This window comes from Papaver somniferum, unplaced genomic scaffold (assembly GCF_003573695.1).
Source record: "Papaver somniferum cultivar HN1 unplaced genomic scaffold, ASM357369v1 unplaced-scaffold_139, whole genome shotgun sequence".
NCBI lineage: Eukaryota > Viridiplantae > Streptophyta > Magnoliopsida > Ranunculales > Papaveraceae > Papaver > Papaver somniferum.
In genome coordinates, this window is record NW_020623156.1 from 460,642 (window position 1) to 532,730 (window position 72,089).

The 72,089-nt window shown below is 35.8% G+C and overlaps 5 protein-coding genes across 5 annotated transcripts; 2 read left to right on the forward strand and 3 right to left on the reverse strand.

Annotated features, from left to right (window-relative positions):
• Positions 1–13,484: 13,484 nt before the first annotated feature.
• On the forward strand, positions 13,485–15,299 carry LOC113335214. The gene is made up of 2 exons (XM_026581334.1): positions 13,485–13,546; positions 14,186–15,299. The coding sequence occupies exon 2, from the start codon at positions 14,352–14,354 to the stop codon at positions 15,297–15,299; it is 948 nt and encodes a 315-aa protein (XP_026437119.1). The 5' UTR covers positions 13,485–13,546; positions 14,186–14,351.
• Positions 15,300–20,059: 4,760 nt separating this feature from the next.
• On the forward strand, positions 20,060–25,823 carry LOC113335321 (succinate dehydrogenase subunit 6, mitochondrial-like). Its single transcript, XM_026581412.1, has 3 exons — positions 20,060–20,344; positions 22,039–22,141; positions 25,288–25,823. Exons 1-3 carry the CDS (start codon positions 20,171–20,173, stop codon positions 25,428–25,430), a joined length of 420 nt encoding a protein of 139 aa, XP_026437197.1. The 5' UTR covers positions 20,060–20,170; the 3' UTR covers positions 25,431–25,823.
• An 8,371-nt stretch (positions 25,824–34,194) lies between these two features.
• Positions 34,195–35,775, reverse strand: LOC113335215 (mannan endo-1,4-beta-mannosidase 5-like). Its single transcript, XM_026581335.1, has 3 exons — positions 35,233–35,775; positions 34,776–35,101; positions 34,195–34,624 (listed from the first exon to the last, which is right to left on the reverse strand). Exons 1-3 carry the CDS (start codon positions 35,773–35,775, stop codon positions 34,249–34,251), a joined length of 1,245 nt encoding a protein of 414 aa, XP_026437120.1. The 3' UTR covers positions 34,195–34,248.
• Positions 35,776–54,381: 18,606 nt separating this feature from the next.
• LOC113335314 (phospholipase A2-alpha-like) lies at positions 54,382–55,498 on the reverse strand. The gene is made up of 4 exons (XM_026581407.1): positions 55,202–55,498; positions 55,066–55,108; positions 54,846–54,971; positions 54,382–54,733 (listed from the first exon to the last, which is right to left on the reverse strand). The coding sequence occupies exons 1-4, from the start codon at positions 55,334–55,336 to the stop codon at positions 54,558–54,560; spliced, it is 480 nt and encodes a 159-aa protein (XP_026437192.1). The 5' UTR covers positions 55,337–55,498; the 3' UTR covers positions 54,382–54,557.
• A 4,796-nt stretch (positions 55,499–60,294) lies between these two features.
• LOC113335326 (calmodulin-like protein 6) lies at positions 60,295–61,079 on the reverse strand. The gene has a single exon (XM_026581415.1). The coding sequence runs from the start codon at positions 60,995–60,997 to the stop codon at positions 60,416–60,418; it is 582 nt and encodes a 193-aa protein (XP_026437200.1). The 5' UTR covers positions 60,998–61,079; the 3' UTR covers positions 60,295–60,415.
• Positions 61,080–72,089: the final 11,010 nt, after the last annotated feature.

Here is a 72,089-nt window from a genome sequence, read left to right on the forward strand (position 1 = left end):
ATTGCTCATAAATTTAAAAACTCGTTGTGTATCCAAAATACTATCACTTTTATGCGGTGTTGTCCCATTTCTTTCAGATAACGTCTCAAACCTATTCAAATCAATGTTATGCATTTTTTCTTTTTTGAAGAAAACATAAAATGGTGCGCAATCAACATACTTAAATTATCGAATTAAATCATATTACAATATCAATTTGACCAGAAGTAATATCAAACAACACAAGTAGCAATAATTTGCCAATTCATCAAAGTAACCTACAAAAATTCCTTGATTGGATCATGTTTACATATCAAATTACAAATATTAGTCGTATCAAATTACACGTCAATTGTGTCAAGTTCCGTATCAAGTATCATCAATGCAACTATCAACCAATATAAATGTCAAATTCCATAACAAATTTTGTTCAACTTCACCAATAAAAGATGCAATTTAATCAATATTCTCAAGGGGTATTTGACGTTTGGTACCCAACAAATGTCCAACACCTAGCTTTGGTACCTAACATTTAAAATATTAAGGGTTGGTACCTTGACCCGTTAGAAACTGTCTTGTCAAACAGTTGACGTAACTGAATTAAAATTTCTGTAACAAAGCACAATTTATCGCCGTATTATCCTTCAAAACCCGTTAGAGGCTGTATAAGTTCTAACGTTGGTTGGTTTTACTTGTCTGAAACTAAACATGGCTCCAAAATAAATGGCCACGATTAAATCATCTCTAATTAAACCCTAAAACCCAACTTTTCTCCATTTCCATCTCATCTTCCTCTTTGTGTCTCTACAACTCCAAGAAAAAAGATAAATCTTTTCTTCCTTTTGCCCGCATTTGAATGTATATTAATTTTGATTTGTTATTATGATAATGATTTTTTTTGGGTTTTGATTACATCTACTATCGATTTGCCGAATCTTCTCAAGGTTTAATGGAGAACGAACCTAAGTTTTGAAGAGTTTGGATTTTTGGTTTGTGTTAGAACATAGCTCGGTCGACCTCGCATGCGTTGCTATCTCAAGCATGTTTGTCAATGTTAGTGATCAAAACTATGAGTCTTGATTTCTAGCCTACATAGCTAAGTCTCGGACTAGGATAGAAAAGTGTAGTTGAGCTCAAGGACTTTATGGCGATTCATCATACAACGAAGAAGATCTACTCAAGGAACCGTGGAACTTCATCAACAAAAAGGTATGTGGAGACTTGAACTTATCTATCAATCAAAAGTCTATCTCTTCTATCTCCTACTTCTTATGAGACAAAAGTCGTATGCTATATAGACTGGATCATACACATTTGATATTTCGAGCCGAGTATATCTCGCCTATCTGTATCTCGAAATCATGTGTTGGTAAAGCGTTTCGTTTTGATCAAGTTTATCTTCACCTAGTGATGAAAGTCATGAAAAGTTTCAATTACTTTGAGAATTTCTCTAGCGCGAAACCGTCTGTGAATAACGGCTATATAACGTCCTATGAGAATGTCTCAATGATTGGAATGAGAGTTTAGATTACATAACCATATATTCTTTAATCCGAAGTTTTCGAACTTTGTTGATTTAGAGAAACTGGAGAAATTGGCTTTTCCAAGTCTGCGAACCCAGTCCGCGAACTGACGGAAGTTCTTGTACCGAGAATTTCTGTTGGGATTTTCCAAAAACTCGTTTGCGTGTAAGTCCGCGAACTGGCGAAAGTCTCTTTGCCGAGATTTTCTGCTGAGTTTGGAAAACTCCACCGGTTGTCTTAAGTCCGCGAACTTGTTTGTGAGCTTAAGAGGTTATGATCTAAAGATGTTCTCCGAACATGAAACTTAAATTATATACAAACCGTGGCTATACAGTTTGTGAGTCGATTCAATCGAATCGAATCATCTTTGTTTCAATTGTGTCTTGTGTAGTTACATGAGATCTCATAGCAATTGAACAACTCTCTAACTAGTTCATTTGAGTCAATTGAACTAGTTATGGTTAAGAATAACAAGGTTAATATGAAATGCTCATATGGTTAACCTTTTGGGTTACTATGTTGAACCAACATACACGTACACGTTTGGGCATGGTTTTCACAAACCCAGTAAACGTCTACCTAAGTGTGTGTGACAAGCTAAGTTTTCGATCTAACGGTTGAGAAATATTAGCTTGAATCTAAATCAAGTTTTCATCTAACGGTGAATATGGATTGCTTTGTAACTAAGGCAAAACCCTGATTTGAAGGCTATATAAAGAGACATCTAGCATTGTGCAAAACTAATCCCCACACGTCTGTGCGATACTAGTGCGCTCGCTAGAGTCGATTCTCCTTTAACCTTTGGTTTTCTTCTCCAAAACCAGGCTAAGGACTTAAAGACTTCATTGGGATTGTGAAGCCAGACCGATACTACTTTTATCGTAGTTGTGTGATCTGATCTTGCATCTTCTATCGTACGAGTACAATATTTGATTGGCTTGATATCGTGAGAGTTCTCCGATAGGCAAGATAAAGAAGTCACAAACATCTTCGTCTCACTGTTTGTGATTCCTCGACAAACCGCCTGTGTAGTCAGGAAAGATTGTAGAGAGGTGATTGATTAATCTAGGCTGTTCTTCGGGAATATAAGACCGGATTATCAATTAGTTCCTATTTACCTTGATTTCATGTCTTAAGACGGAAAAAAACCTAGGGTTTATCTGTGGGAGACAGATTTATCCTTTGATATACTTTTTTGTGTGAGACATATTTGTTTATTATCAAGTCTGCGATTTTGGGTTGCAGCAACTCTTGGTTGTGGGTGAGATCAGCTAAGGGAATCAAGTGCGCAGTGTTCTGCTGGGATCATAGGCGTAGGAATACAACTGTACCTTGGATCGGTGGGAGACTGATTGGGGTTCAACTATAGTCCAGTCCGAAATTAGCTTGTAATAGGCTAGTGTCTATAGCGGCTTAATACAATGTGTATTCAATTTGTACTAGGTCCCGAGATTTTTCTGCATTTGCGGTTTCCTCGTTAACAAAACTTCTGGTGTCTGTGTTATTTCTTTTCCGCATTATATTTTATATAATTGAAATAATACAGGTTGTGCGTTCGTGATCATCAATTGGAAATCCAACCTTTGGTTGTTGATTGATATTGATTGATCCTTGGACATTGGTTTTTGGTACCGTCCAAGTTATTCCTTGTACTTGATAAAGACGCGCTATTGATTTTAGCTTGAGTAAAAATCAAATCAACAGAGAGATATTAACTCCTTGAGATACTTTCTTCAATCGCGTAATTTTCAATCATGGGTATATGTGGTTAATGGATATGATGCTCCCGTTGTGGCAGTCGGTGATCTAAACGTTCCCAAACCTATTGGTGAATACACCGTTGTTGAGATAAATGCTGCAAAGCAAAATTCAGACAGTTTGAATGATACCATACATGCCATTACCCCAAATCTCCAGCATCATGTGACAAACTGCACTAGATCTAAAGATGCTTGGGATATCTTAGAAACCGTATTTGAAGTCAACTCCAGTGAAAAGGATGCTAGGCTTCAAAATCTTAATTTCGATTGGGAGAACCTTCGTATGCCAGATGAAGAAACATTTGATGAGTTTAATCACAAAGTGTCTGAAATTGTTAATGCATATTTTGCATTGGGTAATATTATTCCTGAAAAGGACATTGTGATGAAAATTCTCAGATCGCTGCCATCTAGATACGAGTCTAAGAAGCATGCCATCTTTGAGGATAATAACCTCGATAATCTTTCCAGAAACACCTTGGTTGGAAAGATTAAGATCTTTGACCATGAGCGTACATCCAAAGTCGGTAAGGATGTTGCCTTTAAAGCACACAAGAACACTAAATTATTGGTCAAAGGTAAGAGTGTTCATGTCTCTGAGGATGATCAGTCTTAGGATGATTTTTCGGATGAAGATCTTGACAAATCAGTCTCCTTGATCACAAGACAGTTTAGGGATCTTATGTAGAATAGAAGTAAACGGTTTTCAAGAGACAAACCTAAGTCATCAGACAAACCTCACGGTCGCGTACCTCCTAAAAACAGGGATGCTGACGAGGAAGATAACGATGATATGCCTCAGTACTTTAAGTGTAAGGGTTTTGTCCATTTTGCTAACGAATGCCCAGATCGTAGAAAATACACTGGGAATAAAGGTCTAGCTGTAACACTTGATGAAATGTCTGAAACCTATGATTCCGATGAAGATAGGAAATCAAGTGTAGGGCTTCTTTATGAAAACATCCATTTTGATACTTGTAGCAATACATACATCAACCTCAATGGGTCCGGAGAAGAGGGAAACCCAATCAAGCTGGAAGATTCTTTGAATCCGATAACTGGAAACCTTGCCAGTGATGTTTCAGGATCAATTGTATGTTTGTCTGCTTGCACATCTCAGATGTCTGGATACTATCCAAGTTTGAAGTGCTCGTTTTGTTCGATGAAGGGACACGAACTATCAAGGTGTTATAAAACAATCTCCAAATAAGGCACGCCAGCAAACTTCAACGAAGAGCAGCTCAATTAGCAAGGAAGCTGAAACTTGCTCAAAAGACCGCCGAGGTATGTAGGATCTTATCTTCGTCTAAGAAGTTGGTTTCCAAGGATAAAATAAGATCATTTAAAAAGAAAATATGGTCAAATCATTTTGATAGACAAAGATCAGAGGATTACTCCCATGAGGAAAAACATGGACAAATCGTTGTTCATCGCAACATAATTTGATTGTGTTGTTGAGAAAATCTTGTCTCATGTGCCTGTTCAAAAAGAGACAAGATTGAGTGCTGATCCAGGCTTCAGAAGAGTTCCTTCTTTTCTTAGTTTTGTTATTTTTTGTCTATCAAATAAAAGAAAGGGTGATTATCGACAATTCTACTTTTTATAGGGTTTTAGAGTTGGGCGTATACGAACCTGTCAATAGGTTTCGAACCCTACATTCCTTTTTCCTCTTGACATCCTATATAAGACTGCTTGTCGAGTTAAGTGATTCAATCACACAAATCCAGTTGTTTATAACTGCTCTCAAAGTACTATGTCGTCAGATGGAAAGGATGTCAACATGATTATTAAGTCTTCAATCAAGGAAAAAGAAAAATCTCCTGTATATAAGTCCCTGAAAAGAAAAAGAAGGAATACAAGAAAACCCAGGGCTATTCTTTCTAACTCTCAGAAGTTTTCCGATGTTCTTGATGAGTTAAAAGAAATAAGAAGGGAGATTTATGAAATAAAGACGTTTGTGTCTAAATCTTTGGAAATTCAGAGGACCCTAATTCGACCTCTTCAGCCAAGACAGTTCGTGGGTATTGACACTTATCTCCGTGAACCTTATGTCCTGATGGTTGTCGATAACAAGGAGTTCGGGAATGATAAAGAATTTCTCAAAGGAATTGTTGCCTAGTATGTCTTCTTTTTGGATTAGTTGGAAGAATAACTAGTGCTTTCAATAGCGATGATTGTGACTACACATAGCTATTTTTGTTTTCATGTTCTTATGTTATTTTATAGGTTTACTGGTTTTTAAATTCTAAAAATATTTGGAGGATGATATTATTGCAGTATTAATTTGTTTTGAAGTATTGCAATATTTTTATGGGATATGTATTGTTTGCATCCGTGAACTTGAAGGTCTCATATGCTGTCAAAAGTAAAGTCGTTCATGAATTGGTACTCGTATTAATGAAAGGACGAATGGACTTTTGACAATTACAAAAGTTATGCCTATGCAGTCATGTATTTGATGGAAAATAGGATGAAATATTTTTTTTGACAAGGATAAAGTCTATTATGTTGTTATGCAAATAGTGATGGAAAATAGAATAGATCCCTGTATGTTATCCACGGTATTGATCTTCATCGATCCATTTTGTTATGTTTTACCGTGAAGGCTCCTTTCTGTATCTTATGTTGAGAACCTTACAACTATGTCGATTAATATTGGCCTTGTTGGTTGTTCCATGAGATGCTATATGTTGAGCATTCTTGAACTAAATTAATCATCTTGATTGGTTATTTTTATTTAGTTATTTGCTCCCAAAGTCTTCTTTTGTCGAGCAAATTCTTTTGATAATTAAATTGATTGCTTCGGTGATTAGTTTGGTTGTGTATTCCAATTAGATTAATTATAGGTTCTCTTGTAATTAATCTAGTTGAGTTTTTCATATATTCCACAAGTTCTTGTGTTGAGTATATGAATGACTATACTAATTATGTTCTATTGGTTCATGTAGTCGTAAATTCCTTAAGGTTTTCCTTATATTGAGTATTTGAACGATTAAGGTAGTCATCTCCGTGTGGTTATCTTAGTCGTAGCTCCGTGAGTTTTCTTATGTTGAGCAAAATCAATTAAATTGATCACTTTTGTGGTTTGATTTAGTTGTATATTCCGATTAAATTAATCATGGGTTTACTTGTGATTAATTTGGTTGAGTTTTGGATATAAAAATCATTTCCATGGTTTTTGGTGTCCAATTAAAAAATCCTTCTTTTCTTTCGAATTTAAGGTCGCTCTTGTTGTTCTTTCTGGAATGACATCAAATGGGGGAGAGTTCTTTTGAGCTTGTGCTTAACGGTAATATCTTGCGGGGTGTGCGGCTGTGAAATTTTATAGGGGTTATCTTGTATCTTAAAACTCCTTGATGAATGCATTTAGCTTCGGTTTATGATTGCATCTAAATTAAGTTGGTATATATTTTTCTTTTAGTCTATGAAATGTCTCTTGTGGAAATTTCATTATGATCCCATTCTTGTACCTTTGCCAATTTTATTGACAAAAAGGGGGATAAATATTGTAGTTCACACTACAATACATATGGTTTTTGGATCATCGTGTAAGGGGGAGTGGTTTCTATGATCGAGATGGAGTATTGACTAAGGGGGAGTGATACATATCACCATAGTATTATTATTAAAGTCGTGATACAATTGGACTTTGATGTTACATAATAATACTATGACACTGTATAATAATGATCGAGAATCTCGATTTCTCTCATTGTTATAGCTATGGATCTTCAACAACGATGATGCTAAACTTACAACCTTTGGGATCATTAGAGTACTTGGAAGGACGAAGATTTCAGGGAACATTGAAGATTAGACTATGGAATAGGAGCCACTAAAGTTTATCTTTTTTGTATTCCATATGTATTAATAGTTTTGTCACTAATATTGACAAAGGGGGAGATTGTTAGAGAATAGCTCGGTCGACCTCGCATGCGTTGCTATCTCAAGCATGTTTGTCAATGTTAGTGATCAAAACAATGAGTCTTCATTTCTAGCCTACATAGCTAAGTCTCGGACTAGGATACAAAAGTGTAGTTGAGCTCAAGGACTTCATGGCGATTCATCATACAACGACGAAGATCTACTCAAGGAACCATGGAACTTCATCAACAAAAAGGTATGTGGAGACTTGAACTTATCTATCACTCAAAAGTCTATCTCTTCTATCTCCTACTTCTTATGAGACAAAAGTCGTATGTTATATAGACTGGATCATACACATTTGATATTTCGAGCCGAGTATATCTCGCCTATCTATATCCCGAAATCATGTGTTGGTAAAGCGTTTCGCTTTGATCAAGTTTATCTTCACCTAGTGACGAAAGTCATGAAAAGTTTCAATTACTTTGACAATTGCTCTGACGCAAAACGGTCTGTGAATAACGGCTATATAACGTCCTATGAGAATGTCTCAATGATTGGAATGAGAGTTTAGATTACATAACCATGTATTCCTTAATCCGAAGTTTTCGAACTTTGTTGATTGAGAGAAACCGGAGGAATTGGCTTTGCCAAGTCCGCGAACCCAGTCCGCGAAATCAGTCCGCGAACTGACGGAAGTTCTTGTACCGAGAATTTCTGCTGGTATTTTCCAAAAACTCGTTTGCGTGTAAGTCCGCGAACCTAGTCCGCGAACTGGCGAAAGTCTCTTTGCCGAGATTTTCTGCGGAGTTTGGAAAACTCCACCAGTTGTCTTAAGTCCGCGAACTTGTTTGTGAGCTTAAGAAGTTATGATCTAAATATGTGCTCTGAATATGAAACTTAAATTACTAAGGAATGCTTTATGCAAACCGTGGCTATAAAGTTCATGAGCCGATTCAATCGAATCGAATCGTCTTTGTTTCAATTGTGTCTTGTGTAGTTACATAAGATCTCATAGCAATTGAACAACTCTCTAACTAGTTCATTTGAGTCAATTGAACTAGTTAAGTGAAGAATAACAAGGTTAATATGAAATGCTCATATGGTTAACCTTTTGGGTTACTATGTTAAACCAACATACACGTACACGTTTGGGCATGGTTTTCACAAACCCAGTAAACGTCTACCCAAGTGTGTGTGACAAGCTAAGTTTTAGATCTAACGGTTGAGAAATATTAGCTTGAATCAAAATCAGGTTTTCATCTAACGGTGAATATGGATTGCTTTGTAACTAAGGCAAAACCCTGATTTGAAGACTATATAAAGGAGACATCTAGCATTGTGCAAAACTAATCCCCACACGTGTGTGTGATACTAGTACGCTCGTTAGAGTCGATTCTCCTTTAACCTTTGGTTTTCTTCTCTAAAACCAGGTTAATGACTTAAAGACATCATTGGGATTGTGAAGCCAGACCGATACTACTTTTATCGTAGCTGTGTGATCTGATCTTGCATCTTCTATCCTACGAGTACAACCTTTGATTGGCTTGAGATTGTGAGAGTTCTCCGATAGGAAAGATAAAGAAGTCACAAACATCTTCGTCTCACTGTTTGTGATTCCTCGACAAACCGCCTGTGTAGTCAGGAAGGATTCTAGAGAGGTGATTGATTAATCTAGGCTATTCTTCGGGAATATAAGACCGGATTATCAATTGGTTCATGTTCACCTTGATTTTATATCTTAATACGGAACAAAACCTACGGTTTATCTGTGGGAGACAGATTTATCCTTTGATAGACTTTTCTGTGTGAGACAGGTTTGTTTATTATCAAATCTGCGATTTTGGGTTGCAGCAACTCTTGGTTGTGGGTGAGATCAGCTAAGGGAATCAAGTGCGTAGTATCCTGCTGGGATCATAGGCGTAGGAGTACAACTGTACCTTGGATCGGTGGGAGACAGATTTCGGTTCAACTATAGTCCAGTCCGAAGTTAGCTTGGAGTAGGCTAGTGTCTGTAGCGGCTTAATACAGTGTGTATTCAATCAGGACTAGGTCCCGGGGTTTTTCTGCATTTGCGGTTTCCTCGTTAACAAAATATCTGGTGTCTGTGTTATTTCTTTTCCGCATTATATTTTATATAATTGAAATAATACAGGTTGTGCTTTCGTGATCATCAATTGGAAGTCCAACCTTTGGTTGTTGATTGATATTGGTTGATCCTTGGACATTGGTCTTTGGTACCGTCCAAGTTATTCCTTACATTTGATAAAGACTCGCTATTATTTTTAGCTTGAGTAAAAATCAAATCAAGAGAGAGATATTAACTCCTTGAGATACTTTTATCTAGATTGAGTCCGACTGTCTAGTTGATTCTCTAGCAAAGTATTTCGGAGTTAGTCCATACAGATTGCTAAGCGAAATATTGGGTGTTGTTGTTAGACCCCGCTTTTTCAGTTTGATAGATTTCAGTTTGATAGACAATTGGGATTTAGGTTAGAAAAGGGGATCTTGGTGGGAATATTGATCAAAAATATGTGTATAAGATTGATTGAATTCTGTTGGGATTTGGATTTTTATTGATTGTTTCAGTGGGAGTATCGGTAAAAGGGTATAACTTTTTGTTAATTTGATTATTAATTCAGGAAGGGTGGTGGTGGATGTGAATGGCGCTGGTGGATAATAGGTTATGAGCTAAAGAATTTCATGAATGGGGGTTCGAAATTATGTCTGCTTATCTAAAACAAAGGATGAGTTTTAACACAAATTAAATTCTCAATTTTCATTCTATGTATGAGACCGTGGTGCTGGTGGATAATGGGCAGTTGCTTGTATTAGCGTTATATAAGCTGAAGAAACTTTGCTGATTAGCAGAGAGGAAAGGAAGAACCTTGTGGTAGAGAAAGTGTGAAAGAGGTGTAACGATTATTTTTTTTCACTTTTTTTTCTTTTTTCGTAACAGTGAGTTAACGACAATAATAACAAGAATAATTTTTATTTAACTAATACAAGGTCAAGTCAACAGTTTGACTTAACAGTCCCCACCCGGTCAAGGTATCAACCCTTAATATTACAAATGTTGGGTGCCAAAGCTAGGTGTTGGACATTTACTGGGTACCAAACGTTAAATAGCCCTATTCTCAATTGAAACATTAAACTACTATACAAGATCATATTCAACACAGTAATTCATTTAAAACCTAATTAAAAAAAAATCGATTAAAAATTCTTCTTCACATCTTGAGTCAGTTTGTTGATGAAAATATCTGAAATTAATTAGTGCCACCAATAGAAACACAATAACAAAAAGTAATAACTCTTTTAAGAGTGTGGATGAAAATCAGATATACACAATATCAATCTCCCATGCAAAAACAAGTTCCCCATTGATAAGAAAGAAAAGAAAAATTAAGAACACTCGTCTCCCGTGAGTTTTAGGGAAAATTCTGAGGCGAGCAACCATTTGGCGTTTTGACTATATTGACCCTGTCATACGTCAAATAAGAATCTTTCAACAAACGTTGAACCATTTATGCGTCCCACGGTATACGGTTTTGTGTTTTTCGCTTAATCTTGAAACCTAATAAGGGCTAGCGTTCAACTTTTGTGACGCGACACCACCAAAATGTTGAATCTTGACCAACGATAAGAGTAAGCCCAATAATGGGTTTAATTATAGTATTTAGAATCATTAATCTAAAATTTTTGTATATGATATCTTCATACAAGTATTCCACAAGAAATGCCTAACCTAATGGCTTCGGAGGATAGACCACCGAAGGTATTGGTGGCCAGGTCTTCAAATAGGCGTTCAATTACGCGTCCTAAATTCGATGGTAGAATACTAGAGGTAATGGAGTTAGCTGATAGACGATCATCTTCAGATGCTCAACAAACTTTTTGATAGATGGAGTTAGCTATCTTAGCTAGAATTTGGAAAGGGTATGATTTTTCTTTTGGTTTATGTTTTAGATGTTTGAGTATTGTTCTGTTGGTTCATCTTTTTATTAATATTATTGAGAAAACTCAATTATTTTTGGCTAGTCAAGTAGTTTCCTCCAGTGATTCGGGATTCAGTTTATCTAGAAAAATTAATTAGTTTTGGTTCGGTGATTCGAGGAACATTATCTAGAATATATGTACCATTGTTAGCAACTTTTGATTGTCTTACCATTTTTTATTGTTTGGTTTTCCAAGTCTTTGGAGTTGAAACCATTCTAATTTCTATATAGACTAGGTGGGATAAACATTTGTTACACATTATATGTTGCTCTCATTCTGCCCTCAAATTTTACATCTCATTTTTCCTGCGCATTCTTTTGTGTATGTGCCAGCTTATTGAAGAGATAAGAATATTCAAGAATTGTTGTAGATCCATGCAACTAGACAGTAATAACGCTGATATTGATAGCAAAAAAAAATTGTTGGCTTTGAAGATATAATAATTATTGCATCAATATCAATGTTATTTCTGTCTAGCCGAAAGTAGTTATGAAAATAAAAAATAAATTTCGGCTGAGAAACCTAGCCGAAATAGGTACTTTCGTTTGAGAAAAACTAGCCGAAAATAGGTTTTTTTTGTATGCATGTGTGTGGTTATTATAGAGTTACACATGGATGTGAAGTTTTAACTGAAAATACCTACTTACGGCTGGAAATTCTTATTTTCCCAACCGTATACCTACTTTACGGCTAGAAACTTATACTTTTTCGTCCTTAATATATGATTTACGGTTGGAGAACTAAGAACGCCCATCCTTAATATATGATCTATGATTTAAATTCTTAGGTTTCTTCGTTGTTTTTTTCTTCTTATTCACGCGCTGAACTTCTTCTTCTTCAATTCGTTTTCTTCTTCCTCATAACTATGACTTCCCATGAATAATATTGATAGACAATATAATCACAGAAAGATTGGAAACACTAGATGAATGAAATAAAAAGTTAGGGTTTGAGGTGATGTTCTGAGATAAATCGGGATCTTGTTGTTGTTATTTCCGAGAGATGTATGAATGGGTTTTGTTTGAATTAGGTATTATGATTAAAAAGATGGATCTGAGACGTATCCTGAGATTGAGATGGGGTTTGAAGTTGTTTCAATCAAGTAGAACAAGAAGAAGAGTTAGTTTAAGATTTGAAAAATACAAGGAATAGTAATGAAGCTCATTTGAGCTAGGATGATGAACATATCGAGTTTGGTGTTGTTGTAATGATGATCAGTCAGAAATTGGAGAAAGGTAATGGTCGTAGTGGATGTATGGATGTATATGTGGTCTCCTAAATTTGGGAAGATGGATGTTTCTATGGCCTAGAGGATTTCAAGGAGAAGAAAACGAATAAAAACAAAGAAGAAGAAGAAGATGATGCTGTGATGACTGCATAACCTGTCATGCAGTCGAAAAACTGTCTGCATAACTTGTTATGCAGTCGAGAAAATGGATGCATAACGCATCATCCAACATCTTCTTTATTAGCTTTGAAATTGAAAATTGTTGCATAATCTTTTATACATCGAGAAAATGGATGCATAACCTGACATGCATCCGCAAATATGGATGAATAATGCATTATGCATCAATTTTTTCTGTATGCACTAAAATCAACCAAAAAAATGGATGCATAACTTGTTATAGATGCATAACTTGTTATGCAGTCGAGAAAATGGTTGCATATTTGTTATGTGTCTGTTTTCTTGTTGGAATAAAGCATATACAATGTTTTAGTGGCTGCATAACCAAAATAATAGATACATGAACAAAAATATAGCTACATAACGTGTTATGCATCTTTTGTGGTGTATGCATATTGTGTTATTCCGTCAAAAAAAATGTTATTGTCGTGCGTGCTGGACCATAAGGGACATTTTGAAGTTATGGGCTTATAGTCGCACAGAAATAGCCTAATTCTTTCGATCCAATTTAATCCAATATTCCTAGCAAACGATTTTTTGGGGACCATGGTTTTTTTGGGGGGACCATGGTTTTATTTTGGGTAAAGACATTAAAAGTAATTCTAGGTCACCCCATATCTAGTTATTTATTTAATACCTAATCTACCCTTTTAATTAATTTAGGTTATGATTAGTGAAATGATTTAGTTAAAAACAATTAGTGAGATTAAATTAAAAGATGGGTTTATTATTAGTTGAGTAGAATTATTGTGAGAGTAGAGTTAGAGAAGATGAAGGATAAAAACATGGAAAATAAAAGTTTTTTCCAATTCACCCCCTTTGAGTATTTAAGTGATGAAAACTCAACTGATTCTTCATCTCCATCCTCTCCTAGAATATTTGTTAATCTTCAAAATGATCTGGATTTGGCTTATTTCTTATATGGTGATTGTATTCTTCCCCAAAATGAAACTCAAGATGAAAATGATGGATTTTATCAACCACAACCGGAGGAAGAGTATTTGGGTGAACAGGTATGCTCCAAACTTAGATAATGTATGTTGAATTGGTAAAAATTTCCCCAAAATTGTAAAATTTTGAACTGGATTTTGCACAGTTCGGTTACATTATATGAAGAACATGTAGCCGAACTGTTCTGAAGGTGTAGTTCGGTTTCCTTGTGAGATGAATAAGTAACCGAACTCATTTGAAGATATAGTTCGGTTACTTTATCCATACATGCAGGTTACCGAACTCCACATTAATGGAAGTTCTGAGATGCAGTGTTATGTTCAGTTGGTTCGCAACTAACCGAACTTTACGTAAAAATAAAGTTTAACCAAATGTATACAGTTCGGTTGGTTCGCAAACGGAATGTACCAACTATCTAACCAAACTATGTTTAATAAGTTCGGTTGTTTCGCAAACTTGAACCTAACAACATAACCAATCGAACTTAACAAACAATTTTTTTTTGAAGTTCCAGTGTCTAGTTCGGTTATCTACATAAAATACAAAGTAACCGAACTCTGTTCCTTTTATTAGTTCGGTTGTTGCGATAAAATTCACATGTTACCGAAATCGGTTCCTTTTATTTGTTCGGTTTCCCCGATAAAATTATTATGTGACCGAACTTATTTGTGATTGCATTGATGTTGTTACATTTCTTGTAGATGGAATCACAACCTATACCAATACATGATCAACCTTTTCCGATTGGTATGTTGTTCGAAGATACATCTACTCACTATGCGAATGAGTTGGTATTTGACTTACCTATTGATGCGAAGAATTGGGCTAGAGAACATGCCAAAATAGTCAATTGCTTCTTGGTTTTGAATGGAAAAGAAAGCAACACTCGTTTTGAAATGGTTTGTGAGAGAAGTGGAGATCCCGATGTTAGTCACAAGTGGAGATCCTTGTGGGCATGAGCATATTGCGGCTAAGTACCAAGAAGATTCGAAGAAAAGGGGAAGGAATATTATTCAAAAGGGCGAGTCAAGTGAAAGAAATATGAAGAAAAAAGGACCGATGTTACGCTCTCAACCCACTCCGTCGGAACCAAGTCAAGTGAAGCAAAAAGAAATTGATGATACACCAGCTCATATTGATAAAAGGTACTTGGAAGAGCTACCTCCTTACATTAGAGATTATGTCATATCCATCAATGATGTCCCTCCAGATGGTAATTGCGGTTTCCACGTTGTCAAGGAACAACTAGGGCCTTTCACTCAAGGTTCCAAACTATATGTTGATAATGAAATCACTTATATTCGTCAAAGGATGAAGATGAAGCTAAAGGAAAAACCGGAATTTTACAAGAGAATGTTGTCCGATGAGGATGATAGCCTCAACATGCAATTCCTTAGGTATCAAATCCGTCTCCACGGGGGCAATCCAATCACAAGGGATCATTGGATGGGCATGCCGATATGTGGGCACTTAATCGCCGACGCATTCAATTGTGTGGTTCACTATTTCTCAAAAGGTGATAGTTTCACTTGCACTCCCAAAACAACCATATGTGTCGAGCAACTTAGACGCAAGAGAGTGGTGATTGCGTTAGTTAACAACAACCATTTTGTAGGCCTCCAGTTAGAAGACAATTGTGCATTGCCTCCGATATGCGCATACTCTTATTGGAATGGATTTAGCCCCGACACGATGTTGGGTTGGTGCATTATGTATGAACATAACATGGAGATGTGGAAAGCTTTGGAGGAATCGAACAAAATTATACATGGACATGCAGTTTCGTTGGGGATGATTAGATGTACCTTTGTCTAGAATATATGTATGCTTTTGAACATCATCATATGAATGAAAGATTGTGTTTTTTGGTATTTGGTCTTATTTTTGTGTTATTAGATCATATTTTGTTATTTTTCCAAATGCATTTTATAGAAGTTCGGTTAGGAAATGAGATTACAGCACAATATCGAACTAGTTCATGACATAAGTTAGGAAATGAAAATAAACGACGTTGCCAAAATGAAATTACTAAGAACTTAATACCCAAACCGCATTATGAAAAGGTCTCTAAGGATGCGGAAATGATCTTCATATTTGTCTCAAAGCTTGAGTTCGGTTACCTGGTAAAATTCTGCAGATAACCGAACAATGTCATTTTTTTGGAACATTAAAGTTCGGTTACAACATATTTTTTGCAGATCACCGAACTACGCAGTTCGATGATCTGACGTTTTTTCCTAGTTAATCGAACCTGCATCGGGATATTTTGGCATGTTTTCGTTTTTTCAACCCCTGAGTTCGGTTACACTGCACATTTGCGATAAAACCGAACGCTGAGTTCGGTTACACCGTATTTTTTTGTAGGTCACCGTACTGTTCAGTTCGGTGACATGCCGTTTTTTCCTTGTTAAACGAACCTGACTCTGGATGTTTTGGAATGTTTTCGTTTTTGTTCAACCCTTGAGTTCGGTTACACTGGACATTTGCGATATAACCGAACGCTGAGTTCGGTTACACTGTAAATTTGCGATCAAACCGAACTACTTGTGTTGAATCCAAAATTTTAATTTAAGCATGATTGTAACAAAAAAAACATAAGACCAAATTATGAAATTCATTTAGTAATCCATATAACTAAATGTTGGAAGCAAACATAAGAAAACAAACTACCAAATCCGCAAAACAAAAGTCTTCCAAACATAAGGAAACAAACTACCAAATCAGCAATAAAAAAGTCTTCCAAACATAAGAAAACAAACTACTAATTGTTGCAATCACTCATTTACCACGACTACTACGAGAAACTTTTCTACTCTTTCGTTTAGGAGCTTTAGGTCGTCCTTTGTCACTAGGAGTGTCATCTCCACTGCTTTGTTGTTGAACCATCCGACTTGAGCCTTCCCCTTGTTGGCGACTCCTTTTCAACGGCATGGACTGGCTTGGATCAACCTGGATTGTATCGACAAGGTCGGGATTAAAAACATTAGTTATTTTGTTGTAGAGTTCTGTTTGTTCTCGAGTGTCCATCGGCTCTCCACTCCGGATTTTTGCCATCAATTTATTCAACAATTTATCACTTGCATTCACCTTTTCTCATCAAAAACATAAGTCACTATTATTTTTTAATACTTTATAACATTTTGAAAAACAAAAATAAGAGTAAATATCTTACCGCCGAATTCCACAAGATCAAGGCCTCATTACCACACATAGGGGTAGGCTTCATAATCTTCTGAGCCTCTTTCTCCATTGCCGTCGCTTTTGCTTTATCAGCACGGTCTTGTTGGACACTGTTTATTACACGAGGATGAGAAAAATGTTCATACCATTCCATATATCCATCGTCAGCGGCATTTGGCTCATCAAACGAATCTTGTAACTCTTCGACTGGAACAAGATAATACCCAAAGTTCTTCCAGTGGTCCACTGATGGAGCAGGATCGTATTTGGGATGAAATTCTTCTCGCTGTTCTTAGTTCCGACCTTCTTTACCTTGAAGTTTTCCACTTGTGGGACACTTTGGACACAAGAAAGTTGTCTAAGTACTCTTCGAGGATTATACATTGTACAACCCCCAGGATGAAACAACGGTCCATTATAACCCGCAACAGGTGAGAAATCAATAACATCAACATCCTCCTCGTCTTCATCTGATGCAATGCTGTAAGGATGGAAAACCACATCTTCCACTGTTAACTTATCCAATGTCTCCCTCAACTCCAACACCTTTTTTCCTTATTATTTTCCTGTGAGTTCAAAAATTCATATTTACCAGCTGTAGGCTTCCCATAAGGCCAAGGAGTGTGAGCATTAGACAATTGCAGTTTAGGGAAGTGGTCGTACACCCAAACCTATGAGAAGAGGCAAAAAATAATATATTCGCAATATGATTAGTAACAATACACATTCATTCACTTACATATTCAAACACACAAACGATAATTTAACGGGGTACCTGAACAAGGGTGTATAAGCCTCCAAAATATAGACTCCTAAGCCTCGAAGCTTTTCTGAGTTCCACTTGAACGAATGAAAGAACCGCAATGCCCCAAGAGTAGTTGTTCACCTCATCCAAGGGGTCCAATAGCTGGAGGTAATGAGAATTTACCACGTGGCCTGAAGTGTCAGGGAAGAAGATGGTTCCAAGTTGATATAACGAATAAGCAGTCACACGGTGCTTAGTCTTCTCCTCTGTTATCACCAACTTTCCTTGAGCAACCAAATCTTTCGTCCTTGAAAACTCATCAAACAAGGTTTTGAGCTTGATCTTTTTCAATTTCTTCTTGTACGTACGGTCTTCCTCAAACTCATTATACTCATCACCTTCCTTAGGCTCTTTGTTAGATCGCCTAAACTCACATTGTGCCTTTTTATCGCTCCATCCTAGACACCTTTCGACTAGTTTTTAAAGAACTTCATAACTCATCGAGGGGTCGTAGCCATCTCGAACACTTGTTCCTGTAATTGGTAGGGCTGTGATTCTAAAACAATCATCCGGAGTTATTGCCATCTCACCAAAAGGTAAATGAAAGGTATCCGTTTCTGGATAAGCCCTCTCGGCAAATGCAGTAACAGTGACATCATCAAATTTTTGGTGCGCATGTTGTATCCCGTTCCATAGTACACAATCAAATACCGCCAGGCGGACCTCATCACACTCATTTTCTATATTCCATACCTTGTTTTTTTGACGTTTCAAAACATGAACAACATTTTTATGATCCTAAAAAAACAACATCGTATCTTATATACTAATATATATAGAAAAGAACAATATATGTCAAAATATAATAAAATGACGGAGAAATCTAAATCTTGATGGTTAAGATTGAACCATACCTTTGTTGCAAAGATCTTGGCAGCCCATGAGTTTTTGCAGCCCATCAATACCTCCCCGCCATCTCTTGGAGTACCATATGTTGGATTCTTTGGCGGCAAACACAAATCCTTATGAGGAATGTAAGAATATCTAGCACAAGGCTTTTTAGGCGTCTTTCTAGGTCTCTTTACCACTATGTATGCTTGTTCCTCTTCTTCTTCCTCTTCATCCGAGCCCTCCTCTGATTCATCATCATCCTTATCTCCATCGTTGTCTCCACCTTCCTCATCTTTTTCACCCTCATCATCGCCACCCTCATTTCCTCCTCCTTGAGCTAGTTCATCTTCTCCACCTTGATTATGTTCTTGACTGCTCATCTCTTCCACGATCTCTTCATTAACTTATGGATTACGTTGTCAACATTATCTCTATTATCACCATCTTGGATGACAACACCCGGTAATGACCCACCTCCATACTTAGCATTTTTGGTTCCACGCTTATCGGCACCTAAGTGTTTTGGGCTTCTAGGCGTGGGAGTTCTCAAATCTTCCGGTAATGGTTGGTTAGATTTCTTACCTTTTCCACTAAACAAAAAAACAAAAGAAATAAGGAATAATTCACGAAAAAAAAAACCAACTCAAGAAAAAAAAATCGTGTTCCAGGGTAGAGTTCCGTTACTCAATTATTTTTTCGAGAAAACCGAACTCCACATATATATGTAAATAGCCAAGAGTTCGGTTTGTCAAAGTTTTTTGCGAACAAACCGAACATATTGGAACAAGTTCGGTTATATGGGTATTAAACATATAGGGAAAAAAAGAACAGTTCGGTTACATTGCCAAATTTTTTTTTTTTGTAATAAGGGTACAGTTCGGTTACATGGCAGTTTTAAACACTTATGCGAAACAACCGAACAAAGGTGCTAGAGTTCGGTAGTGTGGGTACTAGAAATTTTGGGAAAAATCAAACAGTAAGGTTGCATGGATTTTTTTCCTATTTTTGGTAATATGGCTATAGTTCGGTTACATGACAGTTCAACAATTTTTTTGCGAAACAACCGAACTCACGAGTTCAGTAACCTAGTTTTCAATCCTATAAAACCGAACTATTCTTCGTGTTCTTCGTTTCATGGAGTTCGGTTAAGAAACTAGGGCAACAATAAAAGACGCTCTAACTGAACTAAACACTGTAACTTCAATTTGAACCCTATTTTGATGATTTCTAATCAATTGAATCGATGAAAATCAAATTAAAAGAAATGGGTTTCTCGGGAAATACCTGCGAATCGGTCCCATGGAAGAATCAGGCTTCTTACTGCGTCTATTATACTGGATTATGGATTCACTTGGCTCTTCCACTTCTTTATGAATCTCAAAATCACTTGGCTGATTTGCGAGATGTCCTAATGGGGGACCTGTTCCTGGGAGTCTTTTGGTTTTCTTTCGAAGAACCATTCTTATAGTCGATTGATTAATCGACGATAAAAATTTTATGAATCGACGATTAATCGATGAAGACGATGTTGAAAGGAAGAAGAAGAAGAAGAAGAAGACTTTTTTTATCTTTGTGCGGCTGTAGGGTAGTCTGATTTTGGTTTTTGTTAATAGATTAGATTAGGGTTTTTTATATTTTGGTAGTTATTAGTTTAGTTATAATCTCAATTAGGCTTAGGGCAAATTAGTAATGTCTACACTTTAGGACATCCCTTATAAGTATAGGGTAGATGGCCTTATAAAAGAATGGTCCCAAAAAAACCATGGTCCAAAAAAATCGTTCTTCCTAACTCTTCAACATCAACACACACAGCCAGAAGAAAACCCGAAGAAAACCAGAAGGGGAGAGTGATTAGAGTGGATCTATTCAGATGGCAGCAGAAGGAACAGGAAATTTCTGGGGAGTATGCAAAGAATTCGTGGGTGAAAGATTTAGCTTCCTTGATAACCACAAGAAGTTTATTGATGCTAAAGAGAATGGAATCACATGGTCTGATTCTGACGTTGAATCTTTCATTGCTATTGATCCTGTCCACGGACCTGTTGTATGTTTCTCTTAACTCACACCCTTTAATTTTCATGGGTTTACCTTTTCATTTTTCTAATTCGTTCAGATTCTTGTAATTTTTGGGTATTTTTTGATTCTAGGGTTTTGAAGTGATTATGATTTGGGTGTTTTCTGTTTTTGTTTGTCTCAAGAGTTTTATGTTAGAGATTTTTGGCTCATGCCCTTAGCACGGATGAAGATAAAAGAAGAGAGTTTAGCCCCTACCATTTGCTGAAGTAGATTCTACTGAGAATTGTTTTAAATTGTAGCTTAATCTTGATTTTTTCTGCTCATTGTCGTCTCTGCTTCGTGCTGTTCTAGTATTTGCTGATTGACCCTTTTGTATTTTGTTCTAGATGTCAATTTTAGTATAAACCCATGATGATTGATGACTGGTGAACAATGCATTAGAAGGGAGTTATAATTATGAAATTTAGGTTGATCGTCCAATTGGATTTTGAAATATTTATGATTTGGGTGTTTTATCAGATTATCATCTTGGAATTCGTGTTTGTTTATATCAAGAGATGAACAGTTTTATTTTATCTTACCATAGCCTTTTCTTTATTATTACTACTAAGAATTGTTTTGAGATGTAGTTTATCTTGTATTTTTCTGTTCAATTGTAGTTTCGGGCCTTTCGGCTTCATGTTCTATTATTTGTTTGTGCGGGTGACCCATTTCAGTATCTGTTTGTTATGAAACTTGTGTTTGTTATGCAGTAGGTTAGTGGTGACTGGTGATGATGATTAGATTTTATATGTATATTTGGTAAGAAAAGGAAACAAAAAAAAATGCATTAGAATAGAATAATTATTTTATAATATGGTAGTGATAATCATCAATTAAGATTTTGATCGAGATAGCTGGTTGGGAAAGACCATCCAACCCGATTGCGCTGGTTGACTATTGCAAAACCGAGATAGAGCATCAACTACTTTGTGTTTTCTTTAGGACATGACAACATTGAAACACTTTGATAGTGGAAATAAGAGACTTACATTCATTTAAAAGACTAGAGTAGTTTTCTCACTTTCCACTAATTTTATTAACTGGATCTACTAGTTTACCATCACCCTCAGAAACGACTTAGTTAGCTGCAACTGGTTTATCCACTCCGCTGCCTTAAGAAGAGCAAACTTCTTTTCATGTTTGGAATTCATTGGGCGCCTTGTACCAGCTTTTGCAGCTGCATATTCTTCCGCAGTTTCTTGAAGTTAGACCTATACCAGTTTCACGAATGTCAGGTGAAATATAGGTGTCTTTATTTATAACCATGAAGCACTGGTAGGATGCCATTTTAATCACCATCACAAAACTTACACAGCTCTCTTTCATGGTACTGATTAGATGTTGGAGCAATTTTAGACTAGATGATTCCTAGTATTTTACTATCGAGGTTGCAGACTTAGAGTTACGATATATTTACCGACACAGGGCATTTTTTTGCTGTTTCACGGGGAATTATGTATTGTCTAACAGAATGTGGTGTGGTGTATGATTTTGTTTCTCTGAAGGAAATACATGCTTAAATATACATCTGATGGAGGAAAGAATGGAGTAGTTATAAATGTACATTGGTTGGCTTGATTGATTGTATGGCGTGTTATTGCATATAGTACCATCTTTGCATTAGATTTTGTTGGTGGTTCTAAAACTACTTTGATATTTTTGTTTCCTTCTGTTCTTCAGGTGGAGAATGTTAGGAAAGCAGCCAAGGTAGCTGCAATAGGAAGTGCTGTTGGAGCACTTCATTTGGGTGGAACTGCCTTTAAATATTCGAAGAGTCCTCATGGTACTTTTCTAGTTCTACCCTCTGTATGCCAAAATTGTTCTCATTGTGATTTGCTGATAATATGCTATGAAAGTTAGTCTATTAGTACTACTACAGTAAATTTAATATCATCTCGTGTTCGAATCTCCGTGATCCTTTTGTTGCACTCTTTCAGTGATTGGTGTTCCACTAGTATAGCAGATAAACACTGGAAGTCACAGAAAGTGGGCAACTTAGGTTATATACATTATGAGATAGCGTTCCAGATTTGACTTCTGAAAGAGTTTAGAATCATTAGGGTTATATGAGAATTCTTTTCTTCGACAGTATGTTGGGAATTCCATTTTGATTTCCCTCCATACTTTTTGTGTGAGTTGAATCTAGCATCCTTACAATGTGTATGTGAACATATCGAAGAAATAGGTAACCCAGCTTTGAGCTGCTCGACACTGCTTGCTCCTGCAGGGAAATCTCCTGCATAGTCCTGTAAGGCTAGGAAAAATGGTGATTGTTACTCTGAATACAAGCATCCAAGTTTGCTATTAAGCAGTCAGGTGGTGGTTTAATAATATCTTTGGTTCCCTTTTTCTACCCAAGCGGATATAGTATTCCAATTTTGAAAATTGGCGGATCTGGGATTAGTATTGACACTGTTAAATACTAGTTATTCTAGTTTATTGTAACGGTGATTCTCGAGCCTCAAACCTCATGTTATTGAAGCTTTTTTCTTTTCTTTCCCTTCAACTCTCTATCACCAAAGCTATTAGCTTACTTTTGTTTTCCGTTTGTTCTGTATCATTATGGAATATCGTAGTACAAACCGTGTCATATGTAATATGTTTGCCATGCTCTCCTGCAATCAGGTGAATTTGAGATGACAAATTGAGTCTCTTGAACAGCTCATGTCTATTTCAAACCGCATGAAAATATCCCTAGAATCATCATGGTACTCTTTTCGCTCTTCCTACTGCTTACCTGGTGTTACGCTCACTTACTTTTCAAGGGAGGTAATAATTAGAATCCTGTGTATTTTAGCAAATAATACAGCTTTGTGGTTCCCATTAATTGCTCAGGTTAGCATCGTCAGTTACAAAGAGAAAATGAAATATCTCTGTGATGAAAAACAAGATCTCTGTGACTGGGTTGCACCAGTACCGCCACGTGTGTCCGATATGGAAACGTCTCCGTGTTTCCAATACATCAATTCTAAAAAACTATAATGCGGGGACAGAATGGTATAAGTAAAATACCGCTTCTTTTTAATATATGTAGAAATATAAGCGAGCCAAAATTCCCATATTAAATGATTTTCACTCCTAGTACTGACTATTCAGTAATGGCTTATGGTGGAGATCTGGTTTTTCATCTCCCTGTCTCGGAGATATTTATCTTTGTAACTGATGGTGCTAACTTGAGCACTTAACTATATAACCACACAGGTGTATTTTTTGTTAACATACACATGCTTGTAATTATACCCCCTTAAAAGGTAGGTGACTGTTACTTTATACTTAAAATAACAACTTTAATATTGTAGCCATATTTTTGGTGTGTCCACGTATGTGGCTGTGTCCATACGTATGGACACACGATACAGGGACCCCCAAGAAGTATTGGCGCAACCCTGGACTGCGAGGACTAGCACCAGCTGCAATCTCATCATTAGTCTTACTATTATATGTGTTGTGCTAAATCATCTACTGACTACTGATATACATGGTCAGTTCATGCTTTTTTGTATGACATTTTACAAGTATAATCAAAATTGAAAATCTAGTTGAACTTATGTTATACAACATATCAAAAAATTGAGTGTATTTATGTATTCCGGCGTGTCCCCGTATTGTATTTTTTTTTAATTGCCGTACTGGACACACGGAGACGTCTACGTATAGGGCGGTATTGGTGCAACCCAGCTGCTTACCAAATACAGTCTTATTAGTATCTGCCAATGATATGCTATTAAAGTTCCGCTCTTAGTAAATTATTAGAACTGACACAAGGTCTGCGAAAATGAAACTACTAGAAACTTATTGTTATCTCTTGTTAGAACGTCGTAGACCCTTTTTTGTCCACTTTAGCAATTGTGGGGTATATACAAGGATATGACATCCTATAACAACTTCTGAAATATTTTAGGAAGAGATAAAGACTTGTTACTATCAACCACTTGACCGTTTTGCATATCGAAGTGACTTTATTAGTTTGCTTTGCATAAAGATGAAAAATAAACTAAAATTATGCATTGCATCCAAGATTCTCGGTTGTTAGATACTTAATACTTATTAGTTATGTTAGAACATTGGCATTTTGACCAACATAATCACTGAACAAGTTAGTAATTCCTTGCAATTATTATATCCTTTAAATATTTGTTCATTGAGATCTAGAGTCCTTTCAGCATAAATTTTGATCTCAGATGTTTTCATATCAGAGAAGCAGATGACTGAGCTTTAGCCTGCTCACTTAACGCTGCTTGCTCTTGTATAGATTTATCATAGATTTTTTTTTGCATAATCCCTTAAGACTTGGATACTTTGTTTTTGAGAGTAACAAACAGTCTCTTGTTCTGTGATTATGTTGCATTTTGACCATTATAATCACAGAACAAGTGTTTGATCTGCTTATTCAGAAGAGAAGTGCCCAGGTTCTTTTTTTTTAACAGTCAGATAGTTAGTGACGTGGTATCTCATTTCTACCCAGATACCTATGCCAAATTTGGATTACGGGTACTAGGATCGGACACTATTTGTACTTATTCAAAGGGTGTTTCTCGAGCCATAAGCCTCATTTTTAAAACTTTATCCTTGCCTTCAGCTCTTCATCGCTAAAGCTTTCAGTATTTTTTGTTTTACCCTCTGCTGGTGTAGATTTGGAATCTGGTTGTACACTTGTACTACTTTAACTGACAAATTGATTCTCATAAAAGTGATCACTCTTTTATACTTTATACATCTTTTTGAAACTTTGAATGACAAGTATGTTCAGTCAAGTCCCTTGAATTTTTGTTTGATCCAAAAGTAGTTTGTTAGCATTGTTTGGATGAGTATTGTATTCAAAACCCTCAGATTCGTGTCATTACCAAAACAGTAAAAAGCTAGAACTTGAATGTAAGATGTTGGATTTATCTGGATGATATTTTTCTCACCTTTTAAACATGTTATCAGGTACCGTCTTGGCTTTGAGTTTAGGAGCTGTGGTTGGTTATACAGTTGGAAAAGAAGCTGCGTCCCATTATTATCAACTCTATCGAGCCGATACTATGGCTTCTCAGGTCAAGTTTCTAGAGTGGGTGAGCACCAAATCCTAGGGTCGATCATGAATCAAGATAAAAGTAAGTTGTCACTTATTGTAATGCAAAGAGTACAGGACAGTCTACCAAATAAATAAAATAAGTTTAGACATCTTCCTTCTGTTTGTTTATATTGAGCTAGTAGCACTGCAATTATTCACGAGACATCTTTGCGTGGATATTTTTAAATGGACGGCGAGAGAATAATTGTGGGATAATTCATAAAGTTACAGTGTAATTTGTTTTTTGTTTCTGATAGGCACTGGAAAATTTGTACTAACCTGAATTCGTACTGAATTTGAACAAATTCAGCACTGGAAGTTTGGAACGGAAGCTTCTTTCCTTTTTTCTTTCCTTGTTTTGGGTGATGAAATAATGTTCATGAAGTGAAAATGAAATAATGTTCATGAAGATGCCATTTGGCAGTGCTCTCATGTTTGCCATCTATAGGCGTTGTAAATGGAGTTTTTTGCTGGACTGATTTTGAGAAGTACGAACCTAGCTTTGAATCTGAATAATAATGCTGAAACTGGTGTCCCTGTAGATATGAAGAGCTCTCAGTGGCGTGCATTCTGCTGGCCGGTGTAGTGCTAATCCGTACCAACTAGAGATCGTATGATTGTTACTTTTTTATTTAACCGTCTTTCAACCTCAACGACAAACACTCACTGATATTGGAACATAACACAACAGAATGTAAAGATGACCTTACTTAGCACTACGCCATTTAGCACTACACCACATGGGTGAGTATGCATTTGTTAAACTTGAAATCCATCGTGCATTGGATGCGGATACGGCTAAAAGTAAAACCGAACCAATCCAGACCATACAAGCTCACCTTTGTTACACCATGAAGCATGTTTGTTTGCATCTGACTCGTAGGCCGGATTTATTTTTTCCATTTTTATCATATTTGACCCCGACTTGGACCACGTTCGAGTCAGGGAACTAAATATCCCAACCACTAACTTGCGTATTTTATTTTTGAGTTAGTTAAGTCAGACCTAACTCAGATAACAAACACATTGAGTCAGATTCACAATAGTCGGATCCAGAAAGAGAAAAATAAGAGTAAAAAATAAAAATGAAGTGTCGAATTTGGTTCGAGGAAACTTTGGGCCTAAGATGTTTTCCCTGTGAACTAGTGTTTGTCTATTTCAATTGATCTCAATTCTCAAACCACAGAGAGAGAGTGTTTGGTGATGGAAGAATCAGGAAATACCGCGCTGGTGAGATCTTCTTCTTGTGGTTGTTCCGAAGAATCATCGTCCAACAGTGGAAAGATCATGAAAACCCTAATCCCATATTTAACCGAGGATATCTGCCTTGAATTTTTTTTCTATTGCCCTTTAGATTGTATCTTTAGGTTCAAGTGCATATCCAAGGTATGTAATTCTCATCTCTCTAACCCTAGCTTCATATATAATTGGATCACAACTATTCTGCTGGTATTCCATGGAACCTGGTTTACAATTATGAATTAGAATGTTCAATTGCTTATCTTGATTCTCATTCCCATACTCATTTGATCACTAACCTCACTAAGTTGTCTTTTGAATTCTTGAATCCAAATAAAGAAAAATTATCGCTCTTATGTTCAAGTAATGGTTTAGTTCTATGTTCGAAAAAGATTAAAAAGGTTTGGTCTTACTATGTTTGCAATCCAATCACACAAAAAAGGGTTTTGCTTCCTAGACCATTCTATGCAGATCCCAGAAGTGTCCGCTGTTTCACATGTGAGGTTTCTCAGTTATCCACAACATACAAGGTTGTGCGATTCCTTCCGGTTGAAAAGGAAAACTATAGGTGAGATGGAATATCTACCATATTTCTACTACTAAATGTCTCTATTGGAGATTTACAATAAACTCGTGTAGTTATGCATGGTGAAATGGTGAAATGTTCTACTGGATGGAAGACAGGGAGAGAATCATAGCTTTTAACAAAACTGATGTTTCTCAACTCATTTTACCCGACAAGTACAACTCTTATGATGTTTGTAACTTAGTCCGTTGTCTTGGAGAATCTGAAGGATTGGTCCTTTATGGTCGGATAAAAAGAATCAAGAAGACCTTAAGTGTTTGGGAGATTAAGGAGAATAACTTCCATTTGTTGCACAAGAATATTGGATTGGGTCGTCTCGTAGGAAAAATGAATTTAAAATCAGGTGGTATGTTAGTAGAAAATAATTGGAAGGACGTAATTCAGGTTTTCAGTTTCATTCCAGTAGACAAAAATGTTATTTTGATTGGTTGCAAGAATTATATTTGGACGTTCAACGTTCGAACCGAAGTATGTGAAGAGCTCTGCAAACCAATACATTCAGGTTCGCGTCGACCGTTTGTACTAAAGGCAATGCCGACGATAATTCCACCATGCTCTTGGTGAACACTTTAATTGCCTGTTCAGATCTGGAACCTTCTCTGCCAGGTAACTCGTTATCCTTATTTATCTTCCTTTGCTTGTGATTCCTTTTTGTCAAACGATTGGAATGGCATCTCAATTGGTAATATAATTTTTAAATGTTATTTACAAAATTGTTGAATGGGATTCTACATAACTTGATACGTTATTCTTGTGTTAACTTTGGTTGGAAATATTAGAATTTTTGTGGACGCGGAAGTTAGATTTTTTGAAAACATTTTGTTCGAAACCATTAGACTTGTACGTACATTTCCAAAATAGTAAAGAGCTAGAACCTGAGCATAAGATATTGGGTTTACCTATCTGATATTTATCTCGCTTTTTAAATATGTTATCATCAGGTACAGTCTTGGCTTTGCGTTTAGAAGCTGTGGCTGGTTACACAGTTGGAAAAGAAGCTGCTCCCCATTATTATCAACTCTTTCGGGTCGATACTATGGCTTCTCGAGGCATGTTTTTAGAGTGGGTTAGCACCAAATACGAGGGCCGATAGATGAATTAATCAAAATCAAAATAAGTTGACACTTATTGAGCTATTTAAAATAGTACAAGTAGTCTACTAAATAAATAAACACAAAATTGGTTAAAAAGACCAAAATGAATAATTCTTGGATGAAAAGACATGTAAAATTTGATACTGTTTAAATGGACAAGAATATAAAAATAGTCAGGATGTAAACAGTTTCATCCTACCCATTTTAAAATACTTTTTCTTATTTTTAATTTACGTCAGGATGCATCCAGTTTCATCCTCGCTCTTTTTTAAGTTTAAGACATGATGAATCCAGTTTCATTCTTCCTATTTTTTTGGTGTCCATTTCACCCACACAAATTTTTACTCGTCCATTTGAACCATGTTTTAAAAATATTTGGACAAATGACCCATTTTCCATAAATAAAATGAAGTTTGGCCATTTTCATACTGTTTTTACGGTGCCAGTAGCACTGCAATTAATCACGAGAGATGTTTGCGTGAATATTTTATATGAACGAAGAAAGAAAGATTGTGGGACAATTCATAAAGTTACAATGAGATTTGTTTCTGATAGACACTGTAAAAATTTAGTAGACAAACTCCACACTTTTTTTTTTTTTGGAAATGGAAAGAATGTATATGAAGTGAAATGCCCCGAAGATGTCATTTCGCGTAACTTTTGCGATCTACGGGCTTTGTCAAACTGAATTGAGGTGTATGAACTCTAGCTTAAAATCTTTGGTCCAAGTCGAGTTTTACAGGTCTTACGATAAGATACATAATTGCTTATATGGACTAGACTCCTGCTTGTCGATCAATATCCTTGAACAACCGATCCATTTATCTTTTGGCATATTTCAGTCACATAATCCTTTCTTTTCCTTCAAATCAACCATTCGATGGTTAAGGAAGAGTGAATGAAATCTTTCAGCGCTTTGCATGATCAAGTCGGCTCTAGTCAAGCAGAAAGATAGAACTCCTAGGTTAAAGGAGTTCTCGATATTCAGCTTCAGTACTAGAACGAGAAACAGTCTTTTGTTTACGAGCACTCCAAGAAATAATGTTACCACCCAAATAAACACAATATCCACTTGTAGAACGACGATCATCAAGAGAACCAGCCCAATCAGAATCAGTATATGCACTGAAAGATAATTGTAGAGAAGGGGATGGCTTAAGGAGTATACCAAACGTACTTGTATGCTTGAGGTAACGAAGAATACGTTTAACTAATCCCCAGTGAAACTCTGTAGGAGCATGCATAAATTGACAAATCTTATTGACAGCAAACGCAAGATCCGGACGAGTAAAAGTTAAATATTGCAAAGCTCCAACAATGCTACGATATTCAGTAGCATCTGTTAATAAAGAGCTACGATCAGAGGAAATATCACCAGAAGTGCTTAGCGGAGTAGTAATTGGTTTAACGCCATCCATTTTTACTCGAATAAGAAGATATTGAGCATAACGATGTTGCGAGAGAAAGAGCCCCGAAGAAGTACGAATTGCCTGAATCCCAAGAAAATAAGATAATTGACCAAGATCTTTAATTGCAAATTCTTGCTGCAAACGAGAGAGAATAGAGGAAATACCTGTAGTACTAGAGCCAGTGACAATGATATCATCCACATACACCAACAAATAGATCACACCATGAGTCCCAGTATGAATAAACAAGGACGAATCACACTTGGAAGTGACAAAACCAATTTGCAACAAAAAATTGCTAAGTCTGTGATACCACGCACGAGGAGCCTGTTTAAGTCCATAAAGAGAACGATGTAATTTGCAAACATGTGTAGGAAAACGAGAATCAACATAACCTGGAGGTTGTTTCATATAGACTTCCTCTTGAAGTTCTCCATGAAGAAAAGCATTCTGCACATCAAGTTGATGAATGGGCCAATTGGAGGATAAAGCCAATGTAAGAATAATACGTATAGTGCATGGTTTAACAACCGGACTAAACGTTTCAGAGTAATCAATTCCTTCTTGTTGATTGTATCCTTTGGCAACTAGGCGAGACTTACGACGTGCAATGGTACCATCTGGATTACGCTTGATTCGAAAAACCCACTTACAACCAATAACATTCATAGAAGGATGATACGGGACTAAGGACCAAGTACCATTTCGAAGTAATGCATTGACCTCATCGTCGGAGGATGTACGCCAGTCAGGGTCCTTATGAGCTTGAGAAATACAAGACGGTTCAAGAACGGAATCACAGATGAGAGCATATCGTGAATTTGGTTTGAAAATACCATCTCTAGATCTTGTAGTCATCGGGTGTGTAACAGTGGAAGCATCTGTTGAAGTTACAGATTGAGCAGCAGAAGAAGACGGCAAAAATAACTGAGAGTCGTACGAATCAGGAACAAGAGACAATTAATCGACAGCATCAGGTGTTGGCGACAGCGGAAGAGTAACAGCAGGTGACGGCTGAGAATGAGAGACAGAAACCGGCAGCGGATGATTAGAGAAGGATGCTGTCGGCTGAGAAGTAACAGCAGGTGACGGCTGATGATTGGAGACAGAGACAGACGGCTGATGATTGGAGACAGAGTTTGGCGGCTGATGATTGGAGACAGAGTTTGGCGGCTGATGATTGGAGACAGGGTTTGGCGGCTGATGATTGGAAACAGAATTTGATGGCTGATGATTGGAGACTGGCGGCTGATGATTAATAGGCACTGATAACGGCACAAAATTATGAAGAGCAGACAAGGGAAGAATTACCTGTGAAGGAGTCGACGACGGCGAAGGTGACGACGCGGATGCAAAGGGAAAGGTAGTCTCATCAAAAACAACATGTCGACTGATGTATATTCGACCCATAGGAATATGAAGACACTTATAACCCTTATGAGAGGGGCTATAGCCAATAAAAACACATGGAGAAGACAAAACATCCATCTTATGAGACCTATACGGACGCAAGTGAGGATAACATAGAAAGCCAAATACACGAAGAGAAGTGTAATCAGGTGAAATACCAAAAAGAGCTTCATATGGAGAAGAATTATTAACAGAAGTCGAAGGGACACGATTCATCAAATAACAGGCAGTGTAAAAGGAGTCATACCAATAGGAAGACGACACAGAGGCTATGTTAAGAATAGTAAGACCAGTTTCACGAATATGACGATGACGACGTTCAACCAAACCATTTTGTTCAGAAGTATGTGGACATGAAAAACGATGAAAAATTCCAAGTTCTTGAAGATGTGGAGTGAGTTTGCGATATTCAGCAGCATTATCAGATTGTAATATTTTTATCTTTCGACCAAAAAGATTTTCAACATGCTTTTGGAATAAGAAAAATATAGAGAAAACATCAGATTTTTGAGACATAGGAAACATCCAAGTAAAACGACTATACGCATCAATGAATATAATATAATATATATATCCTTCATTAGATAAAACATGAGAGGGTCCCCATACATCGGAGAGAATTAAATCTAATGGATTCAAATAAACTGTTGTACTGGATTGAAAAGGTAATTTATGACTTCTATGCTGATGACAAAAAGAACAAAAACTGATAGTTTGATTTGAAACTGGAAGAGAAAACTGAGAAATAACTTTGCGAACTGTGTGCATCATTGGATGACCCATTCTAGCATGCCAGGCTTGTAAACTAGCACGTTCTCCTATGTAAGCCTGAGGAACTGGAGACGAAACATCAAGTTGATAGAGACCACCCTTCCTAATGCCGCGAAGAAGAACCTTCCCGGTACATCGATCCTTCACAAGACAAAAATTTGGATGAAATTCAAATAAGACATTTTTATCAGTAGTGAAACGAGAAACAGATAAGAGATTATGAGAGATTTTGGGTGTAAAGAGGACATTACGAAGCTGCAACTTACGGTTGGGAGTCCCTAAAATTGAGGAACCAACATTAGAGATTGGTATAGAAGAACCATTACCCATCTGAATTTGATCAGGGCCAGTATACTCAGTAGGAAATTGAAGACGAGAGAAATCATTGGTAATGTGATCTGTAGCACCACTATCAGGCGTCCAAGAAGGTGATGATGAAAACCCAGGTCCATAAGCAGCATAAGCCCGAGGTGTAGAGGATGGTGGTTGACGCCTAGGTGGTCGAAAACTCTTGTCATAACGATTCCAGCAGTCTTGGGCTTCATGATTTTTACGCCCACAAAGTTGACAACGAGGAGAAGAAGAATCAGAGGTCATAGGCCCACGTTGATTGTCAGGTGAAGCAGGCCCACGTTGATTCTGAGAACGAGCAGGCTGAGATGAACCAGGCCCATGGTAATTTTGATTTTTGTTGTTACCGGTAGAGCGAAAGGAAGAGAACTGAGAGTTGGGTGCTGAAGATGATCCAGATGATGAAGAAGAACGATACGAAGATTGTCGATTCTGGGCAGCGAGATTAGCAACTGGTTGAGAGTTGGAAAGCTTTATCTGTTGATCAATACGTAGTTCAAATGTCAGGAGAAAAGTGAGAAAATCTTCAACAGACAACGAACTCATCGTGGTGGTTAATGATGTGACAATAGCATCATAGGTACTGTCCAAGCCAGCTAAGAGACAATGACGAAACTCTTTTTCTGTGACAATGGTATCTGCTGCTGCCAAGCTATCCACAAGATCACGAGCACGGTCTATGTACTGACGCATAGTTTGAGAACCTTTACGTAATGCTCGCAGTTCACAGTGAAGATGATGAACTTGAGCATCAGATTTAGAGCCATAAAGAGATTCCAGAGATGACCAGATTTCTTTAGACGTTGTTAATCGATGGACATGACGAAAAGTAGCCGGGGTAAGAGAAGAAAACAGCCAACTAACTAAGAGTTTATCCTGTTTTCTCCAGGAAAGATAGGCAGGATTTGGGAGATCAGCAGTAAGAGTTTCTGTAGGGCATGGGGTTGCACCAGTGACATAACCATCCAAGTCATGTCCCTGAAGGTAAGTAAGAAATTGAGCACGCCACAGGGAGTAATTGGTGTCGTCCAGCTTTACGGTGATCATGTGATGTGGCTGAGAGAACTGAAAGGAAGACATTGTAGAGGACTGCAGGGAAGACAGGGTAGAGTTGATTATAGCAGAAACTGTAGAAGAGGCTGTAGAAGATGTGGTTGATGATTCTGTCATGACTAAAATAGGATCGACTAACCTACTGATACCAAGATAGAACTCCTAGGTTAAAGGATTAACTACTAGGTTTTAACTAAAGAAAAGAGAGACAAGATAACGAGGTTAAACAAGACAGTTTCAATTGATTTGAATACACAGAATATACAGAGACTCAATGCATATATATGCATAACTAACTTGAGGGTTAAGATACTATCTTTCCCAAATAAACACAATTCCCTAATATACAGAGACTTCCAAATATACAGGTTGAGTTAACTTAAGGGTTAAGTCACGTTGTGTTAACACAGAAGGTTCATTTCTTTAAAGTTCTTTTAAGTGATGTTAAATTAGAGTCCCGGATAGAAAGATGAAAGAAAACGGGAAATTTTCCGAAAGGTTGTAATGTCAATAAAAGCAGAAGGTTCACTTCTAATAAAGACAGCAGAGTCGGTGCTTATGATGTAATAAATGAAAGCAAGTAAGCGGCGTCCATTTTTCTCATCAGCGTACTAAATGACGTAAACCTATAAAATTCAAATTTCAAGAATATTGAAAGACAACATCACAGAACCTGCTGACAGTTATAATCTGTTTTCTTTTTTATTTAAGAAAAAGTAAGGCAGAAAACCTCACTGGCTGGAACATTACCAGCTATCGTTGCAATATTATTAATAAAAACCCTATTGCTTAATCTATTAGTAATATTAGTCTATCGTTGCAAGAATTTCCAAGAGAAAAAATGCCTTGGTTTTACGGCTTTGCGGAGTCGACATTCCATCGTCCATGTATGTCGCGCGCTATAACCCATGCATGCCCTGTTTAATGTTTTCTACTTAACGTATGACTAAGTGCTCTCATTTTCTGAGATTGCCCTGAAATCAGTCCAGCCGTGGAAGGATTTTGTGATAAAACAATCTCATAGCCATCGTAAAAAGATTCCATTCCTTCTGCTACTATTTGCCAGACTAAACCACCTCCTACGGTTCCTCCACTTCGCGCTAAGTTATCAATGCTGTCGTAAACTGCGTTCATGTACTCATCTCTCGCGCTTAACGTGTATCCTGGATCTTTACTCGATTTGCCAAATTCGGAAAAAACCAATGGCTTTCTCAGTATCGTCCTTGAATCTTCCCAATGACTAGACATCCACTTTTGTACAAAACCTAATTGTGCATAGTCGTTTTGGCCGGATAACCTGCGAATTTGGATTGCAGCAAAGAAAAGGTTAATATTCGTCTTACCATATAGTAGTTAATGGTTCCTGCTTTTACCAGTTGTAGGGGGTTTTAGAATGTAAATATTTGAGCTATAGTTAGAGCTTATATATATATATATAGGAAACTCACCAAATATCAGGATATGCATGTATGGTAGCAAAGTCGATTTCTTGGATAAGATTGTTTGAAATGAAATCTGTTCCAACTTGGTAACCAGGATTGTTTTGCTGCTTCTCTGGCATTGAATCCCCATAAAATCCCTCCATTCCGATCTCGAGCAAGTGTTTGTTGTCGATGGATTTTGTATATGTAGCCATCTCTTGAACCCACCCCTGTACTGTTTTGCCAGAGGTATCAGCTTGGCAACGAGGTTCGTTCATGAGCTCCCATGCCATTATAGTTGGGTCATCCTTATAAGCGACTTTAGTTATGGTGTTGAACCGTGTTAGAATTTTCTGTAGACAAAAAAAAATCTCATACATTAATACGTCGTCTACAAATATTGTATTGTATATAAATTATTTGTGAATACCCACTTTTGAAAAACAAATATGACGCACGGGCATGCATTGTTGAATGAATTTACCTTGACATGGTTCTTATAGTACTCCTTCAAAACAGGATTTGTGTAGAAATCATCATCGCTAGAAATCTGTACGCCCGCACTTTTACCCCACTGTGCATACTGCGGTCTTCCTCCATAGTCATTGTAATTATTTACGAGACTCATGATTAAACGAATTCCGTATTTGCTTGCTTCCGAAATGACGAAATCAAGTGCCTCAAACACACGTTCATCGTACACACCAGGTGATATTTGGAGATCAAGAGCTTGATTGCTACCGTCACTAAAAGCCCATGTTCGGCATACGGTTAAGCCAGCGGCAGAAGCATCACGGAACACGTTAGAGATTTTGTATCGTTCAGTTGGATCAGCAGCTACGTGCATCATCCAGTATGAGTTGAATCCATTAAACAGAAATGGAGACCCATTGAGTAAAAATTGAGTACCTTCTGTTGTAACAAAACCTGAAACACGAGGACTAGGAACTAATCTAGCAGCTGCAGAAATTTGGCAAACTACAAGAATGAAGAAGAAAAAGAAAACGACTCTAGAAAACTTAGACATCTTTTCCTTTGTTTCTGTTAAAAGAAGCAACAGTTGATATGTTGAGTGGTGCGGGGTTGAAGGGGTTTTTATAGCAAACGGTGAGAGCTTGATCCGAGAAAGAGAGAGAGAGAGAGAGATAGAGAGAGAGGGAGAGATGTAAGATCTTTCGGCGTCAGAAATGGTGGGAAACTATATGCTGAAATTCTGGTAGTTAAAAAAAGGTAGGCGATTCGGTTATTGATTGCATGCATGAATTCTGTTGGAGAAAGAAGCAGGAAAAACTAACAAGGAAGGTGACTGGTAGGAGGACGTGAACTAACGAGGTAGGTAATAAAAGTTTGTTACATTTTGGCTAGAAAGGCAAAAGGGCGGGGTGATCAAAGATATTACATTCTGGGCCATCTCAATGGATTTCTTTTCCATTGAGACATTTCATCTCACTATGTAGGCGCCTAATTTTTTTAGGGAACCAGTTTATTACCGCTCATGCAATGGCATATTTGTACAAAACAGCACAACACAATAGAAAAACACTTCTCAAAAACTGGCGGCAATACCTTTGCTTAAAAACACGACCAGTTAGAAAAAGAAACTAACAATATGTAGCTAATAGTTAGTGCATACCTGGAGGAATGAGACAGGTAAGCTAACAATGCAGAGCATAAAACGAAAGAAAGTTATATTACAGAGGGAAAATGGTAAACTGCTTTAGAATAACTTGAGGATGCAACAATTTCTATTTTTGCATTCAATATATTAACATGGGGTTCCCTCGGATACATTTGTCGATATTCCATATGCAAGATTTATTTCTCTGACTTATATATATCATGATGATGCATTATATATGGACTCGGACTTGGTCGATCGGCTAGGTCATATATGTAGTCAACCATTCATGAATGAAGTGTTAATCCTATCTAAGTAGCGGTCTGGTCGTGGCATGTGCCTCAGCCTCTCAGCATCTCTAGAAGGTGGAGTAGTTAAGAAAAGTATGCAGGGGTATATGGCTTCACTAAGAACCGTTGATAAAGTTAAAGCCATGCCATTGTTCTGTTAGGGATGCTTATATATTACAGAAAAGCTTATATAACAGAACCGCATGCAATTTTGCAGAGATTAGGGGTATTGAGTGTGCCGTGTGGGGTCGGATATGCAGGTTTTTACTAAATTTAGTAAGACCCAACATGAATAATCAGGGATTTTTGTATTGGTAGTGCAATTAGTAACACACATGTGAGGGGAAATTTGTGGGGCCAATATTTTAAGTTCATGACTCGATCAACTGTTGAATGACGAAAATAGAAGGCGGTTCCATGTGGTTGGCAGTTTGAATCTGTTAGATCTGGAAGTTATAACATGCAATCTAGTGAGGCCAGGCTTCCAATTTTTTTTATCTTGGATAAAATAAAACTTTCCATTTTGGAGGATCTTAACGACAAAGTTTTAAGAGCAACCACCTTATCCAGGAGTACTCTTTGACGGTATTGTTTGACAGCCTCCTAAACCTACTGTTTTAGGTGTGTTTAATGATCGAAAATATCTCATATACATAAGTATGCGAATAAGACCAAGGTGCTGGGTTTCCGCCACCCACAAGTAGCGGTTGCTCCAGTCGAATGAAAGAATTAGGGAGGGTCTATGCCCGTAGGTCGTCCGAAATAGTCTTACTAATTACGCGCCTTTGTTTTCTGTTTCATACCAATAGGTACCAGAGAAGATCGCTATGATAGTTACTGTATCCGTATCGAAGAGATTGGTCAAAGTAGGTTATTCACCTTTTCTTTATTTAGGACAGAGGATGAACGATCGCGGCTAGCAAATAGCCGAGCACCAGCACTTCTTTCATAAATTGAGCCACGAAATCACCAACTGATCGACCTTTCTTCACTTCTACCTAATCTTCCTGGCGTTCTAAATAATCAGTCCCTCTATGTAGTGATCCAATATGTGGTTCCCCACATTCTACTACAACCTATAACAGATGGTTCGAAATTGATTATAAAGGAACCTATTTCACGGAGTAGTGCTAATGTCTCCCTTTTTAAAATGGTCCAAGGAAAGTCCCCCAGAACCCAAAGGACATGAGAGATGGGACGACGGGATACAACACAACATAATGCAGTATATTAGATGTCCTTTTCAGAAAAAAAAAAAAAAAACTCTTGATTCTAGCTATCATTGGGCCATTATACAATTTGTTATGTTAATCAATTAATTTTAACCTTGCTATTTCGAGTCCTACCTAATTGTGTGGCCACCTATATGAGAGGGATAAAGGGTGTCTAAAAATAGTGAAAGTTCTGACTTACTCTCACTAATTAGAATTACAATTTTATCCTTATCCCCTGATATAGTAGGTGAAAAAAATTCATCAAACCATTTTTTTTTTTGAATGTTATAAACTAATAAAAAGATAAACTACAACGTACATGTAGAGAGAAGAGAAGAATAAAATTCTGATTACTAGAACTATTGAATCTTACAAAGAAAAAGAGTCTCGATTTATAGGAAAACTAGCCCTTAACCCGTGCCGTAACGGTACGGGGTATGATGTTGGTTCATTTTTAATATATTGTATAATTTGTATCCCGAATACTTATCAACTCCTTATGATTTAATATAGGTTTTTCATAAAAATACCTGGGATTTTTCTCTCTTTTTTTTTTTGTTTTTTTCCTTTTATATTTTACCGCCGGAGATTTGCTCAAACGAAAGATATATAATCTTAACTTCCAGACACTTTTCTATTTAGGTTCATTGCTTATAATGAGATAATGCTCTACATGAACATGGGAGTTTAAATATTTTTTGTAAATATGTCGTCAGCAGCGCTCATCTCAGTGAAATCAACTAATTAATATCGTCCATAAAAGTCTCCCCATGCTCCTATTTCGCTCCAGCTGACTCACCTATCATGGTCATGTTGTCGATCCTCCAAATAGGCAGAGAATAGTATTTTTTCCATCGAACGGATGATACAAACTCTCCAACATGATTTTCCTGTAATTTTTCAACATCCATTAGATGACAATGTTTAAAATGTGTACCCATTACCTTTTCGAAGGGATTGTATATATGCGAACCTCTGCCATTAAATCTTTAACAAAGTATTGTGCCCAACAGTTCGTCTTAACGAAAGATTTGGGAACTTCAAAAGTCTTGGACATTTTGTCACTACTATATGTTCCTACCTTCACTTGGAATACAATCTGGAGACACATTACCTCATAAAGAACCTTGAACACATATTGTACTCCCTGATCCTATTTCAAATTAATAGGTTGTCAATAGATCCTTTACCAATAGTTGACATCTTCTACGCTGAATATTTATAAAAAAAAATTATGGTATTGTGGATCGTTGCTTTCTAAGATTGTAGTTTTCAAAATTGGCCTCTTCAAGTCCCACGGCTTTCTAAGTTTACATATCCTGTTTGTTTTTTAACATTTTAGTTAGCCATATTATGTTTGTTACTAACTTTAAACTTGATGTCATCTTCTACTGTGAACTTTATGTGATTTCAGAATCGAAATAGTTATACCTCTTTCATTCGTATCAAGTAATCTCGTTGTATATCCCAACAATTCTTCTACATCAATTCCTTTCTTTTGCCGTTTTCGGACCATCAGTATCCATTATTGTCAAACGCAATATGTCCAATTTTTGTTGATGTTATGTATTTGCAATGTTCATTTTTCTTAAATAAATAGACTGTGGAAAAACTAAAAAAGAAAAACATAAGTCTTACCTCGGGTCTAAGTTACTATATCCAAAATACTCCGGACACTGCTTCTGACCTTAAGGGTGATTTCTATGCTTGCGGAAATCCTGGACATATGGCGGTTCACTGTAGAAACCGAAGGACCTTAAAAATAAAAATAATGTTAATTTGGTTGAAAACAACAAAGATGAATTTTCTGGCACGGTGTCTGAATTAAATTTGGTAACAAATGTGAGAGACTGGTGGGTAGACTCTGGTGCTACCAAACATGTCTGTGGAAACAAAGATATGTTCACCTCTCATAATAAGGTAGGGGAAGGAGAGAAACTCTATATGGGTAACTCATCTTCAGCTTCGGGTAGGAAAAAGCAAAGTTGGGCTCAAGCTCACTTTTGGCAAGACTCTCACTTTGAATGAAGTTCTTGATGTTCCGGACGCAAAAATCTTGTTTCTTGTGGTGTTTTAGATGATAAGGGTTTTAAAATTGTAATAGAATATGGGAAATGTGTTGTAACTAAGGAAACTACATTTATTTCCTTCATTAATTTGATAGTACATGCAACACCAATCATTTGCGAAGTGAGCTATTTGCGCAAGTGTAGTCAATGTATCCCTTAACTGTAATAATAATAATAACATGTCAGTTTTTTTCAAGGCGTCCAGTTGTAAATGGTATGAATCTAATATATTTGAATTGTACCTCAATTTTAGATATCACCTTCTTCTCACCTCCTGGTAACTAATGTAACATGTCCCAGTAACCATATTCTAAACTTTCTTGGAAGTCAGACGACCAATTCTAAACTTGTTTGGAAGTGTGGTATAATCGATTCCAAGATTGTAAAAATGAAAAAGTATTTACAAAGAAATAACATGTCGACATACTTTGAACATGTTCAGTAACTCGTATCTTATATTGTTCAAAGATATTCCTTAATAACTCAAGGAGATCCCGGATCGAAATAAGTTGAGAATCTTTTAATTAAGGTTGTTAATTTTATATGCTTTTAATTACCAGCAATTAAAATGCATATCTCTGGAAAATAAAAAATTGGTAATGTGCATTTACTAATTGGAGATTTTCTAGTATGATTTCGGTAATATTGGACAGAGAATTTCCAGGAATTATGAAAACCACTTTGGGCATTTATTGCATATCTTAAGAATATTTCGGTTTTGGAAATTTCTTGGTGTCCAAACTTCCTTGGTCTATAAATACTCAAGTTTGCATTTCGAGCAAACTATCCTAAGAGCCAGCAAAACTACCTTGTTGTGTTGTTACTGGTGGAGCCGTCTATTCCGAGGGGAAAGTACCCTAATTAGGCGAAATCCCTTACGACCGCTCGTTTAAAGACTTCCGTGGGATAAAGAAGCTCTACGAGTATCGTTGGTGGGAAACTAGATAATTGCAGTATTATTAGTTTTCGATTTGATTTGATTGACTGACGGTTTTTGAACTTTGATTGCACCTGGTATGTTTATTCTTGAGAATCTTCTCTTCTGATATAAGATTCACTCAAACTAGATCGAAGTGTCGACGGGATCTTTAGAACTGTTTGTAGATCTAAAGACGTCTTGTGATAATCCATTGTTAACAGATTTTGTTATGTGTGTGATTGATCACAAGAGATTCAAGTTGTGGTGTGCAGGTGTTTATTGAAGATTAAAGAAGATTTGAAGACAAAGAAGATTTCTTATTGGTTTCATAATCTTTGGTGTGCACAAAACTTGATAGACTGGGATCCAACTATAATCGGTTTATCCTTGATAGATTTGAATGATTAGTTGGGTACATCGGCATCACTATATAACATCTTGGTAGATTCTCTATTTGACTGAAAAGTCTAAAATCTTCTACTTTGGTAGTTGTTGGATAGATAGATCTAAACCCGATAAAGGAGTTTGTTGGATCAAAAAGAAGAGCCTTTATCTAAATCATATCACTGAGATTGAATAGAGATGTTACCAAACATATTTGTTGTTCCTTTACTGTTTGGAATACGATCCAAAGGAATTGTTCTAGTTCGTGCACTTATCGAATGTTGGAAGCGCAGGGATACTGAAGAAACTAGGTGAACTATAGGTTTAGTTGCTTGGTCTCAATTATACGAAATTGGTGTGATTTTGTATAGCGGCTTAATTTTGAGAGTATTCAATTCTGGACTAGGTACCGGGGCTTTTCTGCATTTGCCGTTTCCTCGTTAACAAAATCTTGTTGTGTCATTTACTTTTGTTTTCCGCAATTATAATTGTTGTTATTATAATTTAAAGTAAATTACACAAACGTTAACTCCGTATTACTTGATAGTGATCCTATAGAGTTTGGTTAAGTCTGGACCTATTTTCAAGTAATCACACTCTGATTGTTGTATTGTCTCGATCTCGTATCCATAGACGATCAGACAAAGTGTGAATACCGATTCGTTGTATTGTCTCGACTCAGTCCATAAATCACTTTCGGTAAGAGGACTTATAGGTGGAACAGTTTAAGATTGTGGTATATTTGGGTACTCTCGTCTTTTTAATTGGTATCAGAGCAGGCAAACACAAAAAGATCTAACAATATGTGTTTGGTGCGATCCAACCTATAAGAATTGAATTCAATGGATGATTCAGTTAACGTTTCAAAGATATTAAACTCTCTTCCAGAAGATTCTGAAAAACATTATTCGATACTTGTAAAGATTTAGAAGAAAAGATTGAAGAGAACTGGCCACATACTGAAGATATGAGTATATCATGATTGATAGAGGACTAGTCAAGAATACATAAGATCTTCATGTAAGGAAGTATAACGAATCTTCAATACTAGCATCTCGACATTTGAAATCGAGTAAGAAGAAGCTATCTAAAGACCTTCTTCAAAAAGGATGGTATGGTTTAACTCAGAAGATTTGTTGTGCAAAAAATATGATTAAACGTGTTAAGAGATTATAGAAGAACTTAATAAGACATCCTAAACCAGAATCAAAACAATCTAGAAAAACGTTGAACAGTGCCTAGGAGCATTTGCACTTAAAACTACTTCTCCATTTCAATGGTTTCTAGATAGTGGTGGTAGTAGACATATGACAAGTGATCTTTCTTGGTTCACAAAGACTGAAGAGTACAAGGGATGATCTGTAACTTTTGGGGATGGAAGCAGTTGTCTTATTAGCAAAAAGGGAACTATAAAACTTCCAGGTATTCCTGAAATTCATGATGTAGTTTATGTCAAAGGAATGAAAGCCAATCTTCTTTTAGTCAGTCAAATTTGTGATAAGGGTCATAAAGTGATTTTCAATATGGGAGGATGTGATATTGAAGATAAGTCTGGAAAAATAATTTTTCATGGACAAAAAAGTATGAATAACTGTTATCTCCTTGATATACAATCTAACTTATACTGTAACTTGACCAAGGTAGAGTCAACCCATTTGCGGCATGAATGATTTGGTCATATCAACTACCGAATGCTGGGAAAGCTCATTAATCGTGAACTTGTTAGAGGCGTTCCCAAAATAAATACTAAAGTAGAAGGTGTATGTGGTGCTTGTCAAAAAGGTAAGCAAGGAAAAATTCCATATAAACTTTCTCGAGACATAGCCACTCGTGCTCCCCTCGACCTCATTCATATGGATCTTTTTGGTCCTATTCAACAAGAAACTATTGGAGGAAAGAAGTATGCTTTAGTAATGGTATAGGATTACACAAGGTTCACATGGGTTGCTTTCCTAAAACACAAAAATGACACACTTGAGGAATTTAAGATTATTGTAAATATAATCCAAAATGAACAAGGTCGCAAACTAAAAAAAATAAGGAGCGTTCGTGGTACAAAATTCAAGTATACGAAATTAATTGAATACTGCAATCAACTTGGAATTTCTCATCAATTTTATGCTCCCATTATACCGCAGGAAAATGGTGTGGCTGAAAGAAAGAATATAAATATTCAAGAAATGGCAAGAGTAATGCTTCACAATAAAAGCTTACCATTAGCTTTTTGGGGAGAAGCTGTGTTCACAACTTGCTATCTTATTAATAGAGTTTACCTAAGGTCAAAAACTCTAAATACTCCTTATGAATTATGGTATGGAAGAAAACCCAATCTGAGTTACTTAAGGGTTTTCAGAAGCAAATGATATATACTTAAGGATAAACAACACAGAGGAAAATTTGATTCCAAAAGTGATGAAGGAATTTTTCTAAGGTATGCTTCTGATAGTCGTGCATTCAGAGTATATAATTTCAGAACCAAAGTAACGATGGAATCTATGAATGTTGTTATTGATGACATTAGTGACTTTCATCAAGACAATCATATTGTTGCAGAACTTCCTCCTTCAAAAACTGTTGGTAAAGAAAAACAGATTGAAGAAGAACCAGCAATTGTTCCTCTTGTTAGTGACTTTGATGATAAAGATGATAATGATAGTATTGTCGAACAATCCAATGATACTTCTAAGTAGGTGCATCAAAGACATTCCACTGAAGATATCATAGGAGATGCCAATGCTAGAGTTATGACTCGAAGGGAACTCCAGAATGTATGTCACTACACTTGCTTTCTTTCCTCAATAGAACCAAAAAATGTTGAAGAAGCTCTTAGTGATCCTTCTTGGGTAAGCTCAATGCATGAGGAACTTGACCAATTCGAAAGGCAAAGAGTATGGGAACTAGTTCCTAAACCAGAAGGAATAAATGTTGTTGGAACAAAGTGGATTTTTAAGAACAAATCAGACAAATTTGGAACAGTTGTCCGAAATAAATCCAGACTCGTTGCACAAGGATATTCGCAAATTGAAGGTACTGAATTTTATGAAACTTTATCTCATGTTGCTCGTTTAGAATCAATTAGACTTTTACTTGCTTATGCCTGTAATCTTAAGATAAAACTTTTTCAAATGGATATTAAATCTGCATTTCTCAATGGGGATTTAAAAGAAGAAGTTTTTGTTGCTCAACCAAAAAGATTTGAAGATCCATTATTTCCAGATCATGTCCTCAAACTCAAAAAGGCTTTATATGGCCTAAAACAAGCCCTGAGAGCTTGGTATGATAAGTTGACTTCCTTTTTACTTCAAAAATATTTTTTTAGACGTGGTGCTGATAAGACACTTTTCACCAAGTGGAATGGAAATAATGTTCTTGTAGCTCAAATTTATGTAGATGATATCATTTATGGATCCACCTCAAAATCTCTAACAGATGAATTCCTAAACCTTATGAGTAGAGAATTTGAAATGAGTAATGTTGGAGAATTATCATATTTTCTTGGTTTGCAAATACAACAACAAAATGACAATATATTTCTTTCCCAAGAAAAATATGCAAGGAATTTGGTTGAAAAAATTAAGCTAAGAGGTGCAACACCTATGGCAACCCCAATGCCAACTACTGGAAAACTTCAGTCGAGTCCAGGAAAAAAATCGGTTGATCAAAAATTATACCGATCTATGATAGGAAGCTTGTTATACTTAACTGCAACAAGGACGGACATTGCTTCCAGTGTGGGATGTTGTGCCAGGTTTCAAGCAAATCCTAAGTAATCACATGTAAAAGTTGTAAAACGAATCATAAGATACGTTAATGGTACACTAGAATATGGATTATCATATTCTATAGATACAAACAACAATCTTGTTGCCTATTCAGATGCTTATTGGGAAGGATGTGTAGAAGATCGAAAAAGCACTTATGGTGGTTGTTTCTATGTTGGTCAAAACCTTGTGGCCTGGCATAGTAAGAAACAAAAATCACAGTGTTTGTCGACCTGTGAAGCAGAATATATTGTTGTCGGTACATGATTTACCCAACATCTGTGGATGAAACAAATGCTCATTGACTATGGCATAAACATTTCAACTATGAGTATTCTTTGTGATAACTCAAGTGCCATTCGTCTAACAGAAAATTCCGTAGAAGATTCTCGTACTAAACACATAGATATTAGATATCATTTTATCAGGGAATTGTATGAGAATGAAATTATCAAACTAGAATATGTTCCCTCTGAACGTCAACTAGCTGATATTCTCACTAAGCCATTAGATAGGCAACCTTTGAAAATCTAAGGAAATCTATTGGCATTGTTAAGGTACACTAGTACCTTATGATTACAGTTTTCAACTTTTGCTATTGGCACACATTAGTTAAAACCGATTCAACCTTTCTCTGGTAAAGGTTGCTTTTGTTGTTGTTCTTTTGTTCTTGCGAGAGGATGACAACACAATGGGGGAGAGTTGTAACTTGAACTTGCGCTTAATGATATATCTTTCTGGGGAGAAGAGGATGCGGAATTTGAGGTAACGAATTTGTTAGTTAATCGTTTTCCTGTTAATAAAAGCTTGAGTTTATTGTATATATTTTTCTTAACAAAATTTGGTACAATTGATGTTGATTCCATTATGTGTGTATGTGATTCAATTGTTTCCGGTTAAGAAAAACTGGTTTGATATCCTTCTTTATTGTTTGGTATCAATTGTTTTAGACTTAACGAAATTTCGGTGCAATTGCGGTGCTTTAATGTCTATGTTTGTTTCAATTGCTTCCGGTTAAGAGAAATAATTGTGAAAGTCAATTTATTTGGTTTGTATTTATTTTTTATGGATTAACAAAATACGAGATCATTTGTTTAGTCAATTCGATTCCGGATAAGAGAATCTAAGTTAATTCTGATCTTAGTTAGACTTATCAAAAGTAAAGTATTCGGTAATTCAAGTCTAATCGAATTCCTTGACAAGAAATATTAGTTAAATAACCTAGTATTTGTCTTGTCTAAAATTTAAGGTCTAAGTTGTTGTCTGAATAATTAGAGCCTGATGAGAAAAATAAAGTTAATTCTGATCTTTATTTTGGTCTTATTGAAAGAAGCGATTGTATTTGTGTAATCGGTTTAGTAAGGGAACTAAGTTTCTTAGTCAATTTGTTAAACTATTAGGGACAATTTCTTCGGCAAATTGTTTCCTTGATAACATATTAAAACCAAATCGGTTTTGATATTTGTTATCTAAAATGGTATGTAAAACCTTCGTGCTTAACTCTTGTAGGTTGTACAATTCTTTTAAATTTGTAAGATCCTCTCGGTTTTGGTATTTGCTCGCACCTTTGTCATTTTATGACAAAAAGGGGGAGAAATATATGGAGTAAACAAGTGATTTGTAATCACTAAGGAAAGGACAATTGTGCTTAAACGTTATATCTAACGTGTTAGAGCATAGATCGGTTGAACCCACCAAGCGTTGGTATGTCAAGTTTGGTTGTCATATTTTAGTGAATCAAAAATAAATTAAAGAGTTGCTAGATTATATACTAGAGACAACTTCGTATATGTTAGGCTAGAAAGATTAGGATTATGAGACATACAAGTATTACTCGAAGACTTGAAGAATGTGAAGAAGTAACAAGCTACATCGATGACATCATCCTTCCTCTTGAGGAAATTAATATTGTGAGTTGTACTGTTTCATTCCTAACGTATCTTTCAAGTCGTGCCATATTGAAAACATAACTGCGAAGCTGTAAATGATTATACTTTAGTACACATAGTGTTAAGGAATTATAATACGAAGTATTACCCTTATCTTTTGAACTTCGTATATAAGACATCGACATAATCGTATGAATGCTATTGTGATTATGTGTATGGGTATGGGTGAAGATTTCGTCCTAGGAAACAATGTTTACAATCGTTTAAAGGAAGTACATTCATGAACTTGTTTTATGAATCGAAAGGGAAATCGCTAGGCTTATTGGTATTTTTATTCATTGCATATCTTTGGATTACCGATATGTGTGAGTTAGTAGAACCGATCATAACTTGTTATGTATCTTTGTAAAACTAGTCACAATGCCTGACTTATGTATTGATATGACTTTATTAGTGTAACCGATCCTAAGTAATCACCTAAGATGGTATGATCGATATTTGTAGTTGGTATGACCGATCCTAGTAAATGGTGTAACTGATCCTAGTAATTGGTGTGACCGATCATAAAAGATTATATAATTGGTGTAACTGGTCCTGGTAATTGGTGTAACCTATCCTGGTAACTAGTATGACCGATCACAAGTAATACCATGAGAATATGGTAAGCGATCCTGGTAATTAATGTAACTGATCCTGGTAATTGATGTAACCGGTCCCAGAAACCATATTAAGGTAGAACCAATCCTTGTGTTTGGTAGAACCGTAAACCCATGATTAGTGTATTGATATTTGATCAATCAGATAGTTCTTGGAAATCAGATGAACCACTTCTAAACTTGTTTGGAAGTGTGGTATAATCGGTTCCAAGATTGTAAATATGAAAAAGGATTTACAAAGAAATAAGATGTCGACATACTTTGAACATGTTCAGTAACTCTTATCTTAAAATGCACATCTTGGAAAAATAAAAATTGGTAATGTGCATTTACTAATTGGAGATTTTCTAGTAGGGTTTCGGTTAATTTTGGACAAAGCATTTCTAGGAATTATGACAACCGATTTGGAAATATATTGCATATCTTTAGAATATTCGGTTTTGGAAATTCCTTGGTGTCCAAACTTCTTTGGTCTATAAATACTTAAGTTTGCATTTCGATCAAACTATCCTAAGAGCCACCAAAACTACCTTGTTGTGTTGTTACTGGTGGAGCCGTCTATTCCGAGAGGAAAGTACCATAATTAGGCGAAATCCCTTACGACCGCTCGTTTAAAGACTTCTGTGGGATAAAGAAGCTCTACGAGTATCGTTGGTGGGAAACTAGATAATTGCAGTATTATTAGTTTTCGATTTGATTTGATTGACTGACGGTTGTTGAACTTTGATTGCACCTGGTATGTTTATTCTTGAGAATCTTCTCTTCTGATATAAGATTCACTCAAACTAGATCGAAGTGTCGACGAGATCTTTAGAACTGTTTGTAGATCTAAAGACGTCTTGTGATAATCCATTGTTAACAGACTTCGTTTTGTGCGTGATTTATCACAAGAGATTCAAGTTGTGGTGTGCAGGTGTTTATTGAAGATTTGAGAAGATTTGAAGACAAAGAAGATTTCTTATTGGTTTCATAATCTTTGGTGTGCACAAAACTTGATCGGCTGGGATCCAACTATAATCGGTTTATCCTTGATAGATTTGTTTGATTAGTTGCGTAGATCGGCTTCACTTTATACTATCTTGGTAGATCCTATATTTGATTGCAAAATCTAAACTCCGCTACTTTGGTAGTTGTTGTATAGATAGATCTAAACCCGACAACTGAGTTTATTGGATTAAATAGAAGAGCATATAACTGAGATTGAATAGAGTTGTTTCTGAATAGATTTGTTGTTCCTTTACTGTTTGGCATACGAACCAAAGGAATTGTTCCAGTGTGTGCACTTATCGAATGTCGGAAGCGCAGGGATACTGAAGAAACTAGGTGAACTATAGGTTTAGTTGCTTGGTCTCAACTATACAAAATTGGTGTGATTTTTTATAGTGGCTTAATTTTGAGAATATTCAATTCTGGACTAGGTCGCGGGGTTTTTCTGCATTTGCTATTTCCTCGTTAAAAAAATCTTGCCGTGTCATTTACTTTTTTTTTCCGCAATTATAATTGTTGTTATTATATTTTAAATTAAATTACATAAACGTTAACTCCGTATTACTTGATAGTGATCATATAGAGTTTGGTTTATTCCGAACCTATTATCAAGTAATCACACTTTGATTGTTATATTGTCTCGATCTCGTATCCATAGACGATCACACAAAGTGTGAATACCGATTCGTTGTATTGTCTCGAATCAGTCCATAGAAAATCACTTTCGGTAAGAGGACTTATAGGTGGAAAAGTTTAAGATTGTAGTATATTTGGGTACCCCGGTCTTTTCATAATGATAGAGTAAAGCATTGACTAAGGGGGAGAAACATATCATATGATGATTGTAGTTATTTGGACTACAAATGGGAAATAACAAAGATGTGTGGATTGAAAATCTACCTATCTTACCTTTAGGGGGAGTATTAGCTTTGTTATTTAAATGTCAACAGCGGCATTTATGGATTGAATATATGCAGGCTATTGTGTTGTTGAAACTTGGAATCAACCGTATGTATAATGAATTGTTGTGATTTGTTTATCCATATGTATTAAGAGTTTTGTCACTAAAATTGACAAAGGGGGAGATTGTTAGAGCATAGCTCGGTTGAACCCACCAAGCGTTGGTATGTCAAGTTTGGTTGTCATATTTTAGTGAACCAAAACTCATTTAAAGAGTCGCTTGATTATATACTAGAGACAACTTCGTATAGGTTAGTCTAGAAAGATTAGGATTATGAGACATACAAGTATTACTCGAAGACTTGAAGAATGTGAAGAAGTAACAAGCTACATCGACGACATCATCCTTCCTCTTGAGATTAGTAATATTGTGACTTGAACTGTTTCATTCCTAATGTATCTTTCAAGTCGTGATATATTGAAAACATAACTGCAAAGCTGTGAATGATTATACTCTAGTAGACATAGTGTTAAGGAATTAAAATACGAAGTATAACGCTTATCTTTTGAACTTCGTATATAAGACATCGACATAATCGTATGAATGATATTGTGATTATGTGTATGGGTAAAGGTGAAGATTTCATCCTAGGAAACAATGTTTACATTTGTTTAAAGGAAGTACATTCATGAAATTGTTTTATGAATCGAAAGGGAAAACGCTAGGCTTATTGCTATTGTTATTCATTGCATATCTTTAGATTATCAATATGTGTGAGTCAGTAGAATCGATCATAACTTGTTATGTATCTTGGTAAAACTAGTCACAATGCCTGACTTATGTATTGGTATGACTTTTATTAGTGCAACCGATCCTAAGTAATCACCTTAGATGGTATAATCGATATTTGTAATTGGTGTAACCGATCCTGGTAATTGGTATGGCCGATCACAAAAGAGTTGTAATCGATCCTTGTAATTGGCGTAACCGGTCCTGGTAATTGGTGTAACCGATCCTAGTGACTAGTGTAACCTATCACAAGTAATACCATGAGAATATGGTAACTCGTCCTGGTAATTGACGTAACCGATCCTGGTAACTGATGTTACCTGTCCCAATAACCATATTAAGGTAAAACCGATCCTTGTGTTTGGTAGAATCGTAAGCCCATGATTAGTGTATTGATATTTGATCAATCATATAGTTCTTGGAAGTCAGATGAACCAATTCTAAACTTGTATGGAAGTGTGGTATAATCGGTTCCAAGATTGTAAATATGAAAAAGGATTTACAAAGAAATAAGATGTCGACATACTTTGAACATGTTCAGTAACTCTTATCTTTTATTGTTCAAAGATATTCCTTAATAACTCAAGGAGATCCCAGACCGAAATAAGTTGAGAAACTTTTAATTAAGGTTGTTAATTTTATATGCTTTTAATTACCAACAATTAAAATGCATATCTCTGGAAAATAAAAAATTGGTAATGTGCATGCATTTACTAATTGGAGATTTTCTAGTAAGATTTCGGTAATGTTGGACAGAGCATTTCCAGAAATTACGAAAACCGATTTGGGCATTTATTGCATATCTTAAGAATATTTCGGTTTTGGAAATTCCTTGGTCTATATATACACAAGTTTTCATTTCGAGCAAACTATCCTATGAGCTAGCAAAACTACCTTGTTGTGTTGTTACTGGTGGATCCGTCTATCGCAGATGAAAGTACCCTAATTAGGCGAAATCTCTTACGAACGCTCGTTTAAAGACTTCCGTGAGATCAAGAAGCTCTACGAGTGTCGTTGGTGGGAAAATAGATAATTGCAGTATTATTAGTTTTCGATTTGATTTGATTGACTAACGGTTGTTGAACTTTGATTGCACCTAGTTTGTTTATTCTTGAGAATCTCCTCTTCGGATATAAGATTCACTCAAACTAGATCGAAGTGTCGACGAGATCTTTAGAACTGTTTGTAGATCTAAAGACGTCTTGTGACAATCCATTGTTAACAGACTTCGTTTCGTATGTGATTGATCACAAGGGATTCAAGTTGTGGTATGCAGGTGTTTATTGAAGATTAAAGAAGATTTGAAGATAAATAAGATTTCTTATTGGTTTCATAATCTTTGGTGTGCACAAAACTTAATCGGCTGGGATCCAACTATAATTGGTTTATCCTTGATAGATTTGATTGATTAGTTGCGTCACTGTATAGCATCTTGGAAGATTCTATATTTGATTGCAAAATCTAACCTCTGCTACTTTGGCAGTTGTTGGATGGATAGATCTAAACCCGACAAAGGAGTTTATTGGATCAAACAAAAAAGCCTTTGTCTAACTCATATCACTGAGATTGAATAGAGTTGTTGCCGAACAGATTTGTTGTTTCTTTACTGTTTGGAATACGATCTAAAGGAATTGTTCCAGTGCGTGCACTTATCGAATGTCAGAAGCGCAGGGATACCGAAGAAACTAGTTGAACTATATGTTTAGTGGCTTGGTCTCAACTATACGAAGTTGGTTTGATTTTGTATAGCGGCTTAGTTCTAAGAGTATTCAATTCTGGACTAGGTCCCGGGGTTTTTCTGCATTTGCGGTTTCCTCGTTAACAAAATCTTGCTATGTCATTTAAATTTTTTTTCCGCAATTATAATTGTTGTTATTATAATTTAAAGTAAATTACACAAACGTTAACTCCGTATTACGTGATAGTGATCCTATAGAGTTTGGTTAAGTCCGAACCTATTATCAAGTAATCACATTTTGGTTGTTGTATTGTTCCGATCTCGTATCCATAGATGATCACACAAAGTGTGAATACCGATTCGTTGTATTGTCTCGACTCAGTCCATAGACAATCACTTTCAGTAAGGACTTATATATAGGTGGAAAAGTTTAAGATTGTGGTATATTTGGGTACCCTCGTCTTTACAAGAATTTATGTTCCAGTTTTCACAAGAAGAGGATTGAACAAGAATTTTAGAATTGGGTTCTCTATATATTGCTAGTAGATTGTTCATAATTTCGTCCATGGTCTCCATTTACTGAACAACATATTGGTTCAATCAGATTCATACATAAATGGATGATAATTAGAGATTTTCCAATTCATCTGTGGAATGCTACTGGATATTCTAGGATATGTAATCTTGTATGCACTCCAATTATGACTGATACTCCTACAACAATGAAGACTAGAATGTCCTTTGTTAGAGTTTGTGTAGAAATTGATTCAACCTGCACCTTTCCTTTAGAGCTTCCTTATCAAATTGATGATAAAAACTATAAGGTAAGGGTTGATATCCATGGAAGCCTACTCTATGTTCTGTTTGTAAGAGTTTTGGGAACTCAAGCGCTAAGTATGGTTCCAATCCTGCACCTAAGTACAAAAAAATAGGTGGGGTCCTAAGACTAGTGATGCTGCAACAATCACTACAAAGGCTTATCAGACTAGTGCAGGGGAGACAACAGAAGTGATTACAAGGTCTATGCAACAAGAAGTGTATGTGGTGGCTCAATCACATGAGATTTTGACTGCTGGTGTACAACATGATGGGGTCATAAAAGTGGCAACCGAACCTTCAACAAAAAATTGTACTGTTTATACTAAAAAGAAGAAGAAATCAAGCGGAAAAGGTACTTCGCAAATTCAACCTTTCTCCCTGAGCCCTTTTTCTGTTTTAGATACAAATGCTGAAAGTGTGAATACGGAATTAGATGAATCTTTGGCAGGGAGTAGAGAAGAAGAAATTATAGAACAAGAGGGTAACAAGGAAGTCAACTATGACATAGTCACAATCGAATTTTGTGATGATTCTAGTGAAGAGTCGGAGTATGAAACATACAATGAAGGTACGAAAGTTGAGAAAATGAGAACTCTAGAAGAAATACCTAGAAGGAGACTTATGACTATGGAACAAAAGGTTGACAATCTTGTTAATGTTAGTGCTTTGTTAGGTGTTGGAGGCAAGAAAGCCGACATGAAGAATTCAGTGGCATAGTAGAAAGGCAATCCAAGCTAAACCCTGGAAAAGATCTCGCTAAACTCAATTGGCCTAGAGTTAAAAACAATGATATGCTTGGTAGAGGGAAAAGAACCCCTGCTAGGAAGAAAAAGACTGCGGCATTTGCTTGTGGGTCTCTTATTTTAAGCTCTTTGGAGATGGGAGGGAGAGTTGTATGCCTTTGTTAGTTGTTGTTAAGGCTTGTGGACATTAGTTTAATTCCCTTTTTCGGCACTTGATTGGTGCTTTTTTCTTATGTTATTCTCTTTTTTCTTTTTCAATAAAATTTTAACATTTTAAGTAGAAAAAAAAATGAAAAAAGACTGTTCATTTAGCCAAATTCCCAAGACCTTGAAAGGTTTGTGTCCTGAAGTTGGTTAAAAATTGGTATTGACTATTGAGCATTGGTATGGACTACTGAGCATGATTGGAGAATGGTACGAACCCATTGTAACCAGGTGGTTTATAGATGCATTCTTGTTTTGATCTCAGAAGGCAGCACTTGCAAGGCCCCTATCTAGTCTTGCTTCAGTCAGCCCATTATCATCTCTTTTGTTGGGCCAAAAGAATATTTGTGCACCCCGGTCGGTCTTAGGGATAGGGTGTGTCTGTGTGATCTAAAATTTCACCGTAAATGATGGTGACAGCAAACAACCTCGTGCAAATTGGTATTACTGATGAACAAGGCAATACTGGTAGCAGTTGCCTACCTGCGAAGTAATTAAAGTAATGGTTGTGCATTCACAGCTGTAAATTCCCTTTCGGGAATTACTTGTTTTTTAGTGAACTACTTGTTCAATAACTCATTCATTCACCACAGAACAATACCACCCGTGATCGAGTCAGATAGATAAAGTCAGTGCTGATTGAAGTTTCAACTTGCATATCCTGTACTAGAGTGATCAAGACAGATTGTTGTCAAAGTCAGTCGATTGCGTCTTTATTCTAACTTCGCAATACATTCACAGTGCATAACCAACCTTAGATTAAATGAACTCACATTCTTTATTTCCTCATATAAAACACATAACAAACGATGAATCAAAAAGAAATACTAATCTACAGCAAAGAAATTAGATAGATTAGATTGATCTAGCCAGGTTATGGCTACATAGCTAAGGTTTATGAAGAACTTTTCCAGCCAACAAAGCAGCATCAATAACAAGAGAGATTATATCAACAACTTCTCCAACATCACATTTGTTTCCCTTGAAAGTACGGCCTCCACTGTCCTTGAAATTCTTCATGCAATTTAAGAATGTTTGGCTGCATTCTTCACTTAGATAATCATCTGGAATAAACCATTACAAAATTAACAAAAAATAGAAGACTTAAAACAATGAATAAATGAATCGAAGCCGTTCATGGATTGATTGATTGATTGATGAATGAATTGAACTCACTGTTTTTCAATTGGATGCAAACATCGTGTTTCATACAACAAGCGTCGAGTCCGTCGCATGGTCTCTCCCCCGGACATCCACTGTATAGCAGTCCGCAGTACTTGCCATATCTTAAAAATGGAGGTACTATTGAAAACAAATCAAAGAAAAGCATGCATTTAGGAAGGAAAAAAAATGATATTGAAAAACTGCCCAAAAATTAATTAAATTCCATGGCTACCTGAACAGAATTCTGATTCACATTTTCTGCTGCATTCTTTCATCTGTAAAATTGACGAAAAATATGTCAATATTTTTATCAACAAAAAGAAAATGAAAAAACAAATTGTGAAGAAATTAAATGAGTAGGTAGTTACCAGTGAAACACCAGTACCAGTAGTTTGAACCCCAACATTAAGAGCATAAACTGAGGGACATGAAAAGTATAAAATAAAGGATGAGATGAGGAGAACAAACTTCAATGACAGATGACAACTTTTATAAGCAGCCATGATTATGTGTTGTGTTACAGAGAATTTGAAGATTTTTTTTTGTGATAGATGAAGAGAAGAAGAAGAAGCAGCTTGGTTTTCACATACAAAGAATGAATGGTGGGGTTTTATTTGTTGTTTACATTTTGGAAAGATCAAAAAGATATTAAGTTAAGAAAAATGTTGGAAATTTCAGAAAGAAAGGTTGGATTTTGTCATGTTCTCACTCGTGACTTGCTGGGGATATTTTTGGTTTGGTTTGGTTATTCACGCATCATATGTCCCAGCAAAAAAAAATTACACTTCATTTATTGATTTCCCAATATCTCAAGACAACCCAATGTATGCACATGTGAATATTTCTTTTTTGCGGTGTAGCTGGACCAAAATTCTAAACGAGAGGGAGTAATGAAAAAATAGTTTGGCAGGATCGATTGGGCAAGTAAAAGCAGTTGCATTTGGTCTATATAGTTGCCTCTGCGCGCATCTGCCTCTGCCTACTTGGTGTTCGTTAGAATATCTAACCTGTTCTCCCCAGTGTAATCTCTGGATTCTACTGTTGAAGTGTTAATACATTTTGTACCAAAATAAAGTTTGTTGTGCAAATGGGTTGTGTTAATGCAGTTGCAATACTTGGTTTGCAAGATGATGTGAAACTTCACATGAGATAATAGTATGGAAACGTACGTGAAATATTTTAAATGAGTTGGTTTTGGGTTCATGATCGGTGCATGTATTTTGTGTTTGATTTTCACACTCTTTCATTGTTAGATCAGTTGATGTTTGAAGGGTGAACCACTTAGCGTAGAAATAATTATTAACTAATGCTTATAATATTCATTTAAATATTTAATCCACCAAATCGATTTGGACTCGTGACGCAACAGACTACGTATTATTTATCTATATATGTACTCTAGGCAGAATTATATATCTAGGTAAACGTTTTATTTGTCGGTGCATTATTATGTGATCATTCCCGGTTCCCATACCTTAAAAGGTTGGTCGTGATGCTCTTAAACCAAAAAAAAAAAACTCATAATAAACTAACGTCCGTTTGGATGGAGTATGACCAGGCCCAATTCAGATCGTATGATTATGTACCTGAATTGTTGGCAAATATTTGATTAAATTCAGATTTTTTTTTCCTGTAATCTACAGTTATAATCTTCGAGTCATATTCAAATATAACGAGTTAATTTGGACTAAGTTAAGATCCAAGTTCAAATAAATAAATAAAAGCTTTGAAGCTCCCTGTCTTCATCTACAAGGTTATTTCAACAATACCGAATTCCATTTGTTACCAAAATCTATTCTACATCAGAAAGAACCACCTGTCGACCTTGTTACCGTTGGTGAAGAATTTGCTAATTTGATACCGACCGTGAAGAACTTGTTAATTTGGAGAGGGATTACCACTTTTGACCTTTGATCGGCCTAGAATTGACTCATTATCTCACACAAGTCACAAGATCCCGTATACGTCTTTTTCTCCGAAAATGGAAAGACACATGCATCAGTCTAGGTCAGACACAAACTCTTTTATCATATTCAGTGCTCTGAAATTAGAAGATAAGACTTTCAAATATCTTGAATAAATTCTATGAACTAATCGCTTTCCTGCCTTCCATGACATAAAATGTGAATTTTAGATTGTAGTCTTTAGTCAGATGAGCAAATGCCACTACTTTCAAGATTTCAAGTGAGAAACGAATAATAAAAAGTAAACGAATTATGTCACAACTCAGTCCTATCACTCTCCTTGCTAGAATAGACAATTGTCTCCGCTTACCAATTGATCCACTCAAATTTTATAGTTCTACATTTATGTTTGAGAAAAGAAAGTCCCTTGGAAAGTGCAGTTATTTCACATGATTTGTGGTGAAAAATGCACCCCCAACAATAGATAATCTAGTCGCAGAGGTTGTACTTTAGACAATGTCCAATGCAGCTTATGCATGACAGTGAAGAATCAGTTAATCATGTATTCCTACACTACAATTTCTGCAGGACAGTTTGGAATCATTTCATCTCAAGAATGCAACCAACTTGGATTCACAATTTGGAATCATTTCATCCCAAGGAACAGTTGGATACATGAACAGCAAGCCAAGGGGAAAAGATAACTAGGAAGGTACGGACACTAATTCTTTTTGCAGTGTTATGGGCTTTCTTTTTGCAATATTATGGGCTTAAGAGAAATAAAAAGTGATTGAAAAATGAAGAAGAAATATATTTTGAAGCATACTCAAATTTTTTGAGGCATATAAAGTAGTGACAGAATAGGGTCACTATGTGGTAAAATTAATAACCCCTTATCCATCATATTTTTATCATGACAATAATGCCCTTACTTCTTTAGTGTTAATGATAATAATTAGAATCTGATATTAATGATTAGTGTGTAATGTCAATGATTATATAGTCTTAGTTTCAAGTTTTTTTTTGTTTTTTTGTTTTTTTGTTTTTTTTTTTTTTTTTTGAGCTAGTTAGGTTAGGGTTTGTTAAAGAAGAAGAATAAGAAATTAGGCTTTAAAGATTTGCTGAACTAATAGATAATCAAGGTTTGTTAATGCAGAGATAGACTTCTAAACGAGGTTTAATGTACTTTTTTCATTAGTTGAATTTGTCAAAAAATTGAATTTTTACAACCTAGATCTACTGACCAGATGAACGGTTCGGCTGATAACTTGTCAGCCGAACCTATGTTTTCTGAAAATATACCTAAGTTCGGTTGAAAAGTTATCAGCCGAACCTCTAAGTTATTAGCCGAACCTAGGCATATTTTCAAAAAAGAAAAAAAAGGTTCGGCTGACAAGTTATCAGCCGAACTTCACTCTGTAACTGACGAGTTTAGGTTCGGTTGTTTCGAATAAAAAATTGAACAACCGAACTAAGTGTGTTTATTAACAAAGTGAAGTTCCGCTATCATTTTCATGTTTAATTATCAGTCGAACTGTTCTTCTGAAACATAAAAAAACAAAGAACAAAGATCTGGGTTCCAATATGCAGATCTGAAGCTAAGTCTCTTTGCGCAACGCTTCGTACGAATCATTTTATACTTGTGGTTTTGATCAATGATCAAAGATTTATGGATTATCAATTAATCGGCGACGAAAAATAAAATCAATACGGTTTGATAGAGCTTAGGTTAGGAATGAAAATGAGTTTTGTTTTTGAAAATGATTTTGGATTTTAATTACAGATTAATTCTAATTATTAGTTGGTATTCGTTTTCAAGTTACCATTTCAAAGTATGTCGACATCTTTAAGTAATTCAAGATGAAGGATATGTTTTAATTATTAGTTGGATTTTAATTAGTTTAGTTTTATATTTTAAATTTAGATGAAGGATATTTAAATAATTTAAAATAATTAAGGGCAACATAATAATCTACCCACGACTAAGATACCCTTTACAAACCCACCCGTGATGGGAAAATGATTTGGTATGCCTCAAAACAGGTTTCACGAAGAAGCCCTGAAAAAGAGACAATAAACAATGGAGTGAAGTACTTATTGTTTTTTTATCTTATTCTCCAATTTGCCACACAAAATAGAGTATTTTTTTTATCCTCTTTTCTGGTGCACCTTCGGACATCTCAGCTTCGCCACTGGTCATGGTTTGCAATCGGGCAACATCTCAAGTTGGATCACAAACCTGTGAGCATGGGTGATATTTATCATCCTGGCTTTCATGGATCTGGTTAATAGCTTGGGACAACTCTATGTCTTTCATTGTAATAACGGAGTATATAACTTATCTTTTTGTGTTCAGCTCTTTTCTATTTTTCAGCTTCCAGGACCATTGCTAACCAGTGAAGGTTAAACCCACTATAATTTGACCAAAGGAAATGCGTAATTGAGTCACGGTTTCATTAGCCGAGGTGTCTCTTAGTAAGTACAGTTCATAAGCAACAGGTTGTAACTCTCAGAGAATCTTATCTTGTCTAATGTGGGGTATGTTTGGTAAAGCGCATCTGAGCTGACAAGGATGACCAGGAAAATGCAGGCAGGATTTTAGTTAAGAGTTGGTGTAACTTGTTGTCTTCCGAATATGGTAAAATTGAGGAATGATTTGGGAATTAAGAGGATCAAGCAGTGAGCTGTTGAATTTGGTCATCAAATGGAAACGTACTGCCTCTTAATTTCATTTGTATTTTTTCACAGACAATGTCGAATTAGCTGATTAGAAGCAAACACCATTTGCAAATTTTAAAAAGGTTCATGTGCCTCTTCGATAAAGTGGTGAAAAATATTCATGACCTCATTCAAGATTTGTTTATGTATTCTATATTGAATTTGGTCCAACCAGTGTAAATTTTGGTGCATTGGGTCAATCCAACATGATCTGCGTAATGCGCACTCAATCTCTTGGATCACTCACTGGAAAATAACAGCTATGTCACCCTCAATAATTCATCCATAATGTATCTGTTTGGAGATCTCCTCGATTATGAATAATATTTAATGCATCTACCATATATACTGTCTGCTTAGGCACATGAAAAAATTTAATACTAGCTCAATTTTATATTGGTTTATTTGTTGTCTTGCTAAAGGATCTCAGAGTGCGATATTCACTGGTTTGTGTGAAGATAATCAGTGTTGTTACTCTGGAACCCTAGATGGCTAAATTTTAAATTTCGTCAACATCTAAAAAAAATGGAACCAGACCAATGATACTACCATACAATAACATTACCGCTGTACTATAATAACATCTGTTGTTACAAGTATTTTTTTTTTCTTTTTCATTCATCGATAAAGAATCAGAGGCTTGCGAGTTTGAAACAGATCACTGATATTATCACCTAGTGAATTTACCACTGTACAACACTAGTATCACAGGTATATGATCATCTTTCAGCTAAATACAAAGGGATGCTTCACCTAGGAAGTGCGTCTACGTAAGTGCATATAGAGTTTTATCAGTGGCCAAAACAGCGACCTTTACAGTGCCATGATGCAAGAAAAAATAATCCAATATTATCTGCATTATTTTCCACTGACATTCATGAAAAATATATGACAATACGAAAACAATTAGGTACATTAATATTATTATTGGAGAATTACAATATTTTTTCTTTAGTTTTTTCACATTATCTTTGCACCCATCATCAATTCAAACTCGCTCAAATCCACTTTCCCATCAAAATTCAAATCCACAGCTTTAATCATCTTCTCAAACTGATCCATATCCCATCCTTCAGCTAACCCTAAACACTCAAGAACTCTCTTAATTTCTGTAGCATCTATATACCCGTCTCCGTCTTCGTCGAACACCGTAAATGCTCCTTTCATCAGCTCGGAACGTCTCACACCATCTTGGTCATCATCCAAACCATCTACGATCTCTTCTGCTTTCAACTCTTGATCTTCTTCTAAACTGCCTGGAAGCTCGAAATTTTTAGTTTCATCCGTTCCACCTATTAACCCAAGATTTTCGACTACTTTACGTGCTTGTTCTTTCTTAATTCTTCCTTCAGCATCCATTCCAAACACAGTTGTTAATGCTTGAGCTGCTAAATCATCGAACTTTGTCAGATTCAGTGGTTTTGAAACTGCTTTTGGATCCACTTCCATTTTGTCGACGACATCTGATTTATTTGGTTGTGCCCGAAACCCGTGTAAAACGTCTCCGATGAAGCGATAACAAGTGCCGACGATATCGATCATGTTTATCGTCTATGAATACACAAAGAAAAACGCCGGACTTTTACAGATGAAATGAAGAGAAAATGCGAATGATGGAATTTAGGGTCTGCTCAACGAGTGCTTATATAGCAGGAAGTATGACAATTTAATATTGACAACTTGGTACGTACTGACTACTGATGGAAATGTCATTTTCCGTGATGCACTGCAAAGATTCTTATTGCCCTTAATTATTAATAGGAAATAAAATTGTTTTTATGTAATTTGTAGATATATTAATCAGCTTGAGTATTTTATATAATTTGTTGGATCTGGTGTGCACATTTATTATATATTGATTTGCGAAATCACATTACTGGGTTAACTAATCTATCTTTTAGGATACAAAAGATGTCTCCTACCAATACAATTTGATCGGATAGATTGATCTAATATGGGGTTAGGTAAGAGAAAAAAATGCATTACGCACGAAAAGAGAAGAGTCACAAGGAAAGAAAGAAATCCACTTCCTACTCCTAGTTAGAAATTTGTATGGAAAAGTTTTGTGAAGGCAAATATACAAGTTGGAAGGGAAACCTTTAAAGAAAGATCCCCTCACATTTTTATTATCACATTATCTCATAAATTAGACGTTGTTTTTGTAAATAAAAACCAAATCGTGACGGATTTGAAGCTAATATTTTAGGGATATGTTATTATTATAAAGCTCTAAGTTCCTCCCAAAAATGAGCGTATTCCGAAACGTATAACACCACCATCTACTACTTTGAAAATGAGCTATTGAAAATCAATGGATTTTTGATCGTCAAAATTAAGACCGGTAGATTGTGAGATTTTATAAATCAGAATGTGCTCATTTTTGGTAAGCATGTAGAACTTGGTAAGAGGAACATATCCTGAAAATATTAGCTTCAAATGCATTACGGTTTGGTTTTTATTCGCAAAAATGATGTCCAACATGTGAGATAGTGTGAGAATAAAAGTGTGAAGGGATCCTTCCTCAAACATTTAAGTATCATTTATTTTGGCTGAGTACAAATTTGATCCATTATTCGATCAGTGATTCCTGATTCGAGGATAATTTAGAATGCATGCGTATATTATAATTCATTTTAGAGATGTCAATTCAACATACATTACTTTATAAAAAAATTATTTTTGACATAATTTCATTTTATTTGTGATTTATAGTTTAATTGAATTATACGTATGACATATGACATATGTAATATATTCCTTAAATAACACTTTTATTGGTGGTACAGGGCTTAGATTGGTATATGTAGGATTTAGTCAACAATGTGATATAGAATGGTAATTTGATAATAATGTGGTAAAGAGTAATGATTTTAGGATGAAAATATATGTATAACATATGTAATATATTCCGTAAATAACACGTTTATTGGTGGTGCAAGGCTTAGATTGGTATATGTATGATTTAGTCAAGAATGTGATAAAGAATGGTAATTTGATAATAACGTTGTAAACAGTAACGATTTTAGGATGAAAATTTGCAAAACTAAATCAGGATTCCAAACATACATATGATACAAACTGATTCCGATGAAAAGGACGGATCCGCAAATTGTACAAAATAATTCATGAATTTACTAACTAGTATCCATTTGTAAAATGAAGAGTGAAAAAGTTGCAGAATCAAAAAGTTTTGGCAAGGAGAAAATTAAAACCCAACAAGCATGAATTTCGTGAATATGAATGTATAGCACCGGGGTAAAGTGTGTCATGCTAGCATGTCAGTTATATATGATATTCTGTACTAAAGTTTGGGCACAATGTATAACTTGGCATAGCAAGGTACAATCTTTATCCCTAAAGGCCTTGACAAAATAAGCTCTCACGCTGAACGGTGATGAAATCCTCGCTTTTTATTGGTCGAAATAGGCCTTTTCTAATGTAGAAGCTATGATGAGGACACGTGGCACAACTTTATTGGTCGGGATATTAAAAATTGGGTTATACTTTGTTTACATCAAGTATTTAACCTTCCGTTAGTAACACCGTCAAAAAAAGGAAGGTGGACAACACTTCCGTGAGAGTTCTAATCTAATTAATTTCCTTACACCGTGTTTACACCAAATACTTAACTGTATGTTAGTAACACCGTTTAAGGTGGACAATACCTCCGTCCAACCACATAAAAAATTTCCAATACAAAATTTTGCTAAATCTTAACTTATTAGAAAAGGAAACCTCAACTTACGGTGTCTAGAATTTTATGGAAGTCCGATCTCAATTTGGAAGTCGAGCAACTAATATATTAATAAAATAAATTGATCATGTAAAACCATTTTATTGATAATTTTCATTGACAACACCATTGAAAAGATGTCTAAGATAAGAACGGGGTATTTTGTATTTCCTCTCCTCTAAAGATCGCTAATTTTCATTACCTCCCCAAGAAAAATAGTGATACCTCCTCTTGCTACTTTTTCCATCCAATTCCTGTTAACTGACTCGGCAATGGTGCACGCATGGCAAAATATAAAAATTACTTTGGTGAATATCCCAAATTATCCTCATCTTCTTTGCTAGTAATTGCAATGAGCATATAGGTAATTTAGGTAGTTAGTTGAAATATATTTTTGTCCTTGCAATGCGTGCGTTATTGCTGAGTAAGCTAATTGTAACCATTTAGACATACATTATAGCTAGAGTCTTTACCGAGCGATAGAGACTTCACTGCTTAGTGGTATTAAAATAGCTGCTCAGAAAAGCGCTAACAGTAGTCTTTATACCGCTTGTTTTTATGATCATCGACCAGTAGTTCATCATCCAACGGTTAGGAATTCAACCCTATAAATACTCAACTTCAAATTTATTTTAACTCACACCACTTCAACTTCAAATTCATTTCAACGAGGATAGTGCTCGTTTCACTCGAGAAGAATATGTTTTTCTAATTCGATGTTGTATATCAGGTGCAAGCGACAGAGATTTTAATTTAAGCAAATGAATGTGAAGTAAATGAATTTTAATTCGATGGGACAGTTTGTTTCAATACGGATGTGGGGAATACCAGAAGAAAGTTTAAGCAAATGAATTTGAAGTACGCGTAAATTTTGTGGGTGATGAAAAGGGATCATCCTAGGTTGTCCATCTTCGAACTGAAAATAAGATCTCACACCAAATTTATTGAAGACAACATAAGACAGTTTAAGCATGATGAATAATAGCAAAGAACGAAATTAAATGAAATCAATTTTATTTTTTAATTAAATGTTGGAACTTCATGAATGTAAAACTAGTTTATAGTTGATAAATAATTTTCATTAATAAAAACAAAACAATTACATCAGTAAGAACGAAATTAAATGAAATACATGAACTACTCATTTCCATGACCATTTTCCCAATCATTGAAAATCCAATTAGTCATGTTTTGTGGAATCAAGAGTGTTATTTAATATTGCAGATATCTCACCGGTTTGAGACTTACTTGGTGGTTAATTCTTACTCAAGCGGAGGGGAACATGATAGAAATATGTAAATGGGTGAAATGCTGATGTAGGTGAGGCAATTAGGGGTATAGGGAGTAGATTACGTAACTGATTCAATGTTAAAGCCACCAACAAAAGTCATAATGTCAGTTGGAAATTGGTTAAATAAACCTCCAGAAGTTTGGAAGGAAGATCATCATTAGGTGGCATCCTACCGAAAGCTGACAAATCCACCCGACCTTAGTTTTGCGGTTGCATAGCAATATTGGACTTGTAAGTAGTTTGAAACTAATAAGGTAATCATTTTTAGACCTCGGCACCTAGATCAAATTTTCAACTTCATCCCTAATCAATTTATCCTAGTCATATCAAGAAACCTCTTCACTTGGATAGGGGTTGATGGCTATCACCATTCTTCTCTGCCAATGAAGAAGTAGTCTTTCACCATAACACCAAACAAAATTTTCATAAATATGACTGTATAATTCAATCCTCTTAAGGATTAAATCGAGCATGCATTCTCCGGGATTCCACGTCTTCAAAGTCATGGATTGCTGCATATGGCATGAAAACAATGTTATTACTTGTTTTACATAGCTGTTGAGACCCCTGTATAACGACATCATGTTGAGCATCGTCAATCTGGTCTTTTGTCCAATTATCGAGATTGTATTTCTGAATGACTGAGAAAATACGTTGGTGTGGTTGTGAAGATAATTTTCTCAAATACTGAAGTACATATATCAATACTGAAAATAATAACATTGTTGGGTTAATGCATTTACCATGTCAACGCTCCCCAAAAACCATTAAGGCTTTCTTTGGTACACGTCGAGAAAATGTCGGGAGTTATGTAAAGTTTTGATAAAATTGGAGACCCCCAGTCATATCTTGCTGATCACTTTATGTCTTTTAACGATTTGAGAAAACCAGTTAATTTCACTAGACATTGACCTATTGTCCACAACACAGACACACGCTCGAGCTCCTCATAATGTCAGGGTGCAAATGTTGTGTATTTTTTAACATGTTTTTATTCGTTTTCCTAGCATAACATTGTAAACACTTTTCAACTCGTCCACCTTTAATCCAAATGCTTTTAACATTCTATGTTCTGGATTTTTTTCTAGATCATCATTTGAGTATAATCGAAGTCGGTCTTTCCATTTTTCTTCTGACTCTCACTTTAATTTGTTAAATGGAAGTAAATTTCCTCACATAGAATTCATGTCAACATGTACAAATATAACAGTGTCTATTGAACAACGTATTCATAATTAAAATTGGTTGAATTTTATGAAACTAAAAACAAAATCTAAAAGTTTAACTACAGAGAAAAAGAAAAAAAAAACTTGTCACATTCGAAATCTTTGAAGAAGAACGTATTTGTAGTCTTCTACCATTGTTCAAATATAACTTGAACTATTTGAATCCTATTGTCTATGGGTTGTATATCATATAAACGCCACCAAGGGTAACTTCAGTCTCTTTCGTGAACAAAATGGGGGAACTCAGACCACCCACCTCTTAGAGTGACTGAATTAACTCCTTCCAGACGACCATATATGTGCACAAATATTGCTCCACCACTAGCTAGTTGTCTAATACATTGAAATTCATATTTCTTATCCTTTTCAAAATTTAATCTATTGGTTGTGGTGCTAGTAAATTTTTTAATTCTTTTTGTCTCTTTTTTCTTTTCAAAATTTAATCCATAGGTTGTGGTGCTAGTAAATTCTTTAATTTTTTTTGTCTGGTTTATGTTTGGGTTTCTGACTCATGTAGAAGGAAGTAACTATAGATTTAAGACTTTTGTTTAGGAAAATTAGAGAAAGCATAAAAGGTGTGAAGAGGAATAAGGGAGACATGTGATATTTATAGGCGGGATAGAGTCGAAAGTCCACGCATATCATGTGATTTTGATTTAATAGTCAGTGGTAAAGATTTTATCGCTAGCAATATAGATAATATCGTTCGACATGATTTTCATCGCTTAACTTTCTTCCCATAATGATGCGTTGGTTTGCGATACCACCTGATGTGGTAAATTGATTTTTTTTTTTTACCATTTTAGCGGTAAACTTGTTAGGCGATAATATCCAACATGCCACAATTTTTTTTTCGCTAATTCTTTTTTTTTTTTGAAGCAAACAATTTTTATTTTTTTTCGCTAATCCTATACATGAGCAAACAATTTTCTTTTTTTTTTAGAGAAAGTACAAATAATATAGGCGCTCAAATGACAATTTCTGGATCCAGATTGTCTCCAGACATGGATCAATTGATTGATCCGTTAATTGATAATTTTCTATCATCCACAAAATTATTAAGATTTAGGATTAGATGGTATATCTAAAGAATAAGCATACGAGTGCACGATGAATATTCGTATTTTAGCTTATGACCTGCAATACCAGCTATACTTATATTTTTTTAGATTTATTCAAGTTGATAATACTATAATATCCAATCTTACTTGAATACTTTAATGCATACCGTACGAGACTGCTTAGTGTTGACAGCTAGCTTATAATTCAGTGAATTGGGTCTGCAATAGTCACTGAAGCATGGGAGATATCCATATATGTATGCGAAAAAGATCGTCTGTAATAACAATATTCTTCCCTTACGAGATGCAAAGTTTATTATCAAGGTAAATTATTTGATAATAGTAAACAAAGGACTCAAAAAGTTAACTGCCATATGATAATTTGGGGTTCCAATCCAAGTCAAATGATTTGTTTTCGATGTGGGAGGAGGACTAAACACATCTCGAGGTATCCATGAGAAATAGCATTATTGTTAATTAGGAGGTGGAGACTGGAGACATCTAAAAGTTGGTGTTGATTCTGATTTTTCAATTGATTTGTTGAGGTATCCACTAAATTTTGTTGTTGGGATCATTAACTTGCTGCCTGTAACAACTATAAAACCGCGTTTGCTTGGTTGTACGTGCTTATGTGTAGTTCTTAGTCATAGACCACAAGTGCTAGGATACTGCTTCTATCATTAAGACCCCAAGGCAATAAGGTAGGATCACCACATTAATTCCCTGATGAATGCTTCAAAAAGAAAAATTAATTCCATGATGCTTTTTACGTGTCTTCCATGCTTGGGAGACTTTCCACAACCAAAAGTTCTTTTTTTTGGGTTCATGTTTCTAACAGGGAGTTTCCCTTCAAAAAAAACAACACCAAAACCATCATCGGAAGAGCAAATTTTATGAGTAGTGTCATTCCTTAATTTGAAGGAGTAACCATCAATTTACTCTAATTAGAATTCACTATGGGTAGTTATTATCCCCTTCCACCCCAACACTACTATACATTCGTTCAACTCTTCAATGATATTGGAAGGCAGCGTAACAACTAGTGTCTTTTTTAAAGCTGGTACGGGAAGCCGAGCTCTACTTCCTTCAGTCGCAAACCATTCCCCAGTCTCCCGCTCAAGTCACAGTGTGCTACTCTGTATGAGGACCTCCTTCCCTTCTGCCACTCTCCGTTCACACTGTTCTCAAAGCGGAGGAGAAAGGGCGGGCAACAGGTACCACGAGCCTGAACGAGTGGTCAAAAGTGTAACACTAATCCCTCGTCTGAAAAAAAAAAATCCAAAATGCCATAGTCTCCCTTGTAGGACATTTACTTTTTGCTTAAACGGAGGACGATCTCTCATGTACGGTATTTTGGGGTTTTCTTTTTTTTTGAACTTTTTTTCTAGACGGAGGACAGTCTCCCGTCTAACGATGTTTCTCTTTTCCTATATATATAGTGGGTTCACTCGTTCATTTGAATGAGCCCTCCTCCATATGAAAAAGTTAGTTTTCATTTGGAGACAACTCATACCCTAGTTCTAACTAAATACTCCCTCCGTTTCCAAAAGACAGTCCGTTTTGACTTTGTCAAAATATTAAGGAGACCGTAGTAGTTTACATGCATACCTTTAGTTACTTGCCTAATTTATTTGGATAAAAATGTTAGTAATAAAACTACCAAAAATTGTTATGTGATTGTAAATAGAAAATAAAAAAAAAACTGAAAAGAATGAAGGATATATTTGTTTCCTTAATTATACAAATCTCATTAATATTTTAGATTGGGCCATTAAGAAAGAATTTATGAATATAAAACTTTAAGGGTATATTAGAGAGCTTATTGGAAAAATATGACTATAAACAGAAACTGGACACAATTTTGAAACAAACCAAAATAGAATAGAGGACGGTCTTTCAGAAACAGAGGGAGTACTAGAGAGAAATAGAAACACTCCATAAGTGTATGATAGTTTAAATTAACTGTCTCTTTAAGAACTTTTGATTTCTAGTTTGATACAATTCCTCTTGATAATTAACTGTACAAGAGGTTCAGTAGGTTGGTTCTATATTCCTTTTGTTTCACCGTTGCAAAACATGATGCCGTCTTCTCCCAACAAAAGAAGTGTTCTCCTTATATTAATTTCCTGGACCTGGGTAATGCTGATGTGTTTTCTAAGAGCATCTCCAATAGTTAGGTTCTACTGACACTACAAAACAGAAGGCCTTTTGGGACGGCCAAAAAACGTCCTAAGAGGACAAAAAAACGTCCCAAAAGGTATTAGGGACGGTTTATGTACCGTTCCCTGTTCCACCGTCACTAATACTATTTGGCCATGTTTTTTTTTGGGACGGACATATTTTAGTCTTGATTTAAATATTTTATGACTATTAGGGACGGTCAGGCCATCACCGTCCCAAATATCCTTCTTTAGGGACGGGTTTTTCAAAACTGGCCGTACCTAGAAGCCTTCTTTTTTGTAGTGTGACTAGGAGGGATTAAATACTAAATATTAAGGTGTTAAGAAAGTTTTAACCACACCCTAACTAATCTTATTTCATAAATTTTATTTTAAAAAATTAATTTTTAATACAGAATCATGTTAAATGATTTTTTTTTGTTTTAATATTTATTTACATTTAAAATACATGGTATAAACTTGATTATTGGAGATAGTTTTAAAACAAGGAGTCTTATTTGGAATTAGGTATGAAAATCTTAATAAATGGATGTCTAACAACGACATCCACGTAGGATTTTTTTGACCTACTACTGAGGGAGTGATTCTACACTCACTATGATTTTGTACCGCGAAATATCCTGAGAGGAAAATCAATGGACTAGCACAGCCCTCTCAATATTTAGATCATTAATAGGTAGAAGTGGGGCCCTTTTTTATCTCACGCCGTATGTTTTTCGGGAGAGAACTTCGGTCGATTTATCTTTATTGCTATTGGAGATGCTTTTATGGGTTGCTGCTCACGATAAATTAGTTAAAACTCATAAATTTGTGGAGTGGAGATTTCACCATGTTGATAAATGTGTCTTATGCGGTAATGCTAAAGAAAATATTAAGTACCTATCTTTTTGTTGTTCTTTCTCCAAAAAGAATTTGTTCTGTTGTGTTTCAATCACATGGAATTATTGATATTCGGCCTTCCACAGTTCTTGAACTAATGCGGGTTTGGCACAATCTCTGAATATCTTTTTGACTCAAAAAAGGGCGAAATTTATTAAAAGCCAGTTCTATCACCAAGATGATAACAGGGGGTGGAATTTATTAGAGTCGAGATAATACAACTAATCGGTTCGGATACGAGATTGAGATAATACAACAACGAAGTATGTTTACTTGATAAAAAGGTTCGGACTTAACCAAACACAATGGATTACTTATCAAGTAAATAGAAATTAACGTTTGTGTATTTTACTTCTAATTACAATAAAAACAATTATAATTGCAGAAATAGAAAAGTAAAAGACACAACAAGATTTTGTTAACGAGGAAACCGCAAATGCAGAAAAACCTCGGGACCTTGTCCAGAATTGAATACTCTCAGGATTAAGCCACTATACAAAATCAAACCAACTTCGTATAGTTGAGACCAAGCAACTAAACCTATAGTTCACCTAGTTCCGTTTGTATTCCCACGCCTCCAACTTATGAATAAGTCACGTACTTGGAACAATTCTTTTGGTTCGTATTCCAAACAGTAAAGGAGCAACAAATCTATTTGGTAGCAACTATTTTCAACCAAGTGATGTGAGTTCGACATAGGCTCTTCAGTTTATCTCAATAAACTTCTTCATCAAGTTTATTCTCAACTACCAAAGGTAATTGTTAAGATTTTGCAATCAATACTTTTAATCACAAAGAATTGTATTGATGTCGATCCACACAATTAATCAATCTAATCTACCACAAGGATAAACCGATTATAGTTAGATCCTCTATACCGAAACAAGTATTGTGCACCCCAAAGATTATGAACCCCAAATCAGAAATCTTCAGTATCTTCTTTGTCTTCAAATTTTCTTAGATCTTCAATAAACGCCTGCACACAACAACTTGAATCTCTTGTGATCAATCACGCACAGAACGGAGTCTGTTAACAATGGATTATCACAAGATGTCATTAGATCTATAAACAGTCTAAAGATCCCTGTCGAAACTTCGATCTAGTTTGAGTGAATCTTATATCAGAAGAGAAGATTCTCAAGCATAAATAAACTAGGTGCAATCAAAGTTCAACCACCGTTAGTCAATCAAATCAATCGAAAACACAAGTTAAACCGCAATTATCTAGTTTCCCAACAGCGGTACTAATAGAGCTTCTCAATCCCAAAGAAGACTTTAAACTACGCGGCCGTAAGAGATTTCACCTAATTAGGTTACTCTCCTCTCCGAATAGGCGGCTTCACCAGTAACAACACAACCGAGGAAGTTTACTGTCACGAAGGATTAATTTGCTAGAAATGCAAACTTCAAGTATTTATACACAAGGAAGTTTGGACACCAAGGAATTTCAAAAACCGAAAATATTCTCAAGATATGCAATATATTCCAAATTCGGTTTCCATAATTCCTGGAAATGCTCTGTCCAAAATATTGACTAAAAATCTCTTTGGAAAATCTTCAACTAGTAAATGCACATTACTAATTCTCATTTTCCTAAAATAAAATTAAAAACCTTAAATAAAAGATTCTTAACTTATTTATGTTTCGACCCTGGGATTCTTTTCCTTTAGCTATTAAGTAATAACTTTGAACAATTAAAGATAAGCGTTATTGCACATGTTCAAAGTATGTCGACATCCTTACTCTGTAAGTCCTCTTTCATACTTACAATCTTGAAACCGATGTTCCATACTTCCAAACAAGTTTAGAATTGGTTCATCTGACTTTCAAGAATTATGTGATTAATCAAGAACACTCAATCACCATTCATGGGTTTAACGGTTCTACCAAAACAAGTTTCGGTTCTACCTCCATGTGAGTACTGTGCATAGTCACACTAGGTTTCCAAAATTCAGTTGACTAGGTACTAGGATCGGTTCCCCACATATATATGGTATCTAACTTGAATGTGTTGCACATGTCCATAGGATCGGTTCCCCTTTCTGCTAAAACATGATGCACCTCATACAAGAATCGATTCCCCTTTGTAATGTGTTGCACCCCTTACTAGGATCGGTTCCCCTTTACCCATAGTCTATCTTACACAAAATCACAAACTCGATCATACCATCTCAGGTGATTACTTAAGATCAGTTTCACTAATAAAAGTCAGACCAATACAAAAGTCAGGCCTTTGTGAATAGTTTTACCAAGAACACAAACAA

Excerpts from the sequence above, each read along its gene's own strand:
- LOC113335214 (XM_026581334.1), top strand. The coding sequence starts at position 14,352 with ATGGAAAAGAAAGCAACACTCGTTTTGAAATGGTTTGTGAGAGAAGTG.
- LOC113335321 (XM_026581412.1), top strand. The coding sequence starts at position 20,171 with ATGGCAGCAGAAGGAACAGGAAATTTCTGGGGAGTATGCAAAGAATTC. Across the intron at positions 20,345-22,038 it reads ATCCTGTCCACGGACCTGTT|GTGGAGAATGTTAGGAAAGC; the intron begins GTATGTTTCTCT and ends TCTGTTCTTCAG. Across the intron at positions 22,142-25,287 it reads ATATTCGAAGAGTCCTCATG|GTACCGTCTTGGCTTTGAGT; the intron begins GTACTTTTCTAG and ends ACATGTTATCAG.
- LOC113335326 (XM_026581415.1), bottom strand. The coding sequence starts at position 60,997 with ATGATCGATATCGTCGGCACTTGTTATCGCTTCATCGGAGACGTTTTA.
- LOC113335215 (XM_026581335.1), bottom strand. The coding sequence starts at position 35,775 with ATGTCTAAGTTTTCTAGAGTCGTTTTCTTTTTCTTCTTCATTCTTGTA. Across the intron at positions 35,102-35,232 it reads ACTATAAGAACCATGTCAAG|AAAATTCTAACACGGTTCAA; the intron begins GTAAATTCATTC and ends TTTTGTCTACAG. Across the intron at positions 34,625-34,775 it reads CATGCATATCCTGATATTTG|GTTATCCGGCCAAAACGACT; the intron begins GTGAGTTTCCTA and ends CCAAATTCGCAG.
- LOC113335314 (XM_026581407.1), bottom strand. The coding sequence starts at position 55,336 with ATGGCTGCTTATAAAAGTTGTCATCTGTCATTGAAGTTTGTTCTCCTC. Across the intron at positions 55,109-55,201 it reads CTGGTACTGGTGTTTCACTG|ATGAAAGAATGCAGCAGAAA; the intron begins GTAACTACCTAC and ends TCAATTTTACAG. Across the intron at positions 54,734-54,845 it reads TTGCATCCAATTGAAAAACA|ATGATTATCTAAGTGAAGAA; the intron begins GTGAGTTCAATT and ends GGTTTATTCCAG.